Here is a 72,089-nt window from a genome sequence, read left to right on the forward strand (position 1 = left end):
GTACATAGAAAGACCAAACAGCACAATGACGTATATGCTGCATTAGTGTCTTTTTCATTTACACGGTCCAAGAGTGGCACATAACGTTTTTGCCTATTTTGAAGAGACACCAAGTGCATGTTACAAGTGTCCTAATATGCAGAGCACAATGTTTACTGCAATAATTTTATTCATGGTCTTGAATATTAAACAAAATAATAAACTGAAAACTCCTTTATAAGGTGTGTTCTGGGGGCTCGACTGCAGAGCAGTGAGGGAACTGATCCTACTGTTGCAGAGCAGCCCTCTGGACCTTGCCACACTCTCAAGAGCACGTGCCTGGCGCTCGTCTACTGCCACCACGCGGTTGAGTGCCTCCAGCAGCAGAATGTCTTGCTGCAAAAAAAGTGGATTGTTGGAATGAATCAAGCGCATATAAACCATTATTTACAAATAAAAATGCTCATTGCACTATTGGTACTAAATGCCCTTAGCTGTGGAAGCCTTTCGTGTATGCATAATAAAACAATTTGTCGCGACAACGTTGCTTTATTTTTCATAACGGGTTGCTGTTTTTTTCAGAGCCAATTGTAATGTTCATTAGTGTGCCAACAGCTGAGGTGTCCTCGCACCTTCACGAGTCTCTACTGTCAGCACCACAAACCTATTTTTGTTCACTGCAAAACCAATGCTGCTCCCTACAATCCCCTTATGCAAGGCGATTGCATCCTATGCCTACAAACATCATATTTTTGTCCCATTACGCAATTTCCTACCATCCCCGGCTGCAGTTCTCTCTCCTTGACATCCATTCTGTCACGCTTATGTAATTACCTGTTATAAATTGGCAACAAGTGATTGAAGACGTGCATGACCTGCCCGCCGATTCTATATTTTTTCTTAATCTCAACTAGCATATCAGTTGCCACGGTTTACTACGCCACTGTCTTCCTGCCTTAATGCTATCTCCAACATTTTTTTTACTTAGCTTTCTGCACAGTCCTCGACTTCTCAAGTTTCTTTGTTAACCTCTAGGTTTATGTCCCATATTGCATAACCGGCAGAATGCAATGATTCTAAACATTTTCCAAGGATATCGGTAGCGTGGCGACCACGATTCGGGAATGCCTCCCACGTGCTGTTCAACCCATGAAATTTTTGTATAAGTTTCCTGCTTCATTTCAGTACCTGCTATTGATATTTCACCTGGATAAAGATACTCTTCCATATATTCCGTGGGCTGAATGTCACTGATTAATTTCTGTTATCTCACCAAGTTAGTGAAGGTCACCTTTATATTTTCCATATCTTCGCGGGCCCACGTTCTTGTAAAAGCCCGAACACTCATTGGTTCTCAATGCCTGTTTTAAACTGCTGGACATTCAGTTCGTTACTACGAAAGCGACTTAATCCGTGCACTATTATTATGCTAAATATGAAACAGTAGAAATATACTTATCTGCAGTTTGTCGATGTCTCCTTGACTGTGTTGGTTGCGAGATCCATCGTCGGCACCACCTCCTTGTCGCATCGTAGCTATATCGGCTGTCTTCCTTTTGCACGCGCTGTACAATATTCGTGACGCTCGCAGTCACGCAGAGTGGAGGAACTCAGCGCACTCACAGAAGCAGCACCGGATAAGTTGTTTGTTCATGATTGTGCCGTGAACAGTAGGTGCGCGTTGCGATCTGTAAAATCGCCGAAGCTATTGGCAGTCTTACGGGGTGCAAGGAAAGATTGCTCATGCAGGAACAGAACTATCCAAGAAATAGTGGTCATCATCGAGCCTGATCACTGCGTCGCGCACTGCAAGCTCGTTGTATGAGTTTGTTTACACTGGGCCTCTTCGATCTTTAGGCGCCATGCTCGCCCGATGAATGTATGTAATGAAGCCACCACAGCGTTCCCTCGTAGTATAATGCGAAGCGGACTAAATTACAAATTAGTCGAATACACATTCAGTGTGCATCTTGTAAGCTTTAAAATGCTTTTAAACCATGTTAAAATAACTAATAATATTGTACTAAATGCATTTGTTTTATAACTCGCTTGTCCGTGTAATGCACTCGGTGGAACGACAAACAAGTGAAAGAAGGCATGACCGTGCACCGACGGTATGATCACGTGAGCCCCAGTTTGTCGACCGCCCAGAAGGCAACGCCCAAGGAATGATAGCCACCCAGAGTTAATCTATATAAACCAATGAAACTGGACGCTTGTCGAAAGATAAACTGTGTCTCGGTACCATTTGTGCTTTCATCTTGGGGTGTCGCCAGAGCTCGTGAAGATCCCGAGTTTCGCCAAACTCGGCGCATCCTGCATAACACCCCTGATCACAAGCTGCAAAAGCTTGGTATATCACCCGCAGTGGGCGCACCGCGGCACTGGCACAAGCAGAAGGGGTACGGCAGCAGACGCGGCACGGACGCCACAGGCATTCTGTTCGTACGGCAACCGCTGCGCAAAGGGCAGCTGCTGTTATTGGTGCGTGATCAAGGCCAGCATAATGTGGGATTTCCCACGTTGGTTCTCCTTTTCTCTAAATCGCGCCCCGTTGGCTGACAGCGGTGCCTATTGACAGCAACGATTCCTAGTTATTATGTGTCTCCTTGTCGGTCCGGCTGCAAGTCCGTCGAACAAAAGGTATCCTTATTTTCTTTCCCTACCGACGCGGACCTACGAGAGAAGTGCAAGTGAGCGGTTCCACGGCGAGTGACAATCGGCTTCGCATTTGGTTGCAGAAATGTTTGCGTGTGTGAAAAACATTTTCACGCCGAAGACGTTATTCGTGAACGGAAATATTGTGTCCCTGCAGTGGGAACGGCCAAAGCTTAAAAAAGATGCTATTCCTAGGAATTCTAGTGGCCTGCCGGCATTGTTGTCTAAGCACCAACAGCAGTCTGATCCATTGACATGCCGTGCACCTGAAAAATGGCCGCGGGAGCTCTCGCCGGAGTGCGCAGAACCAAAGGGTTCTGCCGTCCCCACCACACAGGAAACCGATTCAGCCGGAGAGAAAGTGGACGCCTGTAAAAACCCTGATCAGGTTTTCCAGCGTGTATGTTTGTCTGCTTCTGCAAGGAATATGCCTGATTTTTATATTTCAGTTTGTCTTTTGGCATTCATTTGCAGATGAAATACAGACCATGAAGAAGCCTGTATGCGCATGTAGCGAACCAAACAGTGCTTGCAGGTTGCGACGGGTCTGATCTTCAGAAACTTAAAGTACAGCTTTGCAGCCTAATGCAGTATTGTTCCAGATGTCAGTTGAAGCTCGCAATAACAACGTCCCGACTGACCCTAAAGAATGAATTTCGCAGCAGTACAGAAAAGCAATGAAACTGAGAGATGCTGAGCTTAGACCAATGCATCATGAAAGCAAACGTGAAGTCCATGAAAGCAGCTCGGTAAGCATACATTTGTTAACATTTGTTAACATTTGTTAACTGCGGCGCCATGGGCTTGGGCTGGCTAAACAGTACCGTTGAGATCCTGAACGTTCCAAAATAATAAAATGATTCTACATGAGCGATAGAACTTATTATCGCAATGATTTCACTTGTTGGCGTTGGTCAGTTTCCTTTCAGACGTTCTCGCTGGGGAGCTTGCAAGCTCAAAAAAAATGTTTTGCTGGCCCTCGTGAAGGCACTTGTATATACGCTCAAGGTTGAACACGATCTGTCTGTTGCTCGTAAGTTGTGCTGTCAAAATTGAAGGTTTGCCTGTGACCGTGATTTATGTCAGTCTATTTTGTTAACACGAACAAGGGAGTGTATATGGTTCTTATTTCAGGTACAGAAAACAATAGCTCTATGATTGCAGCTGAAGCTCAAGTCGACTACAATTTACACATTTCAACATAAAAATAAGTTCCTGCAACTTCCATACCTTTGCGACCTCTACTCTTACCTCAAAAATCTATACGTTGGGTTTAGGTTGGAGGAGGATTCGTTTGCCACCTTGAAAGACAAGCTGAGAGTTTACCCTGGGAGAGAACACTGAGCTTAAAAATTTACGTGTTTTATGTTTACTGCGTTTTTTAAAGCTGTAGCGAAATTTTTAAATAATGGTCGTATGATACACGCAGGCATTATTGTTACCATTCCAGTGTCCAGAGCAGCAGCCTCTATAGATAAGCGGTAATATAAGAAGTTATGCACATAATTAACCACTTTCGTTACTCATGCACATAACTGCGCGAATTATTCTTTCTCAGTGACGATGTCCATCTGGACACTCGAATGGCAGTTACGTCACTTTGCTCTAACAATAAAATTGATCTCATGACGCTCCAGTATTAAACTGTAACCGAACATACAAACCCCCTTATCATTTAGGGCTACAGACAAAATGCCTAAGCCACTTTTGCTGTTATAAGTGTCCTTATGTCTGACGAAATGATCGTCCGAAAGAACCGCCACATAGAAGAGAAGGATACTCTTTGGAAACGTCGACTTCCCAGAACATACCTATCTCGCGTTCCCATTTACCGTCCGCCGCAAGACGACAAAGATGAGGACGCCTTCCGGGGAAATAATAAAGGTTGATGACTTCGCTAACCAGCAAAGAGCATACCCAAAGCTAAAAAGCGTCGTAAAGTACTTGGAAGGCAACACCGACGTTGTACCTAGGGAATTTCAGGCGAATATTACCTTTGTTTTCCCTGCCAAACAACGTCCTCCTAAAAAAAACTAGCCAGTTCTTGTACCTTCGGCAGTGCGTCTAGGGGCACTGAACGCCCTACATATTGACCCAACCGCTGGGCACCTCGATTATTCCGTATGCTATTGAGGATAGAAGTATTAGGGGATATGCCTGATCGCCAACCTTGCCCACTGCGTCAGGACATGCCAAGACTGCCAGCGATGGAAGACATCAGAAATGAGGGAACTGGGATTGCTGCAGGCAATCGAGCCACCTTGCCGATCGTTCCAGCAGATCGGAATGGACTTGTTCGGGGCACGTGCGACGTCAGCATCCGGGAATAAAGGGTCAGTCACACAGGCGACTTGAAGAGGCCGCCTGATCATTTGCGACTGGCGACCAAAAAGCGACGGAACACGACCGATGCTCACACCAACAAGCCTGGCTGAGGGCGACCTGCAAGTCGCTATCCCAGAGATTATCGTTCTCAGCGAGAATTTTAAAGGGATCTACGCAGTTCACGCGCACTTCGCTGGTTGCGCGTTCCAGCAGCAGCCATGAATTTTGGTTCGAGCGGAGAGCAAGACGTAGTAACTGTGCTGATGTGCCCTGCCGTGGTGGGAGCTGTGGCAGCGCGGAAGCCTCCGAGCAAGCGACGCTAGTGGGTGCGCCCGTGCCTCCCTTCGCGAAAAGTCGCCGGCCACGCTAGCCGCCTCCTGCCCGAACTCCGCGCACATGACGAGGAGTATTATCGAGAGTAAGCTTTAATTGGTAGTTCGCCTAGCGTGGGAATCGGTGCGCACTTTTTCTGCACTCTTTTGTTGCTGTTTACCTTCCTGAGGATGCTACCGTTTATATTCGACACGTTGCTAGCACTGTTGCGCCCCAGGATCGCGAGGTAAGACACCAATTACATTCCTATAATCTGTCATGGTGGCGCAGACTTTGTAAATACTTTGCTGTAGTCTTCCATGCTGGCGTGCAATTAGTATTTCATGCGACGCAGGAGGAGGCCGGATGAAAACACACGCTAACATAACATTCGGTGCGCCGCTGATTCGTTTAGCAGTTTTGCGACCACGGTCGCGCGACTGAAATGTCAATTAATGAATGGCTGGTCCAATATAGTCGCTTTTCTTGGAAACCGACCATTTGCGACCATTTGCGACCAACTTGTTCGCAAGACCGCTGTCAGTCGCCGCTGTGAATTAACCTTAAGTGGATCGCCGTGGCTAGCGAGTACGTTACCCGCTACGCTGAAACTAAAGTCCTTACCAAAAGCATCGTGACCGAAGTGGCGAAATTCTTCGTCGAGAGCATTTTCCTATGACATTGTGCCTCAGAAGTCCTGATCACCCACATAGGTAGTGTTTTTATTCCAGTGTTTCCTCAAGCCATCCCGCAATACAGTAAGACAAGTAACCACAAGACAAACGCCTACGACCCGCAGACGAATGGCCTTGCAGAGCGCCTGAGCAAGACCCTCACCGACATGTTATACACGTACGTCGACATCGAACTCAAAGCCTGGGGAGCAGTCGTTCTCTACGTAACGTTCGCGTACGATGTAGCAGGGCAAGAAAAAACGCAAATTAAGCCATTCAAGCCGGTTTACGGAAGGAATCCAACGACGATTCTGGGTGCCATGCTCGCGACACATACCCACGAGGAGAATCGCGACGTCGCCGCCTATCTGCGCTCGTCGAAGAAGCCCGACAACTTACCCGCGGGCGCATCAAGAGCCACCAAAGAACTCGCAGCCGACGCTACATGGAATACCAGCCCAGCCCCACTATTCCGGGGAAAACTTGGTGAAAAGCATTGGCGACACTATTTCGGACACTGCAAGATTATCCACCGTATTAGCTCACAGAGTTATTAGGTCCTGCCAGACGGTGTTTCGCCATGACAGTGGCGTCACGCACGACATGAAGTCGTTCTTATGATCGCCCTGTCGGATGTGAGAGACGTTCAGGTGCACATTCCCATGACAAGATGATTTGCCTCGTCCCAGAAAAGGCTGGTACGGTAAGCCTGGACCTTAACCTGTCCAGTGTGAGAAGCGTTCAAGCAGGCGTCCGCACGTCGACATAACTGACCTCTTATTCTAAACGGCGTCACCCCTTTTTCCCCAACCTGATATAAAAGGATGGGGAAAGAGAAGGCAAACTTAAGGACAAGAGCCAACGACAAAGCCTGAAGAATACACTAATGCTTCCGCAAGCTCTCCAGGAAGACTTCGGCAGCCGAAAGTCCGCAAGGGGTAATTAAGGCCATGTTATCCCCCGTATGATTGACCTGTCAAGTGTGAGAAGTGTTCAAGCCGGCATTCCTTTGTCGACATAATTGCCGTCTTCTCCGTAACAGTGCCCCTGCATTTTCCCTAAACTGACACAAAAGAAAGTAGAAGAGAAGAGAAACCGAAGGACAAAAGCTCAACGGTAGAAGCTGACGAAAGCACTAATACTTCCGCACGCTCTCGAAGAAGACGTTGATGACCACAGGGCCACCAGTGGTTTTCTAGGGCCCTGCGGGCTCCCATGTTATCAGAGCCGCTCGATACTCGGGAGAGTCCCAACCATAAATGAATGAAGCAAATAAAATATTTTATATTTTTGTTGCGTCATCACTAGCCCGGCTTCGTCGTCGTTCCCTGTTTCTTGCGGTGAAGACCCACCTAACCCGGTCGAGATCGTATCATCGTCCACAGCGTGCGTCTTCAGCCTTTCTATGCCTGCTGACGGACTGCGGAACCTCGTATATGTGTTTGTTTTTCCTTACCACGGTACCTTTCATTTTCGCTTTTGTGTTTGGTTTCAGCATCGGGACGATGCTTTTTAAAAGGGAGAATTGACGCATGTGCTTATTTTTCTTTCTCCTGTGATCTGAAATTTCACGACTATTATCGATGGTTCCGTCAGTTGCCTGTCGTCACCAAACCTGGTGTAATCTGATCGTATGCGAGACTCCGATTCTGTAGTACTTTCCAGAAGGCACACGGGCACCAGTGATGAGTCGTGTATATAAGCTGACGCGCTTGACCCGCGCATCAAATTTTCGATGATCGCGGACGGTGCTTGCCTCTATCTTTGGGCTTACATTGTAGGCTTATTTTGTAGGCGCAAGTCTGGCCAATCTTTATTTTGTGATCCATAGTTTTGGTGCTGTTTTCACTTTCACTGCAATGTTGGAATACAAACATAATCGCAAAATGCTGGGGATTTCTTACGACATTATCGGCTCATTCAAGATCACAGGCTTCTGCAAGCTTCTGAGAGCCTGGGAAAAAACCGTCATTGTCAACGGAAAAACGAGAACGAGCGTTTGACGATCACTGAACGGGGTTTTTATTCTCATTGAAGATTATTCTGACAACCGCTGGCTAGCCTGTTCCTTTGAGACGGGAACATCGTCAGAAGCGGGGTCAAATATTCAACAAACGCTTCCCTACGTCACACACTTGACTATCCAGACCAAGGACGGCCGTAACCGAAGACAGAAGTGGAGGCGCTCGTGTAGGGTGAGGAGAAGGGGGAGGATCCACCAATGATTCGGTACTGCGGGCCAGCGGGGAGGGGGTTCGCATTGTAGACCGCGTCGGCACTGGCTCCAGGGGCGGTTCCGGGCTCGTTGGTGTCAACCTTCGCGCGGAATCCGCCAGCATCAGCGATGTACTTCACCTGGCGGAAGATGCCGTTGGCGTCCGTGTAGCCATACATGCCTGTCTTTCTGTTAGAGGCGTCGCCCTGTTCTTTGTGGAAGGACTTGGTGCCGTACTGGTCGACGTTGTCGTAGCCGAAGCTGTACGGTTGCGGTGGCTGCATTTAGAAATTTCATATGAGTGGCATATCTGTGTCGTTTAGTACAAATATGATTTGAGGAACAGGAGCATTTATATCTAAGGCGTCATTTGGGCACCGAACCGCTTAAAAATGTCTTTTTCAAGCTTGAAAGCAATGCTTCCTGCTAAACATCTTCACGAAAAAAAAAAAACTTGTACTGCGGCACAGTGAACGTAATTTTAACCCTCCAACATTCATTAGCTCTCGGTGCATATTATCAGCAATAACTATATGCAATTAAACTTAGAAAATGTGCGTCTGTTTTGAGCATGCAACTTGATTATAATAATAAAAAATATGTAATTTTTATGCAAATGAGCCAGCAGTTAACATCGGGAGACACAACCTCCAGGACTTTCGCGCTTGTGTTTGTTTCATTAAGCCCATTTCCGACAAAACACATCAACCTTCCATTATTTATTACCATGTAGAGAATGGCTGCCGGTAGTGGCTGATCATACGCAGTAATTTTCGGCATTGTGCCTTCGGCTATCATTTGTACTTGGCCGCGACATACCAGTATAACTCAACAGGTGGCGATCTCAAAAATTTCAAAGGATCTACCTTGTTTCAACAAGCTTTCTCTCGCTATGTAGGCGTTATTATAGACAGAGACCTTTCATGGAGCCCCCACATCTCATACTTGAAGAAGAGGCTTACTTCTATCTCCCATATACTAAGGTTTCTTGCCGGTAAAACGTGGGGCACATCCGTGGCATCTATGCTTCAACTATACAGGACGCTCTTCCTAGGATACTTGCGATACAGCACACCAGTGCTGTCCAATGCTAACAAAACTAGCATCCATGTCCTACAGAGCATTCAAGGCCAAGCCCTTCGAACATGTCTGGGGCTACCTCGAAATGCTTCAACCGTTGCAACAATTGCCCTCGCGAGAGACAACCTAATAAGGACCTATATAGATATCGACACACTCCGGGCGCATGTTCGCCATATATCCAGTCCCTGACCACCATCTCGCTCACTTGCCTGAGAAAAGACCCAAGGCAGCGTTCTCCAGATCGATTTGCGGCTAACCGGCACTCTTTGTCTTTGAGGCACTCACCCGCAACAAGAACGCCATCCCCTATGTGGTGCTTGAAGAAGCCTCCTGTGTACCTTGCTGTTCCAGGAATAGTGAAGAAAGCTAGCCTGCCCACCGCGGCTCTCAAGCAGACCACATTGGAACTTCTACATTTTTCATATGCTAACCGAATTCATGTTTACACGGATGGTTCCGTGTCCGAAAATTCTACGGGCGCCGTTGTTCTACCATCTCAATCGGTCGTCATCAAGTTCAAAACTTCTCACGTAACGACATCTACAGGTTCTGAACTGGCCGCTCTTCGCGCTGCTGTCGAATACATTGAAAAAGAACCGCCCAACAAATGGGCAATATTTTGTGACTCGAAAGCAGCCCTCCAGAGCTTGCGAAGCTTACGACGTGGCAATTATGAACAGCTGGTGTCACAAATCAACGAAACCTGCCATTGCGCATCTGAACGAGGACATGACATCATATTTCAGTGGCTGCCGGGACACTGTGGCATCGTTGGTAATCACCTCGCCGATGACGCTGCCCGACGTGCCCAGGCTGGCTCACCGACAGTCCTTATACCTTTATCCAGAGTCGACGCTGCAAGAGAGCTTCGCAGTCTTGCTCGTGCAATCACGTTAGGTTGCTGGTATACACCACAGAACTCTAAGTGTCGTTTACACAGTCTCGACCCATCACTAAAACTTACATTACCAGCGAACCTTCCACGACGTGACGCAACACTGCTGTGTCGGCTGTGGGTAGGAGTAGCATTCACCAACTCCTACAGCTACCGCATTGGAATGGCGGATTCACCAATGTGCGCTAAGTGCAAGTGTGAAGAGACCATCAGCCACCTTCTGTGCCACTGTTCTCGCTTCGATAATCAACGTGAGACTCTCCAGTGTGCATTAAATAGACTGGATGACAGGCCATTCACGGAAGCGAAGATCTTGGGAGCCTGGCCTCACAGCTCATTGGCCCAAAAAGCAGTTAGAGCGCTTTTTCGCTACCTGAAGGCGACGGACTTGAGTGCGCGACTATAGACAACCTACACTTAAGTTCTCTCTCTTTCTCTTTCACTCCCCATTCCCCTCCCCACGCGTAGGGTAGCAAACTGGACTCAGTCTAGTTAACCTCCCTGCCTTTCCGTCTTCCCTTCTCTCTCTCTCTCTCTCTCGCTATGTCCACAGCATGTTTCCTTTAATACGGTGCCCACTTATGACAATTAGGGCTGCGTTATAGGAGTGATTTGATCATCACCAATGCTGTCGCAGCACTAAGTACGAGCTATGTGCCGCAAATGCATATGACATTAAAAAGGAGTAGCTTCTCTTGCTAACATCAACCATTGTGACTCATGCAGAGTTAGCTCTATTTCATTTATTTTATTTGCTTAAAGAAATTTAATTGTGTGTTTTACGTGCCGAAACCCCGATCTCATTATGAGGCACGCCGCAGTCCACCTGTGGTTCTTTAATGTGCATCTAAATCTAAGAGCAAGGGTGTCCTGGCATTTCGTCCCCATTTTTTATTTGTTTCAAGAGTAAGGCAAAGCGTTCACACGTGCATAGTGCCAATAAAATAATTGCCTTGCCAAAGTGTATGTCCAGCGAAGTTGTTGAAAACCATTACTGCAACAGCTGAGCTACTACTACACATGCTTTATTGCTTTAGAGTATTTCTATTAATGGTAATTTAGAAGAATGGGAGCAATACACGCTGCTTCTCGGGAGTCGAAACTGCGCGTTGCCTACCCATAGCGGTGCTACAAGAACAATGAACGCAGTTGCTAGGCTGCTTCTTTATATACGGAACACTAGTGACGTCAATCAACATTCGCAAGCTGCCGTCACTGAGGCAGCTTGCGCATCTGTAATATTCACTGGAAAACGTATGCAGGGAGTGTTACTTGTTCTGAATTGTTATCAGGAGCGCCTTATCAATTATGTGGTTCGGATGCTTGTTTACTGCGTGTTCTTTATTGAAGCAAATGCTTTTCGGTATGTTGTATGTGCGGTTACAAATAATGCATGCTCTTTTCGCTCAACTTTGCTGCGTGATTCACCTCTGCCGTGGGTCGGCCCGGAATCGCCCTAACTCCGGAATCGGCCCATGTTTTTTGTCCCTGGTTAACTACACGAAAAACGCTGACCAAGGCGTGGCTAACAGCTTCGCTGTAAAATTGGCAGTCACTTAAATAACCTTGCGTGATTTGAATGAGAAAGTATTGTCACTTCTCTAAACTATGACCATCAAATGCATCTTATGTACAACAACGAGTTTGCGTTCCGTTCTTCATTTACCTTTCTCTGCGTTCATAAATCACAAGACCGCAACCATTCAGAACTCATCACGAAGTAGCTACGTGTTCAAACTTTGATCGATTCATTGTCTTTCATGACGTGACACGTGATGTAATATCATAGCATGAGCGTCTCAGAGCCAATTTCACGTCAAGTTATCACGTCAGCATGATAGGTGAAGTTATACATTGTCACGTATGCTTAACAGCTCTGCTCGATCCACCTTGCTCTAATATGTGCCAACCTTTAACCTTCGTTAATGCACCTTAACCACTGGAATGAACCTTACTGTACATTAAAGCACCTTCATTCAATTTTTTTATCCTTCGTTCCCTTTACACTAACTTAAGCCACGTTACCCTGACGTTGCAGCTGGGTGGCTGTGACGTGGCGCGTGCAATCTCGCACATGCCAGGCCGTGGAGCCAGAACGAGCCACAACCGTGGAGCTGCCGCGGCGTCAGGGAAGCGTGCTCATCTCGCACCACGGCGGCCCAAGCTTGACTTCCACTCAAACCGAAATGTCATTAATTTTCTTTTGAATTCCGTTAGTTCACTTAGATTACAGGAATCTCCGTGAGAAGTTTGACGTCAATCCGAGCATTCCTTGACGTGCTTTGACTCTTTACGCCGTAGGCCAATTTCGGTATCGTCGCTTGATCACGCCGGGTTTTCTGCCTCATGGGACATATAATGCTTTCGCATTATTAATAGGTAGTAGAACTCTAGGGATCGTGGAATACATTTGTGCCGCCACTTCTTGTAGACCTATCCCTTAAGATGACATTAGCATTTTTTTTACGCTTCTCTTGGGATGTGACGATGCACGCCATATTACTCAAATGCACATTTAATTTCTTATTAGGAATTCTTTTGTTTTCTTGACAGGAGCGTGTAGAAGTTTGAGCGAGCTATAATTAGCAGAATTCTATTATCGTTGCTTGTTTTTTTTCACTTTTGTTGCTGGAGACTCGTCGAAAAAAATCACCGACCGTTATGATATTCGCTAACACAATATATATGCGCACCTCTATGCGTGTTTTCATTTCACTATATATTCGTTCGCGCAGACGCTCTGTCTCCTGCGGCACATGGCCGACGGAGCGAAGTGGAGTGCGAATGCCTTGCTAATCGAGAGATCGCAAAATCGCGAGAGGCAGCGTGTGGGAGACGCGTAGGTACGATTCACAGCAGCTGCCGCGGACAGACCTCCACTCATGCAGCGCTTTGTTTCCATGTATGGTTTTGGTGGACGCGCCCGCCGCATGTCATGGGTGAACAGACGACGGCGCGCTACGCTGGCGCTATCTCGTCGCAGTCGTTGCCGCAAAGCCTGTCTTACGCGGCACCACACTTTTTATCTCACGCTTTGGACGTACCCTTTTCCTCCGCTTTCCTCCCCGCGCTCTCTTGGCTATCGCCGTCTTTCCACCTTCGCTGTGCTTTTTCGCTCGGTCACGCCAACGTGAACTCCCAACGCAGCAACAGGAGCCTAAGAGCGTGCTCTAATACATACATTTCTACTTTTGGGTAGGCCTCAAGAAGTCGTCCCCTCATTTTAAAGAAAGCTCATGGACACGATGTTCTGCTAAATGTATAATGACGAATTTCACGTTCGCCTAGTTTATTATGACACAATTGCCAATCGGAGTCACCTAATTTAATGCCATTAAGTCTGGACTACATTTTAGACGGCCCTAGGGCACGTTACTTCCTGTCTACAAATATCGTAATATTGATCAAGAGAAAGAAGCACCACAACATCCGTGTTGAAGCCAGCTGTGTGATTGCCCTTGCCCCTTGTATGGAAGTTTCTACGTAGAATCTACGGCTATACCCAAGGTTTTATTCTAGTACAGGTAGGCTCACAGTGACTACGCAATGATGTACTTGTTATGTGTCTGGATGTACTCGCTTGATGCTGTACCTGTCGTGTGAATGTACTTACGTAGAATGTGCCAATGGCGCCACCAAGTCCACCACCAAATCCGCTGCCAAATCCGCCACCGATTCCACCAAATCCGGACTGACCGCCGCCGAGTGTCGTGGCGACGATGGAAAGTGCGAACACCTGTGAACAAATCGCGCAGTTTCCCACATGATGTTGCTGTGCTTTCATATGACCCGTGCATAATAGACGGTAAGACGTAGTCAAGAAGAACTTCAGTTTGGCCTAGTTCGTGTTTACTGCATATCATATTGTAACGTCCCACTGGGGTATTGAAGGTATGAAGGTATTGAAATAAATAAATAAATAAATAAATAAATAAATAAATAAGTAAATAAATAAATAAATAAATAAATAAATAAATAAATAAATAATCACCGCAAATAAAGACAGGGACAGCGGAAGAGCACACAAAAACGTTCTTGCGTTCGCTTCCGCTTTCCCCTTCTTTATTTGCTGTCAATATGATATGCATATACGTAGTCAAGAGTTTTGGTACAACGCAATTGGCTTGCTTTAGCGTTAGCATTACCTATTTGGTAAGTTGAAGAGTACGCCGCAAAAGATGTCCTTAAAATAATTTATCTGAGTGTAACAATAACGCAACGGACTGCAGTAAAAGACCAGCAAATATACATAAATACTATATACAAGCCAAGTAAATGCCCATAATTATCGTGATAATCCACTGCTATCTGGCATTACTGGACCGATTGCGTCACCAGTCAGGCCATTGCGAGACCACAGACTCTTCGAGCATGTGGAATTGCAGTTGTCTGGTTGGGTGTCCTATTGCCGACTCTCCTCAGTTAACGATCGTTGCTTATTACGATGGCATAGCACTGTCATGTAGTGTGCGGAGCCCAGTCCACACGTCGGTTTGAATAGGACAGCACGATTTTATTAACACGTGACACGTTACGCCTGCGCTTCAGCACATTTTGGTCGTCTCAAACGTATCACCTGCTACAGAACAGTTCCAAGCAGGTACTGGTTATGGCGCCACCTGTACGAAAGTACAAGCAAACATATGCAGCATTATCGCAACGTCATGCCTCGTAAATCGGACGGTGCATGTGCGTTATGAACCCTACCCCCCCCCCTCCGCCCTTGACTAATGTTGGAGATCATATGCGGCTTTCTTTCTTGTTGTTCACCATACAGTGCCTATAATTTGGACATCTCTAGCACAACCTCTAATGTTGCCAATATCTTGCTGCCTTGATACACATATAACTTAAATGCAGAATTCAGTTGGGCTTGAAATAGACAAACACTGAAAGACAGCGACAAGGCTTTTTCGAAGCGGGCGGCGGCTATTTCGACGGACGCACCATGTTTTTCCTACTTTGACAAAGCTACGCTCGCCTGCGTAAGTTAGCCTGCAACGCCAAAGGTATCGTACACACGCTAGAGCCCAACACCATTTTTCCACCACGCAATCGCGGCGTGGATCAAGCAGCTCTATCGGAAAGTTCCTTCGTCATTGCTATATCGCGTGCGAAAAATATCTGCTATATGCGCCGATCGCTATTGTAATAGAGATATGGCTGTATTTATGGGGAGTAAAGCTAGCACTGCCGCATCTACTGGAGCTAATTTCCATAAGTTCTAAAGGGTGTACGCTCACTCTTCTAACCAAATGTATGGCTGGGGTGCGTCCTTGTATTGTGCGGCAAAATATATTTCGCGTTTTCTGTGAAGATAAAGAGGAAGAGTGAAAATTGGTGGATTGCGATTAAGAGCGGATTGCGATGAAATACGTAGTCTAAATCCCCCGATCTCCACAATACAAAATTGAAGTCACAGGTCTGCGCGGCACACGAAGCACAATCAGAGTGTGAGCTGGAGGAGCGTCCCCATAGTACATGCCGTTACAGCTAGGGAAATAAGACACAACTGCAAACCCAAATTTTGCACGTACGGACGCTACGCGAAGCGCATCTCACATAGCGTGGCAAGCGGCCTGACACGATGCAACTGCTACATGTCGTGCCACCGAGTGCAATAATATGCAACTGCCACGCAAAGTGTGCACGTATAGACCTTTTTCATCCACACTGTGGCAGCAGTGCATTCATGACCCCAGAAAACTTCCGGTCTTGCATTTCTGACAGCCAAGTTTGCCAAGAAAACGGAAGTATTTTGCGCATAATTTACTGTAGGCACATATTTTTGATGTGTTCAGATATAAATAAAGTGCGGCATGTGTAAATCTCATGTATGGGATTTTTTTGTGGCACTGAACAGTAAAATTAATTTGTAGAAAATTCCAACTTATTGGCAAAATTTATGCCAGCTGGAGGATTCTGTAAATTTACAGGCTATTCTAACTTGCGTTGTTCCAGAGGGCTTAACCGGAAGTCAACTGGGAAGCCTGTTTGTGGCACGCATTTCGCATCACGTGATTCCTCGCGCGCTAAGACGCATCTATAGGGCGATGCTTCCGCAGCTGCTAGCAAGGGCGTTCGCGTGGCGCAGTAGTAGAGCAGCTGACTCCTTCGCAGAGGACCCGGTTTCTAACCCGGCCGGAACTGGGAATTGTTTTTTTTTTTCTCATTCCTACCGTTAGCAGAAACGGGCACCGGCGCGCCAGCGGACAAATCTTCAACCGAGAGAGAGAGAAAGAAGTTTAATGACACGAAATGCCGAGAGGTCGGCCTGAGGTATATTCCTCTAGCCAGCTACTCGGCATTGGGGGAAGGGGAAGAGGGAAAGAATGAGGGAAGAAAGAGGTGCATGATGGGTGACGATGACGATAGAAGGAAGATGTAGAACATATGGCAAGCAATTTGGCATGCTCAAAGTCTGCAATCCAGGCCCGTAATTTTTAAAAAGTTCAGTAATGCCTTGATGGCCTTGAAACTCGACTGAGCGCCTGGCCAAGGGCCTAAAATAACGTCCTCCGACAACGGTGCGGTGTCGAGACGCGTAAGGTCCTTGACCAACCAATCACGCTCTTCCACAAACTTAGGGCAGTCACAAAGCACATGACCTATAGTCTCAGTCACATTGCACACCTCACAGTGTGGAGACTCGGTGCGTCGCATGAGGTGCACGTATCCGCGCGTAAACGTTACCCCCAGCCTTAGTCTGTGCAGAAGACTGGCACAGCTTCGTTGAATTTTCGGTGGTAGCCTAAAATTCATGGTGGGGTCCAATCTCTGGAGTCGTCTGTGGCGATTATCCGAAATGGCTATTGAACTGAGGCCATAAGAGATTACGCTGTAAAAATCAAATGAAAATAATAACCATAATAAGAAGAGAGAAAAAACACCACAGCCATTTACAGTTCCCGAGCTCAGTGCGAGGGTGCTGGGTCTCTTCTGAACGTTGTAATCGTCGAAAAATATATGCCGCAGCTTGCATGTTATAACAGCCAACGTCTGCGACCTATGTACAATATATTGCGTAGTACCAGTATGATCTGCAGGTCAAAATTATGAACACGCACTCGAATAGCCGAGCGTATGGCTGTGCATATTCTGGCAGTTCTCCCAAGGTGAGAACTCAAAAGAATTCTACGCAGGTCGCCCTCCTTCACCATAGTGGTTGCAACTGATTTTAAGTGCAGTCTTCTTACCTGAGCGAAGACAGCGGCTGCAGAAGACTTCATGACTGGGAGTATGGGTAAACCTTGCGGACACTGAAGCGAGCACGCAGAAATTTGCAGGCTCTTGCTTCCAAGACGTGCTACTTCTTCGGCTTTATCGCGCGCACAGCGTACGTGGCACTGGGTAAGTTACCGACAGTGGTGACTGACGCACAGTGCCACGGTGCAGCGTTTTATACTGCCATTTGTCCGCCGCAAGATGGCCAGCGCTTACGCGTGGCCTCCTTGACACTCGAGCCTCACGTTACCTGTCGTTGTTTTGTTGCTGCTGCTGTCTTCATGGCCGCAGCGGCTTTCATCACCGCGTCACATCTCGCTTCGTTCTCACGGGGAGCCAAAAAAAAAAATAACGCAATGGTTACTGCGCGCAGCAAGACAAAGCCACACGAACGCACACAAACAATAACAAGGTCAACCGCATTCTTGGCGTTGGTGAGAGTTCATAACATAGTATTGTGTTATTTCAAGAGGTATAACAGAAATTCTATCACAAGTAGGAAAACAGAGCAAAAAAAAATTACGTTTAATGATTTCAGCTGATAAGACAAGACACTTTCGTACCCTTTCTTAAAGGGAGATATTACGGTGCTGGACTTAAAAAAATATTTAAAAAACACATGGAATTCGTAGTCACGATTTGTGTACTGACAAAGCCGCCGCAGTTGCTTAGAGACGATGGTGTTGCGCTGCTGAGCACGAAAACGCGGGATCTAATCCCGGCGGAGCGGCCATATTTCTATGGCGGCGATATGCAAAAACGCCCGTGTCCCGTGCACTGGGGGCATGTATGAAATCTCCAGCTGGTAAAAATTTATCCGCAGTCCCCTGCTAGGGCATGCCTGATAATAAAATCTACGTTTTGAAACATGAAATCTCAGAATTCCGTTCATTGTAATGACAGTGGAGAAACATTATAATGACCGCCTTACGAAATTGAAACTCTGAAATATGCTGTCCTCTAAAGTATATGACACCGTCTTGGCATGCATTTTGTGTTCAGCCCGTAGGGCATAATGATATTCAGTCTTATCGACAATATAATTTTCAGTTGTCGTTTGCGCATGCACCTATGGTTAAAGTTCTGCAAGGACAACACAATGAACGTTTACAAGCCCTCCTGAATGGCAATAATAAGCACAGTCACGATCAAATATTTGCAGGCCAGCGCACCATCAAAAAAATTAAGGTGTATTCATGCACAGCTCCGTGGCCTGGAATTGGTTTAATACATTGTGCTGGTCAAATATGGGGGCGTACGCGTGCACTCTTAACTTCAGCAGGACTGCCCAGGCTGCGACAAAAAAAAAAATCACAGCACCTTTGGTTCCAAACCTTTTGATCGCGACAGTACATGTGGCTGTTGTCTAGGAAGTCAATGCGCACGTGTTCCCAGATAAAAAGGTAGATCTAGAGCGCTTTAACGTAAAACTATTCCATACCTTTCTATTCCAATTCTGCTATCAGCCCACCGCCAATAGTTAAAAACGTTTTAGGACCACCGCCACTTCACCTGTCTGTCATGCGACGTCACGAAAAGCTCCCCATCTGATATGACGTGTACACACTGATTATGCATAATTTGACCGAACAAAACAAAAATAGTTATTTTTGATTCGATGCCCATAGCCCTCGGCTATTGGTAAAAAATTTTCGGGCTGCACCCACTTCACCTGCCTGTCACGCGACTTCACAAAACCGGAAGAACTTACCACGTCAATGTGACGTGTACGTGTTAAAGATGCTATAATAAGCCGAAGAAAAGTGAGTTTTCTTCTGAATAGCCGCAGGTCCCCCTTCCAAAAGGAATAAAAGATGGCTGCCGCAGATCGCTTCGGCACTGGCTACACTTCCCTGCCGGAGAGCAACGTTTTATTTGCTTGTAATAAAGCTTTTCGCGTGGCCGTGTAACGTTTTCGAGAATTTGCCGCACGTTTACGACCTCGTTCTGCCAACTCTTCTTTGCTGAGGATCCGTTTTAGCGTCATTCTTAAGCGTCCGTTGCATGCCGCCGCGATTGTCGACGAGGCATCGCAGGTTTAGTAAGAGAAAGCGGACCAATCTCAAACGCCGGCACCACCCTCTTCATTGAGTTATCAATATTCGGTGCAATGGTTCGGCACCATCGAATTCCTCTCACTTGAGCATGCTCCTCGCCTCTTGTGAGCCAATTAGATAAGACAAGCCGCTCAGTGCAAGCAAACTTATTCGTTTTTCAAGCATTTCAAGCAAACAAAGGTGTCCTCCTATGAATGAGGGGGGCATTGGATGGGTTTGTTCAGACAACCCGGCGGGTGACCGCCAGATGCTTGCGTCGGCGGTTAAGCAAATTTGACGTCAGGAGTTTGGAATAACAACATATTAGAAAAGTTTTACGTTATACAGCCCCTAGTGTGATGCACTATACCATGTCATATAATAGACCTATATATATATATATATATATATATATAGCATTTCAAGCAAACGAAAGTGACCCCCTATGAATGAGGGGGGCATTTGGTTGGTTTGTTCAGACAACCAATCAAGATGTAACTTGTGAAAAACTGATAAAAAATCCGCTACAACCCAGCACAGTCACATTTGTACGAAAATTAGCTAGGTAGCGAATCCTTATTCAGCTTGACGTAACACCAAAAGAGTGAAATGCGCTGAAATTTCCAGTTTTTATTCATCACATATCTTAAAGGTACAGGAATGCCAGATGGCATGGAGAAAGCCATTGAAAATTCAGATTTTAGTGACGTATAGCATGTATTTATTATACAGTTCATTTTCATTTACTTAATTTAAGGCCGGCTGCCGCCGGGGAAAAGTAATGAAACAGCTGGGGAATTTAGTGCTGCTTTTATTGCAATCTATTTATACGTTGTATAACAGCTGCGTCTTACCAGTAATCACGTACGGGGCAGAAACCTGGAGGCTTAAGAAAAGGGTTCTACTTTAATTCAGGACGACGCAATGAGCTACGGAAAGAAGAATGATGGGTGTAACGTTAAGGGATAAGAAAAGACATCCTAATTGAAATAAAAAAGAAAAGGGCATGGGTAGTACATATAATGAGGAGGGAAGATAACCGATGGTGATTAAGGGTTACGGACCGGATTGTAAACGAAGGGAAGCGTAGCAGGGGGCGTCAGAAAGTTAGGTTGGCGGATGAGATTAAGAAGTTTGCAGGGACAACATGGCCACAATAAGCGCATGACCGGGCTAGTTGAAGAAGTATGGGAGAGGCCTTTGCCCTGCAGAGGGCGTAACCATGCTGATGATGGTGATGATGATTTCAACCACGATGCTCTCCACTCACTCATTACACATTGGCATATTGTACGAATCCACAATAATAATGATTTGCAAATGAAATTCTCGCTGTGATATTTATGTCTGAGTGTAAGTTACAGCTGAGTGTAAATTTTGATGAAATTGTCCTTTCGAACTAAAAGGAAAGTGGGGAAACAATTATTTTTGTGCGCTGAAGCGTTGCAACACTAACGATGTCAGAGCGACTCTTCCATTATTGTGCCAGGCGCAAACATAGGGCACCAATGGAAGAAGACCCGAGTGGCGATAGTTAAACTCAGGCCGTCCTGATTGAGAATATTGGCCGATGATTCGATGGGACAAAAAGATGACTCCATAGTGCGGCCATAGCCCTCACACCATTGCCCTTGCTGTCCGACGTGAAAATAAGCTGCAAATGATAGGTATGTTTTGCACATTGTCTGTAGGTTTGTTGGCACTGCAATGCTACACAAATGCATGAAAACTCGAATTCCAAGCTAACCAGTCGATGATCACCCATTTAGCATAAAAGAACGATACATTGAAGCATCTATGGATTTTTGTGCGCGGTCCAATGCTCTAGTAACTGAAGAGGAAGTGTGGTTTTGCCCTGGCAGCACGGCAAATATTGTCATAGCATAATTCCTGACAGACAACTTCAGAATGTATCCCTCTAATGCCGTGAAACCTCAAAACCAACTTGGAGCTAAAATAACACATTGCGCTAGTGAACAACTGTAGCAATATTTTGCTATCAGTGACAGCACAAGTGACTTTGACACGCTCCGTCACCTAACCTTGCAATACGTTGGAGTACACGTTATGCTAGTTTCCTTCGTGCTATGGAAATTTCCGTTTTTCACACTATAGAATAAGCCAAATTGTTCATTGCACCATTGGATTTTCACTGCAGTCGCAAATCCTCCTGTCAAGATTTTTTTAACAGCAGAAATTTCGTCTTTACAGTCGATAGGCGTAGACTAATTTGCTGTTGAGTCGTGCTAATGCAGGATGGCAGCTAACATGTGACTGGTTCGTATGATCTGTCTAGCATAAACGCAGAAGTGCTACATCCGTTACAATGGTCTGTTGGGTATTGTAATTATACCATATTGCTAACCAAGGTGAACGTCAAAGCCACCACTCTGCTTGCCTTGTAAAGCCTTACATGCGTGGGCAACTCCTCTTATGCCGTGATGGCCATCATTTTATGCAGTGGTGATCCATAAATGACAAATGTGATGTGTGAGTTAGTGCTGCGGTCACCTGAATATTGACATGCCAATGAACACTTAAGGCTCTACAGCCCCATGTGATGATGTCCAGTATGAGGTCAGCCCGTAACTCCATGGCAACTCTGCACAGACTTCGTGGTTTATTAGCCCAGCGAGAGCCAGGCACATTCAGTGTGCCTTGCTTTCAAATAATTATGAGTAGCTCCGACACTTACACCTACTCCAAGAACTCGGCTACACTCGTGTGCTGCATACACGATTCAAGCTTCACAGACACAAATACCTTGGTTCTAGCTCATCATTAGTTGCAATGGCTTACAAAATGTTTCAGTCTTCCAGCAGTCCATCGTTGTTGGCCACGTGGTCACTAACTTTGACTTATGATTCTTGTCTTTTATTTCCTATGCGTGTTTTTGTACTTGATTCCTTACTTTCAGGCTTATCCAGTGCATTTTTCGCAATTACGACATACCTGGAAGTCGCACAATAGTCAAGTCTTTCTTGTTCCACCAGTGTGACACGAAGCTTGCATTTCTGACGACACAAAGGCCCCAGTTGTCTAAATTAAGTGTGCACTACGCGTGCGTGCCATGGTTGTCTGACACAGCGTTGTTTGAGAACGCATCATGCTGATCACTACACTGCTAACAGCATCGGTGATCTTGGCGTGCGAGAGATATCCATGTTTAATTTCATACCCGTAGTTCTTTCTGTGGCCACTCAAAAGCTTTTCTTACTCAAACGGCTTACAGATGGAGCTCGCAGCCAATGATGCTTTGAGGAGGCTTACTATCGCTCATGCCTACTGATGCAAAAAGATTACGCTTGTCATTATATGTATTATCTAGGTCCTTCTGCTCCATTCAGTAAGTCATCTACCAATACGCCGCAGTCACATTGCCACGTATTTGCTTCGCAACACTTTTGTAAGCTTGGCGATGTGCTGTGGCGCTTCAAAATAGTGCAGTATTTGTTGAAACATGTTGCTGTGCTTGCGAACAAACCCTTGGAATGCCTTCGGTGTCATTGCCCCAATGCATTCATCGTGCACATCAATGTGCTGACGCATGACGCACCAAGAAGCATGTAGTACAGCGTGAAGGATTTTGAAGGTTCAATGAGACCTCTACAGTCGTTCAGTGTTATAAGCTGTGCATGGTGTGACACGGTTGGCAAGCCGCAACTGTGATGCTCATGAATAATTGTTCCATCCCCAACGCTGTCTGCTACAATACATATCTAGTGAGTTCTGATTAGGTGGCAGATGCAGGTGTACCTGTGAAGAATAATATGGTGAATTTCGATGAACAAAGTCGTGTTAGGTTCGATCATTGTATGTTTTCCTCCCATACATGCATATCGCACACAAACAACTACATACAGATATACGGGCAACATAGAGGAAGCGCTGTGTTAGTGGCAAATCATAAATAAATGCAAGTGAACCTGAACCACTTTTTTAAGCAGGCTCTGCAAGTAAAGCTTAGAGCTATAAACACCGCGTTTTTTGTTCCACCGCGTTTTGAATGACGCGCTTTGTGTTCCTATGCAACGCGTGTAGCTAACCAACGCGACAACTACAGCTCCCCTTCTCTTGAAAAGAAAGTGAGAGCTATTTTTGAAATAAGCTGGCCTGCATTCTAATGCCCTTTTTTTGCATTAATATGCGTAGGTTTTGCAAATATGCGTAGTTAAACATACTCACATTTATTCTTTTTCTGCATTAAGCAAATGTGGCCTGGCCAAGAGGGCATTTGATAGGATTTGTACTATCAATCATGCAGTGCACTCATGTGGCACGTAACCTGAATTAGCTAGTGGCCCTAGCTATTAAACAGCTTGAGCCATAGGATTTCGGTTGAAGATGTGACTACGACAGCATAGCGAGAGTAACATCGACAACCTAGAATGACGATGTAACAAGCACGATGGCATCGCCACCAGGAGCACATACCCAGTGGCGCAAGGAAGTGCACAACTTGTGTCACTGGGTCAGCGTGGCAGCGTAGATAATAGTAATAATAAAAACGATTATTTTGCATTAAGATGAAAGGATTATTTTCGCACGTCGGCCCAAGTCAGGAGGAGTCTTGTCGGGCTGTTCCTGACAGCCAGCAGTAAAAAGGCGCTAGTGCAGTTTTTAAAACAAAAAAAAAAACCAAGCAACGAAAGGAAAAAAAAATGGCTTACAAGAAAGGGTATATTACGTAAGTAAACGTTAAACAGCTTGTACAGGCACTTTGGAAAAGCTTACATGAAGGTACTGAACCAATTCACGCTTTGAGGGCAGAGAAAATAGGGAATACAGCAGCGAGTTGGAAATCCTTGGTATATACTAACTCTTTTTCAAACGGCCATACCTCGTATAAAATCTCGGAACGGAAAAGCTGGGATTCGACCGAATCCGTCTAACACACACACATGCTGAGTGAAAAAGGCCATATTCCACTAATGATTACGTAGAACGGTCTGCAAAAGGAGAGCATGAAATGCCGGAAAGTGTGTGCTAGAAAACAGGTTCGAATTCTTGGAAAGGTGATCATTCGAACTACAGCCTTTAGGAGACAGTTAAGTCCTTTGCGCCAGGATAAAGAGTAATTATAAAACGATGCTATGCCGTATCTGAGCGTCCTATAAACGAGTGCATGTGCAATAAGTTTACGGAGAGAGTAAGGATTAAAGAACGCAAGCTGTATAAAGCGCATGATATACCTCGGAGCTTATCGTATGTAAGTGAAAGATGGGTATTCCAGGTCATATCTTGGTGAAAAGTAAGACCTAAGTGCTTAATAGTTCTCGAGTAAGGTATTTTGTTACAGCAACAATTACTGGCGCCCTATAACGTAAAACTATACCGATATGATTTTATTCCAATCTCTTGACATCTAATTTCCGTAAGCGCCGATGGAAGTGTGGCGCGGTGACCCGCGGGGTTGCCTGAACAGACCAATCAAACGGTCTCCTCGTTTATTGTAGGTCACTTTTGTTTGCTTTAAAAACATATAATATTGCCTACACCGAGCGACCTTACAAGAGGCGAGGAGCACGCTCAAGTGGAGTAGGATTCGATGGGGCCGAGCTAATACACTGAAAATTGATAACCGGATGAAGAGGGTGGCTTTACTTAGCTTGAGATGGCTGGTTAAGAGTGCCGCTAAAATGGATCCTCAGCAAAAAAAGAGTTCGGAGAGTGAGGTCGTAAACATGCCCAAAGTGCTCGAAAACGTTACACGGCCACGCAATTTAACGTAAGTAAACCCTTGCTCCCCGGCTGGTGGGAGCAGCCAGTGCCTGAGTGATTGGCGGCAGCACTCCATTATTCCTTTCAGAACAGGGAAGCTTGCGGCTATTCAGAAAAAAAATCAATTTTGTTCGGCACATTGGTGCATCATTAACGCGTGCACGTCACTTAGACGTGCTGAGTTTTCGGGGTATGGTGACGTCGCGTGACAGGCAGGTGAAGTGGAGGCAGCCGAAACTTTTAACCAATAGCCAGAGGCTTATGGCGAAAAGGCGTCTAATCAGAAACAACTATATTTCTTTTGTTCGTTCCAGTCATGCATAAACAGTGCCTACGCGTCATATCAGATGGGGAGCTATCGCGGTTTTCGTGAAGTCACGTGAGAGACAGCCGAAATGGGGGCGATTGAAAAACTTTTTTACCAATGGCAGAGGGCTGATTGCAGAATTCGAATAGAAAAATTTGGAATAGCTTTACATTAGAGCGCCTCTGCATTGCGAATTGTGCAGAATGCAACATGTCGTTTCGCAAACTTTTTGCGCAGGTTTCACAAAATAACAAGCTTTATTTTTCATAATTTAATCGATACCAGAGAGATAGGTAGGCTCTGAACGGCTTACGTAAGTAAAAAATGCCATTCGCATTAAGAAAAATAAAAGATTCACGCTGTTACACTCATCGAAACGGCCACCTTGCTTGTTGAGAAGCCCATGAGTCATTTACTAGGGTCAACAACTCCTTCAGTTGGAATGGTTTCCGCCTCTTCCGTACGTCGTTTCCACAGTGCTGCCTCATACGCATTCCTACGTAGTAGTGAAGAATTCTGGCTACAGCGTCATTTTTGTGTTTTGGACATGTAAATGTGAAGTTAAAATTATGATTCTCTCAAATACGTCGTATTGATCCACGTTCATGGAGAAGTAGTTTGTCCATTCAATCATGTCGTAGAGCCTCTCGTTTGGATGCGTTAACTCAACTTTTCATTTGTGAAAAAACAAGACGTGTGCGGCTCTGCAGACCTCTTGTTTCGGCGGATATCGTAGATGGTCACTGGGTGGTCCACACGCGAAATTTTAGTCAATGCTTCGGAGAACAAGTAAGCGCTCCCGCAGCTAAGCGCCCTTCTTACAATGGTGCGAGCAGTATATAAGATGCTTGTGCTAAAAGCGGGGCTAAATAGTTATTGCAGGCTATCCTAACTTTTCGCTTATGAATTGAATCAGTATCAGTGTACTAAGTTCTTCGTTCTTTATTTAGCAAATACTTTTAAGCAGCAGCTTGCCACATTTCTGACTCGGTAATATTCCCAGTGCGGTCACTTTATGACTCTTCATTTCCTGCTTGATCAGTCGCGGGTGTGCTCAGGTGCCATAGGTTTGTTCTTATTGCGCGCGAGCTTTGTAACGCATATGGTCTGCACTTTGTTACTCGCTTGTCACTCGCCTACTCTGTAGACAGTAACGAAACGTTAAGCTTCGAAAACTATACCGTGCTGTTGGTGTAGTCGCCATCACCCATGCTTCGGCCCATTGATTCACGTGTGGGCCCGATGACCTATTTCTTATACGTATAGGGCGACAGAGGGAGCGTAAGTGTGGTTTTAGTCGGAGTGGATGTGAGTGAATAGTGCGCGAGAAACTTACTGTATGACAAGAAGCGGCGCTACTCCCTTTGTCACCGCATAACGGGCTGGACTCACTCGAACATACGTTCCGGGGGTTGAAGTCATTTCTGTGGAGGCTAGCGATACAATGCTGACGGATGAGAGAGAGAGAGAGAGACGTCAACTTTTTATTGACGGCAGCAATCACTGGAGTGGACGCAGTCGTTCTCAGCCTAGCAGATGGCCGAGATCCCCTGCGTTTCATCGGCTGCCTCGTCTAGCTGGACGGCGCACCCTGTTGAAAATGAACAATGAGTATCTGATCAGAACGCTGTGGGTTCCTAATGGGGCCTCAGACAGTCGTCATAAATGCACCGTCTAATGTTATTTGGCATCCCACGCACATCAGGGACTCAAATGGCAATGCACCCTAAGATTTCTGATGAGTGGAGTAGGCAGCTTTTCTGTGTTATTGCTAATGTGAAACCACATGATATAATTAAGTGTACGTCGCCATGTCGTGAACAATTCTTTTTAATGTGAAAGAATTAAGTGACTCATGAGGAAGAAAATGCGGTATTGTCGGCGTGCACACACGATATACAAAAATGTTACAAACCCTCGACCTATCTGGGAGTTGAATCCACTACTTATGGTGTTAATTAAGGCAACGAATTATGGCCTTTGGTATTAATTAAGGCGCAGTTAATACGGATAGAGTTAGTAAAGGCACTGGAACGCACCTTTTTTGGAAGTCGAGCCCTTGATTATTTGTGCTAATAAAGGCGATGTTAGTTAGGATAGAGTTAATAATTATACTGTTACGTAGGAAGACACCGACGAAAGGCTATTTACAAGTATAATTATATAGTAGCAATATATTTAGTTACGGCACTCGAACCCTCGGCCTTGGGGGGCAAGCGAACCCACGACATTTGGTGTTATTGAAGGAGATATTAATTAAGGCACAGTTCAGATAAAATTAAGGCATTCGAACCGCCGACCTTGGGCGGGAGTCAGAACCACGACCCTTGTTGTTAATGAAGGCGATGTTAATTAAGGTGCAACAAAATAATGCATTCGGACCCATTGCGTTTGGTGGGAAGAGAATCCACGACTTTAGTTTAATGAAGGCGATGTTAGTTAAGGTGCAGTTAGTTAAGATGGTTAAGTTAGTTAGATAAGTTAGGTTATCTATCTAGTTAGTTAGGTTAAGTTAAGTTAGATGGTTAGTTAAGCGTGGGAGGAGAAGCGATGGAACCCGAGGCCCCCATGCAAGCACCAACGACTAAAGGCAGCCAGAACGCAGCGGCAGACTCGCAGTCTCAAGGACACGACAGCAGGCACAGGCAGGCTCAAGTAGGCACCGACATTCGAACGCCGTCAGACGGGCGGGCCGAAGCCGAGGTTGCTACACTAACCTTTAATAAACACTAACCTAACCTAACCTTTAATAAAGCGTTCGTGTTGCTTTTATAGTCCTTATCTTGTGACGTCAGCCGCAGCCACTGCCGATTCACAAGAGGCATGGCCGGTGAATCTAACAAAACAAATACGTGTCAGCGGCGCATGCTGATTCACAACAATTCTCCCCCCTTAAGGAGTGAAGCGGTCCGGGGGCCGGGGCTTCCGCTTCGCTCAAATGCGCTGATGACATCTCGCCCGCACAAGTTCGGGCCATCGCATTGCAGTACGGTTAGTGTTGCATCTAGGGTCTTTCCCGCGTACGAGACCGGAAGTTTCAGCTGACCCCTCACGGGCAGCTTGCCAAGAAAGCAGGACAACTTCAAGGACGTCTCGCGGATCGCAGGCCAGGCATGCCGATGCTTGCAGTATGTTTTCCACGTAATGATGGAGACAGGCGATCCGGTGTCCACTTGCATTGTCAGCGGAATTCCGTTCCAGCAGAGGGTGCGAACCACAGGCTTGACGAAGTTTACCGGCGTAGTGTACAAACTCATTAGACAAAGTTCGTTGCCGTCGCTCTCTGAAGAATGCTCCTCACAAAGGGCCACCCCTTGTTTCCATACACACATCTTAGCTAGGTGCCCTTTACGTCGGCAGCGAAAACACTCCGCCCGGCGAAACTTGCACTTTGCTGCCTTGTGCTTAGTGCTACCACAGCACGGGCAAACGACGTCTTCGCTTGGTCGAGAAGTGCTCGGATCAGTCTTGTGGTAATACGGTTGACCTTGCACCTTGCTTCTCACGGCATGGACGTCGCCATAATCCTGTGTGGTCTCCATGTGATCAACGTTGAGAGCTGCCATCTCTGCTGCTCACGCTATATCTTCGGCTTCTTTCAGCGTCAGCGAAGGTCTGGCCAAAAGCTTCCGACGAACGCCGGCATCACGTAGACCACAAACAAGTCTGTCTCGTAGCATCCTGTCCCGCGCTTCGCCAAAGCTGCAACTGCAGGCCTTCTTCCGAATTTCCACAATGAAGTCCTTCGTTGACTCGTCGGGACGCTGGCATCTGGTGAAGAACTTGTAAGACTCTGCTATTTCGTTGCCCTGTGGCGCAAAGTGTTCTGCCAGCAGTTCAAGCAGCTTCTCATAGGTAAGGTCCTGAATCTTCGCCGGCGCGCACCGTACCGTTATTATGCCGACTGTTCCCGTGCTTAAGGCTGCCGTTAGCAGGGCTCGTCGTTTCTTCGAGTCGACGATATCCTAGGCTTCAAAGTAAGACTGCAGACGCACCTGGTAGGCGTCCCAACTGTCTTCCGTTTCGTCGAAACCCGGTGGTCTGGCGTGAGCCACCATGGCGCAGGCACGGCCCGGTGGTGGGCAGCCTCGTCGCCACGGAAGTAACTCGAGAAGCAGTTGCCAAAGAACGAACGCTTTATTAAAGGTTAGTGTTGCTTTTATAGTCCTTATCTTATGACGTCAGCCGCAGCCACTGCCGATTCACAAGAGGCATGGCCGGTGAATCTAACAAAACAAATACGTGTCAGCGGCGCATTCTGATTCACAACAGTTAGTTAAGGCACTCGAATCCACACCCTTGGGTGGGAGTGGAACCCACGAAATTTGTTGTTATTGAAAGTAATATAAACTAAGCTACATTTAATGAAGATATGGGGCCCTATAACGTAAAACTATTCCAATATGTTTCTATTCCAATTTCCTGACGTCAAATTTGCGTAACCACCGACACAAGCGCCGGGCGGTCACCCATAGGGTTGTCTGAACAGACCAATCAAACGCTCTCCTCGTTCATAGGAGGTTTCTTTAGTTTGCTTGAAAAACGAATAACATTGCCTACACTGAGCCGCTTGCTGTATCTAATTGGCTGACAAGAGGCGAGGAGAACGCTCAAGTGGAGAGGGATTCACTAGGGCAGAGCCAGTGCACTGAAAACCGATAACCGCATGAAGAGGGTGGTGCCGGCGTCTGCGATTGGTCTGCTTTCCCTTACTTAGCTTGTGGTGGCTGGTCGAAAATCGCGGCGGCATGCAACGGAAGCTTAAGAATGACGCTAAAATTTACCCTCAGCAAAGAAGAGTTGGCAGAGTGAGGTAGTAAACGTGTCGAAAGTGCTTAAAAACGTTACACGGTCACGCAAGAAGTTTTATTATACGCAAATACACCCATGCTCTCCGGCAGGTGCGAGTAGCCAGCGTCTCAGCGATCGGCGGCAGCTATCTTTTATTCCTTTTGGAACGGGGCAGCCTGCGGCTATTCCGAAAAAAATTCAGTTTTGTTCGGCATATTAATGCATCTTTATCGCGTACACGTCACTTTGACGTGGTGAGTTCATGCGGTTTTGTGACGTCGCGTGACAGGCAGGTGAAGTGGGTGCAGCCCGAAAACTTTTCACCAATAGCCGAGGGCTAATGGCGAAAATGGGTCGAATCAGAAATAACTGTTTTTCTTTTTTCTGTCAAATCATGCATAATCAGTGTGCACACAACATATCAGATGGGGACGTATTGCGGTTTTTGTAACGTCGCGTGACAGACAGGTGAAATGGGGGGTGGTCGAAAAAAGTTTTTGACCAATCGCGGAGGGCTGATAGCAGAATTGGAATAGAAAAGTTTGGAATAGTTTTACGTTATAGCGCCCATGGTCGATTAAGGCACTCGAACCAACTAACCTAGGTTAAAGTCAAACCGTTACCTTCGTTGGTAATGAAGGCGATGTTAATTAAAGCACAATTCATTATTATATAGTTAATTAGGGCAGTGGGACGCATGACGTCGGGTGGGCATCAAACGCTTGACCTTTGGCGGGAGGGGTGTGTACCTCGGAGATGGCGTCAACAGTGTATGAGGCCATACAGTTGATGTTAACCACAGTAGGCAGTTATTTAAAATGAAGTGATGGCACAGATAACACAGGGAGGAGCGTAAGACGTAATTCACGGCTTTTAAGATATGTGACCGAAGTGCAAATCATTCGAATAACGCCACAGCGACGGCGTTCTATAGAGATAACATTTTCTGATGTCGAAGGCCATAGTTTTGCTGGTTGCAGACAGCAGAAGTAATTGAAAACTGAAAATGCGTCATAGAATTTCTTATTATGCCAAGCTATAGCTTACAATATAGACTTATCGGTGGCTCTTTTGTGTCGCAACATCTATATGTAGTTGGGCGCAATACGCCACAAAACGTGAGTGTACTGGTTAATATTTTAATCATCACGGAGGCCGTAGAAGTCGCACAAGTTCACAGATGACGCTGGCGCCTTGCGGCCTCTTTGTGACGCCACCTACCACCCGTTTCAACTGGGACGCTCACAGCATCCATCCCTTCCGGCTGTTCTGTTTACAAGGAGTCGGTCGGTTTGCGAGCTCCAACGATGTGCTTGTTTGATGGAATATTCTCTTTTTTTTTGGTGGAATGAAATGTGACTTAGTTCGCGCCCGTATATGTGCCAGATGACAGCTTATTTCTCTGCAATCTCGCCGTATGCGTGGCACGCCAGTCAAATGTGGACCAACGATGTTCATGCGGTGGAGTGCGTTCCCTTTGTCTCTGGTAGTTGTGGAATGTTGGGAGGTCGTCGCAAAGATATAATGCGTATTGTTTGCGTGCCACTGCTCGTCCACTATGCACCGGCATGTAAGCTGGGAGTAACATCGGAGCACCGGCAACTTAGAGAGCGCTTTTCGACCGCGTCGTACCATTCAAAAGGTGAGCAAACGTGCTTGCTAACTACACACGTGTTGTGCGCGCTTCTCGTGTGGGGCACATATTAGTTTGCGAACGTGGGAAAGAGAACTCCCACGACAGCACTGAAACCTATGGTGATGCTTACTGAGCGGTGGGTGCCAGAATTTAGTTACGCAAGTTTATTGTCAAAATACGAAATTGACACTATTGATAAGCGTTTTCTTACGGGAAAGATCCCGTGCGGAAATCTACGTGTTCATCATGCGCGCCTGTGCGTGAGCTCCCCCTTTTCTGATGAAATCGCATGACAACGATTCATCTGCCTCCTCACGGATTACAACTGGAACGACGTTTCCTCGTTTATAAATGATTCGACGTTGTAAATAATCTCTGCTTACAAGGTTTTCGGTTTACAAGCAGTATTTGGGAAAAAATGTAAGCAATCCAAGCTTGCTACTGGTACGGGCTTCTCTTCAAGACAAGGGCCGTTGCCGCAACTTCGACTTAACTAAACAAGACAGGGGACAGTTGCTTAAAATATGTCATGAAAGGAACTCTAGAGCAGTTATGTAGACAAATGTTCCGTGGAATGCCCTGCTGCTGCTGCGTGCGTTTTAAAAATTTTGCTGTGTTGAAGCAATGGCGTCCCTATTATAATAACATTCATCATTGACTTCGACTTTGGGCTCTGTTGCCACCCTGCACTAGTGCAGGCATTGTTTTCGTGACGGTTTGCACATTCTAAAAATTAAATTACGGGGTTTGACGTGCCAAAACCACTTTTTGATTATGAGGCATACCGTAGTGGAGGACTCCGGAAATTTCGACCACCTGGGGTTCTTTAACGTGCACATAAATCTAAGTACACGGGTGTTTTCGCATTTTGCCCCCATCGACATGCGGCCGCCGTGGCCGGGATTCAATTCCGCGACCTCGTGCTCAGCAGCCCAACACCATAGGCAGTTTTTACATTCTCACTGCATGTGTTCGCAATATGACAGTCTTATTGTGCCACAACTATAAGTTTCTTGTAATGCGCAGCTGCTGCTGCGTGCGTGTTAAAATTTCGCTGTGTTGAAGCAATGGCGTCCCTATTATCATTACCCTCATCATTGACTTTGACTTTGTGCTCTGTTGTAACCCTGCACTAGCGCAGGCATTGTTTTCGTGACTGTTTTTACTTTCTCATTGCATGTGTTCACAATATGGCAGTCTTATTGCGACACAGCTATAGGTGAACACATAATTATCTTTGTAGCGATGACGCCATGACCCACAATAATGTCCACATAATAAACCATGGCCATAGCTGCAGCAGCACGGCGTGTAATATGGACGGACATTTCATGTATTCATTAGGTGTATGTGTTCCAAAAAGCAGGATTTCGCTATCATTCGTGGATATGTTTATGGAGATATTAATAAACGCAGCTTACATAGTAGGCTAAATATTTATGCAACTTCGTTCCACTTGCTGCATATTTTTGTTCGTAGACATTATGCACACATTATCCTGTTCTGTATAAAAGTGGACCTCACATGTCTTGTGTACTTTTTCTCGCATCATTGGCTTGGCTGCAACTTAAATTATATTTTGCTTATTACACAGCATATTTCTCATGTTATTTTGGTTTAATACTGTCAAATTGTTTCCTATGAAGTAGCATGTATTTCCAATATTTTTTTCTTTCTGAAGCTTTTGCTACACGCATGTGCACTTTTTGTCCAATATAAAAGAATTCGACGCGTAGTGTGTCATATAAGTGTAATATCTTTTATCATGCAGCATGAATACGATTGTTTACCATTGATAGTTACAACTATTTCTGTCTTGTTCTTATAATACCTGTTACTGGCAAATACACAATAGATGAGCTCGAATTGTGCTGTGCTGAAGTTACTTCAGTAGTGAGTTGTTTACTGGTACGCTTGCTGTGTTTTCTCTCCCCCTGTTTATATTATTTGCAAGCTACCTCCATTTATGCAGGTGGGCATCGTAGCAGTTGTGTGCCTAAGTTTACTGCAGCAGTGTCGAAGCGTGGTTGCACACATTACAGGATGCCAACAGACACTCATCACTGCTTTTGTGCATTTCTGCGAACCAGTCGCGTCCACTAGACGAAACTTGTGTTGTCGGTTTGAGTTTGCCGGTCAGGTTATCTAACTTTTCAGGACAAGATTTACATAGGGAAGGAAGGAAGACCTTACAACGTGACCTCGGCTAGCAACTGACTGTTTATGGTGATGGTAGGATTTCAAAAAATATCCATGGATGTGCACTGGTATTGTGCTTTATTTGAGAAGTAAGGCGGAAGTCGTAAAACAAAGGCATGGAATCACGATAAACGGCATTTGCATTGAAAATGTAAGTAAATAGGCGGAGGCTCAGTTCTATCTCTTGTCATCTAGAAAGGACGCCTTTCTTCATACATTGATAATGGGGACCGGCTCACAGATCTTGCTATTTATATGGTATGCGTGGCTGATTTATACTGGCAATTTCAACCGCGGGTGAAAAATCAGGCTGAAAATCAGGCCTGAAGCCCCATTGCAGCAGTGCATGGCCAAGTCGGCCGAGCATACTGGTCTTTTGAGTGAAATGTGATAATCTCATAGCTACATATTTAGCCACCGGCCAGTCTGCCCTATATACATTTGACCACATATGAAACGAATTTAGTACACGGCCTCTGACACACACTGGACAAATTTAGCGGTATCTTTAACGAAGGAAGCCTTCGTTGCATTCTTTCCTTTCTCAATTCAGTTGTGAATCGTTGTGCACATGCTGCCTACTTTGTCTTTGCTGGAAATATATCTGGTTAGCAGTCCACATGTTATTTGAGAAGGGCACCCAGGCAGGGGAGGCTGGCTTAGTTAAATATACCCAAAACTGATCTTATGTCCGCAAGGGGTAGTGTAGTCTGTTCTTCTGATCACGTGTATATTTGGTCAAACGCACATTAGGCATGCAAAGTGGCCAGTGCCTCAGCATGCGTCTAAGAGAGCACCATAATTCTCTTAAGGGTCAGTGTGCTCGTCTCTACTTGACGATTCATTGACGCGGCAAACTGTGCGGCGGATTTAGATCGTTTATCTATTTTGTTCACCTATGGCGACCGAGTGCTGCAACAAAGTCAGTGAGGAATACCACATCTTAAAATGGGACGTGTCTCAACCAACGCCCATTATGACTGCATGACAAAGAACGCTATTTAATGACACACAGTTGTAGTCGCCATGCTTATTTACTATAGTTTTTATGCAAGTGTTGTTTATCAAGGTATTATACATTTGTTTTTCAACTTGTGCCCTCCCTCTGAACGAAGCTCTCTGGTGTAAACGATAAAAAAACACCAGACATAGTGTGGTGTATTTCTTCATTGGGATTTATGCCATCATACCAGAGGCCAACACAGGCACGACATAGTAGGCTTGAAATGTACGAGAACTATGCGGGTAACTGATGCAAGTATTCTCTAGTGACTGACACACAGATGTTTCGGCCATGCATTGGGTTGCCCGGACTCGAGCACTCCTATGCACATTTCCACGCTAAGTAATCAGACACTGCTGTCATTTGTCGAGTGGAAGCCGATACAGCCGAAATAGTTCACAACATGTAAGCACACCGCAGCTGATGCACGCTGCATGTCGGCACAGCCAAGAGCTATTTCTGCGCACTTTAGTTACTGCTGCACTCAAAAACCTCACAGTGGTTCCTCAACAACATTGTGTGAACATAATTTTTTTGCAGAACTAGCTATAACATCTCCAAATAGTTGTGCAGCAAGTTATACCGTGTGTCTTCCTGTGGTTGATTACGATGTTTTGTTGTTTTGATGCCATTTCTACCATGCAGGTACACATGCACTCACTTCAAAAAGACGACCCTCCACCTCAAGACGGCCTCTCCTCAATGATAAGTAGCGAGAATAAATAAAAAGAAAACAAATCAGTAAGCAGACGGATGCTCTGTTTTCCTTTTATTTAACCTGCTCCTGCGTTCAAGGTAGCAGTGATATGCCCAATACATTTTGTTTTGTTATGGTTCTTTTCTTGAGTAATGTCTAACATGCAGCATATGTACAGACCTAGGTATACATGTTGTCGGCAGTGCCGCACCTTCGTTTGATATATATATATATATATATATATATATATATATATATATATATATATATATATATATATATATATATATATGAAGATGTGTGTGTGTGTGTGTCTTTAATGTCATTGTAAAAGCCATTGGCCACCGTCTTTCTGCTGAATACTTGATGAGTTTTTGTCTTGCGGGCATGAAATGCACTTCTAATGAGCCTATGCATTATATTGCTAGCGTTCAGAGCATTCCTATAACAAAATTATCCAGCGTGTGTTTTAAGACTTGCTGATATGCCCCGGTGGCAGTGAGACCATATTTAAAGGTGTTACCTGTGCCTGACTGTCTTGGGTGCTTGGTATGTGGAGTACTGTCTAACATGCAGCCTATGTAAGGGCCCACGTACATGTTGTATAAAGCGCAGCAGCATCGCTTGGTACTCACACACATACACACACCCATGTATATATATATATATATATATATATATATATATATACAGTGAAGTAGACGCGCATATGAAGCGGTTGATTGACGTTTCGGCCGGGGACCGCCCTTCATCAGAATACACGGCATGGTGTCAGTACAGTTAATAGCCATCTGCATATCAACCAAATAAAGATATGTTTACATACAAAGAGAATAAAATGGGGAACAACATGCATCCGAATCGTTCAAAGGACAGCTGATACGTGGATAGACCGATGGCGATTGCAAACACATCATCTAAAATAGAAAGCTTAAAAACGCACCGAAATGAATTGCAAAAACCAATCTCCACGTGACAACAAAACGTCAATTTGTGTTCAATATGTGCTATGGTATCAAGCAAACACAGACACAGAAAAAGGGGAGTAGTGACGTACTAGTGGAAGAAGGGACAAGTGACGAGCTACCAAGACAGGCAACTCAATTTTCCTACACATTCATTCATACCACACGCGACGGTATCAAACTTATAGATAAAGAAGGGTTCGCGGGCTTCTCTATCATAATTTGAACGAAATCCAGGTTCAAGCAACGTGACTCTCAATTTATGAAATGAGTGGTCAAGAAGATGCATGTGTCTTGAGATGGGCAGGTTGGGCAACGTGGTAGCGTGGGATTTATGATTGCTAAAGCGGAATCTGCAAGGCCCTTCTGTATGTCCGTTGTACCGTTTTTTGCACAGCGTACATTCAAGCATATATATTACGTTTCTTGTGTCGCATTCCAAATCACCTTTGATTTTTCAACAAAAGTTTGAAGATGTACCAGTAACCTGTTGCGATGTGAACATGTAGGGGCATATTTTACATCGCGGTTTTCGACAAGAATGACATTCGATGGCACCAGGGCACTCAGTCTTAAATGATGATGCTAGTACATCTCGAGTACTTCTTGCTTTACGGTATACTGCTTTAGCTGGATCAGCGAATACGTTTTTGAGACATTCAGTTTGCATTAGAATATTGTGGTGTTTCTTTACTACATGCGAAACACTTGAGACTGACGCAGTGTGGGTAAGTACAAGATTTGTCTGGGGTGACTAAAGAGGAGCCGCGGAGGACACTAAAGAGGAGCCGCGGCACTTCGCCAGGATACAGCATAGTGCCCCGCGCAAGTCACGCAGGACCACGCCTTTCGGCAGCAATGGGGTCACCTTGAGGAGAAGGCCGAGTACTATGCTCAGGCCCTTGATGTCACCTTCGACTTAAGGGACGAACGGGAATTAGTGAAAGGGAGCAGTATAATGAAATCTGTTGAACATTCTCTAGCTAAGGTTCGATAAAAAGCGGTATGTTGAATGTTGCTAAAAGCGTTGGCATCAATAGTGATGGCCCTTGAAGGCAGGGAGCCGGGACATTGCCAAAACATATCTGCGCAACCTAAAAAGAAAATTGAGATATTAGCTGAAGAGCCTTATCGAGGTGCAGTCGGGCGGGTGAGAGGGGACTGGTATGGAACCGATGCCTACAAGGAGGGCACTGGTGCTCGAAAGAACACACGCCTGCTCAGCCGCATTGAATCCATCGAAAGCGATGGAGTAGTCTCAGCGAGCGACGATAGCATCGGGCGTGTGTTTTATCGACAGGTTGAATAAACGCTTTGCATTCCAGGTAGCGAATACGCAAGAAATATAAACAACTGGTTCTTGTACGTGAAACTACGCTTGTATGTAAGAAGTCCTGTTCTTCAAGTCGTAACGACCAGTGAGGTAATTGCCTAGTAGAGTCGCCTACTACAACCATGCCAGACAGTGGTCGGCAGTGATTATCCTGAATTTCCTGCCGTGCCAATATGGACCGAACTTGTGGGTGGCACCTCTAGGCATTCCAACTCGGTATTCCTAAGGTTCCATTCAGCCTTAGCAAAGGTAGAGATCCTGTACGCGATGGTTTTCTGTGATTCTCCATGCAGCTTCACGAGTGTAGTGTCGTCTCTGCACCACTAACATCAGTGTTGCATGCTCAGTTGTACCCTTATTATCGAAAATCACAAAAGTGAATTGGATGTGAGCAGAAACTGTAGTTGCGAAGCAACATGATGTGAGCGAACTGTAATGCGAAGCAACACAAGTAGTTCACGCGAATTGCATGTCCTTGTGAAGCAGTGACGTACAGCTACGAGCTAGGCATGCGCAAGGCCTATTGAAATGACGAAATTATAGACACAATCTCGAGAGACTGCGAATGCCTTACGCCATTTTCGGTTCTTGCAAGTCGCAAGCTTCCGCGTGCTTGCGAGAGTCCGTAGACATACCTTACTTGTCACGAAAAAAAAAAAAAACGAGCAGGAGCACTTGAAGATGAAGCAGACATTTATTCGCAGTTAAGATTCGTTAACCTGCATGTATACATTCGTAACTGTAGAGTTCGTAAGAAACGCCACGGCTTCTGACAACCGCTGGCTAGCCTGTTCCTTTGAGACGGGAACATCGTCAGAAGCGGGGTCAAATATTCACAAACGCTTCCCTACGTCACGCAGCACTTGACTATCCAGACCAAGGACGGCCGTAACCGAAGCCAGAAGTGGAGGCGCTCGTGTAGGGAGAGGAGAAGGGGGAGGATCCACCAATGATGCGGTACTGCAGGCCAGCCGGGAGAGGGTTCGCATTGTAGACCGCATCGGCACTGGCTCCAGGGGCTGTTCCGGGCTCGTTGGTGTCAATCTTTGCGCGGAATCCGCCAGCATCAGCGATGTACTTCACCTGGCGGTAGATGCCGTTCGCATCCGAGTAGCCGTACATGCCCGTCTTGGTGTTGGAGGCGTCGCCCTGTTCTTTGCGGTAGGACCTGGTGCCGTACTGGTCGACGTTGTTGTAGCCGAAACTGTACGGTTGCGGTGGCTGCATTCATAGATTTCAGATGAGTGCGACATGCCTATAGCTTAGCACAAAGATAATGTGATGATCAAGATTATTTGTAATTAAGGTTTCATTTGTGCGCCGAGCTTTTTCAAAAATTGCTGTTTCAAGCTTGAAGGCGTTACTTGCTGCGAGGCATCTCTCTGAAAGAAATTTTCTATCGCGGCGCAGTTAAGGCAGTTACAACCCAGCATTTTTTATTATTTCGAGATATATATTAACAACAATTACCAGGTATTTAAAGGTATAAAAAGGTACAAAATATACACATATTTTAAGCTTGCAGGTTGATTATGAATTTGCCAAGAAATCCACAGATATTCTACATGCGAATGACCGGAAATTCAACATAAGTCCCTGATAAATGATGTTCACGACCTTACTGCCTTCTTTTTTCTCGATTACCCGTGTTTCCCGCACAGCATATGATGCTTATGATTTTCTTTCCACATAGAAAATGATTAGCACCGCTGGTCCTGTGAGGGCCAACACGAAGCATCTGTGTTGGAAATGCAGCTCCCCACTTTTTCGCAGAATTGCTGCTTATTTTTATTATCAAAGTAGGCCGTTATATACCATTTGCTTAGAAAAACCGCACAGATATAAGCAAGTTTTTCTATTTTGCAACCTTGCAATTGCTCGAACGGCAACTCTTCTTCATCAGACTTCGAAACCCCATTGTCGTTTTATTAATTCTTTACTCCAGGCAAAGCGTTCACATGTAGACAGTACGAATAATCGCAGGCAGCAGAGCTCGGTAGATCATGAATGATGTTGATGCCACCTACTAGAAGAAGTCAACATGGATATTTATTTGTGTCTTTTTGGAAGTAATGACGCTTGTCATTTTACTGGACTTGACAGAGCAATGACTCATGAGAATTTACTTCTATTTACGCGACGGATACATGCAGAGATTAATTCTCGTTTAAGAGATGCAGAGATTAATTCTAGATTAATTGCTCTTTCAAGAACGGTAATTACAACTTCTTGATCGAGGACTAGTATTTTATCGCTACAAGAGCGCATCGATTCTTGCCGAAAGGGCAAATAAATATCACGATATAATTCATGAAAGGAAACAGGCATCGCACAAGCTACCTGCCCTACTTACCCTACGCGTTGTATGTCACCTTTTGGCAGACGCTACAAGCTATACATCGTCTTTTTTTAGTGCGTGTGGTCTCATAGCGACGAAGAAACGAAGCTCTGGTATTTTGGATACATCTGGAGGTACTCACGTAATACTGTGCTTGCTGCGCGAATGTGGCGCCGTAGGAAGTGCCAAAGGCGCCACCAAGTCCACCGCCAAATCCGCTGCCGAATCCGCTACCAAATCCAAACTGACCGCCGCCGAGAGTCATGGAAATCATGGAAACCAGGAGTACCTGAAAAAGCGGAAATCAGTCCGTATAATGCTTCCATCAGGTATACTGCAGAACATTGCGCAAACCATCCCTTTTAAGCACTTTAGCCGAGCGGAATGCTAACACTAGCGAAAGGGGTGTAAGTAATAGTAATATATGTCAGTTGAAACTGATACACAAGCAAATGCACATAATATCAGGATAATTTCACCGCCGCTTGACATTCCTCGAATAATTGCGTTATTGTGTCGAGCCCATCCGTGGCCACAGTGGCTTCGCTATTTTGCACTTGCAGTTTACTCCTTGGGTGGCCTCTTAACAGTCCTGACTTAACATTTACAGGTGTAAAACAACCACGTATCGCTTTTTGGTGAAATGGCACGCGATGCGCCGACCACATTTCGCCTTGCCGCAGGCCTTCTGATTTTTGTCTGCCCTTCACATGTCATGTTGTGTTCCAGCAAGTGAAGGGTGCCTCAGTAGTCCAACCTGCTATAGAAGCATATTAGACAGATCTAGGTTGTGGTGCCATCTACAGAAAAGAAAAAGAGCAAGGAAGAATATGGAGCAGTATGCTTCGGGAGTAGCGAGGTGTTTGCGACTTAACGTAGTTCCTCTCACCCATCTGGAAGGTCATTTGCTCCCCCTTTTGTGAAGCGTGCCGCGGGTTAATAACGAAGACATTACTTAACGAACACCTAACTTTGCCAAAGGTATGCTGTTGCTAAAACCATGCTGTTAAGCTCACAACTCTAAAGAAAGTGCATACCTCGCTTGGGAATGAATGACTCCATCAGTCAACGACAGTGACAGAATTGATCCTAAGTTGATCACACTCACTTCGACGGGCGCTGCCATTTTCTCAACATTTTGCCAAGGTTTACCTTGCGTGCCTACGCGTAGAACGCCAAGAGCAGCGTACACACTTAGCAGTGTTGTGTCGCCTTTTCTATCACAGATTCGTAGTCTGGATCACGCAATGGCCACCAGAGATTGAAAACCATCGCAATTTCGCCCTAAAGGCGAAGCATTTCTTGCGATAGGAAATAATGAGACAGCTATCAGCAGTAACATCAGTAGTGTTACTAGCTGTACAAGCTGCGATAAAGATTCGCTTATTAACTAAATTAACATGGACGGTGTCACGCATGTGCAAGCAAACACGAGCCGATGATCGCGGACACTGGCTTTCAGAATCCTGGCGTCCTCAACAGCGGCAGCAACGATGATCAAATTCCGCTTCATGGATGCTTTTCGCTTCAAAACGAATGGCGCTCGCGAGAACTCGGCGCATGCCAAGCTGTCAGCTAGCCTTCAAACCAACCGCAGATTACCTGCAAGAAGTGACGCACCCGGTCGCGCTGTGCGCATAGGCCGCCAGACTAGGAGCGACGACGAGCGCTACTCGGTCCCCCTTACCGCGTCCACTCCTAACGGGTGCACCTCTCCCTGAACCCACCTTGCGTGCGTGACACCTCATCACGCACCCTCCCCGCCATCCTTCAGTGCGGGCGCGAGAAGGCGATGCCCCACCCAGCAACCATCCTTCTCGCCTCACCACGCATGGCCGCGATGTTACCGCCCTTCGACTTCTACGGACAGTCACTGCGACGTCCACTACGATGGCGTTTATCTGCCTGGAGTGTCCATGAATTTGCTATCACAATATAAGCTTTTATTGCATATGGGTTTAGTGGTAGAAGATCCTGCTACTTTGCTGTGCGCTGTAGCAAAGCTACCGAGCATGTGCTTCAAAAGTACGTATGTGGGATGGTTGCATTTATGGTGGTGGATATCCGGCACCGCCGTATCTCCACAAGTTGATTTGCTATCTACTACGGGACGTATGCACACACTTCTTGCCAAATATGTTGTTGGAATGTGTCCTTGTAGAGCAAACGAAATTATTTTCCGCGTTTAGTTTACAGATTCCCCCTTGCCAATGTTTATAGTAGATTAGAGATACACTATGCATAATTTTTCTGCCACGTATAGCATGGGCCATTACTTCTATATATCATAATTTTTACCATGTTTAGTAAAAGGAGCTCGTCGCTTGTACCTTTACTTACGGCTACGAAATTGGCCTATAATATAGATTGCCTTATATCATTTATTTTTTATAATATTTTTAATACCCTTGCCTTATATCATGGCATTACTTCTGGCTCTTCTGGCTTACCGTTGCGAAAATATTCGCTCAGGAAAGGAAGTGCAAGAAGTGGTGACCTGCCATTAGTTCCCAATTGCGGTTAAGTATGTTGTCTAAATTCCGTGATCTCGACCAAACGACGAAAATGCGCGCTGCCAGCCACCGATTGCACGCTCTCTGAAAGTAGTTAATACAATATAATCAGCGAAAAGCCGCATCTTGCACGCTATCAGAGCAACCGGTGGGGAACCTAGGTCAAATATTGTTCCACTTTGAAGCTATGACCTCCAGGGTGGAATTGTGAACATGTACAAATGAATCGGTAGGTCACGACTCCGCACACTCGGGGTGCTCTCTCAATGAGCAGATAAAAAAATGTATACGCTTGCGCACCTGTCTTGACCATAGGCGCAGCAAGTAAATTCGAGCATAATGCACTTACCTGTGCGAGGAGAGCTGAAGTCCAATGCATTATGACGGGCAGCGCAAGGGAACCTTTCGGAGACTGAAAGGGGCGCGCAGAGATCTGCAGACTCTTGCTTCCAAGAAGTGCTACTGCAGCTTTATGCTGCTCGAAGCGTGCACGGCAGTGTGGAAGTGCTGACAGTTGTGACTGAGGCGCTGTGGCACGGTCGAGCGTTTTATACTGCAATTTCTCTGCCGCAAGATGGCGAGCGCTTACGTGTGGCCTCCTTGACTCTAGTGGCTCACGTTTTCTGTTGCTGTTGCTGCTGACTTCATGGCCGCAGCGGCTTTCACCACTGCGTTACATCTAGCTTCGTTCTGGCGCGAAACTGAGAAGAAATACGGAATAATTACCTCGCGCAGAAAAAAATTAATTAAAATTACAAATTAAATAAACAAACAAGCGAACTGCATTTCCAGTGTTCTGTATTCGACGACGCAATGAATCCGTTATTATGGGTGCACGATAAATAAATCAGTGCTAGCAGTTTGACGAGCGAACAAGACTAAATAGACAATGTGCAGAAGATACTGAGACATCGAGGGCGAAATTCACTGAGCAAACTTACGAACAAATTTTGACGCTAGAAAAATATTATGACAAAAAAAGCCTATTCACAAAGCTTCAACTATTTGTAAAATCCGCAAGCTTGCCTTACCCGTCATTGGAAACACGAGTGCTGTAGTCCAATGAAGGCACGTATATAACGGTGGCGCAGGAGCGAGCTTCAGTACTTTCGCCAATAGTAAGCGTTAGTTGATTCATAAACCCAAAACAGCCGTCGCACCTTCTGGTATAAGAGGACATTTCTACGATAGCGGTGTAACGAAGATAATTATGCTCATCTGCGCCATTCCAGCTGACAGGGTAAGCGTTGGAACGCGCTGTAACTGTCGATTGGTCCGAGGCCACTACTGAAAATCGGGGATGGCGCGTGCTTATAATTTTGTGACGTGCCCCAATTTTTCACCTTAAAGTGGCCTGAACAGTTCTAGTGCATAAATGTATTGGGCGTGCGCTGCTGTGGAAGGCAGTAACATTATTTCTGCGCTGCAAACTTCTGCTGAATGTCTTATAGGCTGTTTTTATGCGCACAATTGCGGGATTTTTCATACTCCTCGTGATACTCGATTGGGTAGTAGAAAAAAGAAGGGTAGCGTGCGTCACAGACAACCATACAGTTTGGCATTTATAGGTGTTGAGTACTTTCTTTATAGTGTGACCTTTCTCTCACACATAGGGCTGCGGTTGATTATGTTTTCTAGCCCTTTTGACGGTATAATTGTGCATGCAAAATGAAACAACGAAAGAAACGCCTAAACATTTCTAATTATCAAAACTTGTTGCTGTAAATTGGCTGTCGTCTTCCGTCTTGTTAGCCTGAGCCTTTTGTTACGTAGTCTACAAGTCTACAGTTTGAATTTGCCACTTATTCGAAGCGACATCTTTTCTGTGCTCATGCTTTTGCTCATCCTGTGGCCTAGAGTGTAAGCGAACGGATGCGTACGACGGGCGGTAATCCTGTCTCTGAAATGAAGTGGGACGTCGAATTCAATGACATATAAAAAAGAAACAGCGAATAAAATCACGTACCGCCATTTACACACACACACACACACACACACACACACACACACACACACACACACACACACACACACACACACACACACACACACACACACACACACACACACACACACACACACACACACACACACACACACACACACACACACACACACACACACACACACACACACACACACACACACACACACACACACACACACACACACACACACACACACACACACACACACACACACACACACACACACACACACACACACACACACACACACACACACACACACACACACACACACACACACACACACACACACACACACACACACACACACACACACACACACACACACACACACACACACACACACACACACACACACACACACACACACACACACACACACACACACACACACACACACACACACACACACACACACACACACACACACACACACACACACACACACACACACACACACACACACACACACACACACACACACACACACACACACACACACACACACACACACACACACACACACACACACACACACACACACACACACACACACACGCACGCACGCACGCACGCACGCACGCACGCACGCACGCACGCGCACACACACACACACACACACACACACACACACACACACACACACACACACACACACACACACACAATTAAATGTGTGAACACAAAGACGCGTATATTGGACACACTCATAAATAACGCTGATAAAGACACCCCTATGTTTTTGTTTTGCATTGTCAAAATCAGTAACACCCAATAGACAATGGAACAAACAGACGATAAAGCAAAAGCGACAGCAGATGATAGCCATCTTCCTCTGATGATTCACTGGAGATGGTTATTCTAAAACCCAGACAACATCAGTCACGGGAGAAATTATGTCACTTCCGTCTTTCAATCGCTTCCTGCGATGTTCTTTCTATCTTTTCCTTTTCTCACCTAAGAATGTACTTATAGGTGTTTGTCAATACACCGCAAGAATCTTCGTCCATCCGGTGGCACCCTTAACGTGCTGCGAGCCTGCGGCGCAGTAATGAGGTCAACATGACGGACGAAAGAGTCGGCCACGGTGTCCTGGTATCGCGAAGTGAAGCGTGTGCGCCGATAAGCAGCTCCCTAAAACGCTTCGTATCAGCAAAATTAGCGTTTGCGTCACTCGAATTTTGCTGCCTTGTCTGCTCTCCCGGCTGCGCGCAGTTCTAACTCTTTCTTCAGTGCTCTTGGAAGAAGCTACACGTGCGTGTAATTAGCGATGAAAGTGCATATCGTATGGATTGTAATGAGCGACTGCACAAACTTCACATCAGGGGCTTGGTAATTGCCGTGTAATTGTAAAGGCCGAGCATATACGTAAAGTCACAACGCACGTATCCGCTACTCATGAGGCTTCAAATCTCTCTCAGAGACAGTTCCGGCTTCACGTGTTTTAATTATCCCCAAGAAAAGTTTAGAAATAATTATCGAGATAGTGGTCGGGCAAAGAGACAGATTCTCTACAATGATATTCACTGCATGCTTAGAAGAAATATTCAAAGACTGGGAAGGATTACAAGCGATGATCAACGTCGAATATCTCAATAACCTTCAGCTTGCCTATGCATAGTCCAGTTCAACAATGCTGGGCGTTCCTTGCGACAAATTATTGAGGGCCTTAACCGCGAAGAGTGTAAGGGTAAGTTCAAAAATACTCTGCAGAAGACAAAGCTAATGTTCAATAATCTGTCCAGCGAAAAATAATTACTAATCGACAGTCAACCTCTAGCGTGTGTGCAGGACCTGATCATTAGAAAAAAAGTTTACAGAAGAATAAAGATGGGTAGGAGTGCATACAGCCGTTTTGTCCAAACATTACTGGGTCCTCACCTTGTTCTTTAAAAGACATAGTCTACAATCATTCTTTTCTTCCAGCATTATCATATTAAAAAATTAAATAATTGGGTTTTACGTTCCAGAACCACGTTCTGATTGTGAGACACGGCGTAGTGGAGGATTGCGGAAATTTTACTACCTGCGGTTCTTTAACGTACACCTTAATCTAAGTACACCGGTGTTTTCGCATTTAGCCTCCATCGAAACGCGGCCGCCGTGTCCGGGATTCGATCCCGCGACTTCATGCTGAGCAGCCCAACACCATAGCCAGTGAGCAACCACGGTGAGTCACTATCATATTAAGCAGTATCTTGGATGTTAACAATGAAACTTAAGTACAAGTTGAGGACCGCTCAAACATGCGATGAACCAAATATGTTAGACCTAACATTAGGAGGGAGGAAAGGAGCGGTGTTGATCAGAGGTCAAATTGAGGCAGTGGTAATTGAAATTAACCGGAAAACTTGGACCTGGGTGGGCCACGTAATTGGTAGTGCAGATAATTGGCGGTTAAAGAGAGATAAATGGCGGGGGGTAGTGGAAAAGAAGCTGTGGAAGACGGCAAAAAATTAGTTGGGGTAATGAAATAAGGAAATTTGTTGGCATAATTCGGATTCAGCTAGCGCCAGTAAGGGGATATTCATGATCGCTGGGACAGGCGTTCTTCCTGTAGTGGGCGTAAGAATACGTTGATAACGTTTCACAACATCCAAAACTCGACCGAAACTTTAACGGACTGTTACTCTGGAGCTGCAGTTCACTTCGCACTCCGAGGCTGCATTCGCATCTGTACAGAATAGAATCGGGTGCCGTTTACATATCGCCAACCCTACATTGGCATCGTACTATACGTGCAGTTACTGCTCTGAACTAAGTGGGTCAGTATCGCAACATCGATGACTGGAAGCGATTTCATCCGAAACCAGCGAGAACGTTGAACCACGGTTTTCTTCATGTACGGTGCTGTGGAATATTCTGACGAGCACATAAGCATCGGTTTGGATGTGGACTGATTAGCCTTGACTTCTATGAGGCGGTACTCGGGCTGTCACAGAGAGCGTAGTTAGGGGCTCCAGGCGCTGACGTCACCAACCCATGATTTATTACCGGTATCCAAAATTGATGTGACCACGTTGCTGTGCATTTCGCCTCTTTCGGAATGCGGCCGCGTGAACCTGCGAAACAAACGCTTTACTTGGTGAGAGGCATCATCGTGTTTTAAGAGCTGAGTAGAAGCGGAGAAGAAGCGACGACCGGTTATACGATGTCAAAGTGTGAGAGGCAGTCAAACTTGCTGGTATTGATATTTAGTAGTGAAGTTTTCTGTCATAATTTGTGAGTGTTTGGATCCGCGGATTATTTCTGCATTACTCATTCTAGGGCTGCTTCCATGGCTATCGATGCCCTCTACAGTGATCTTATGCGAAGGGAGGGTGCGTTTTGTCGTGGGTTGGCTGTCAGCAACATCGTCGACAACGCCTCAGGCGCTACTGGCTGCCCACGGAGCTGATATTGAGCCTATGCACGGCATTAGAACCCCACATGCAACCGTGTGCAGTGCGATCACATACCACACCGATGAACGTTCGGCTGCTTGGACGCTTACCTTGAGGCTATATCATCATCGTCATCATCATCATCCCCACCACCACCGTCATCATCATCATTAGCCTGGCTAAGCCCACTGCAGGGTAAATGCCTCACCCATACTTCTCCAACTGCCCCAGTCATCTGCTAATTGTGGCCATGTTTTCCCTGCAAACTTCTTAATATCACCCATCCACCTAACCTTCTGCCAGCCCCTGGTACGCTTCCCTTCTCATGGAATTCAGTCCGTAACCTTTAATGACCATCGGTTATCTTCCCTCCTCATTACATGTCCTGCCCATGCGCATCTCTTTTTGTTGATTTCCACTAAGGCGTCATTAACTCGCGTTTGTTCCCTCACCCAATCTGCTCTTTTCTTATCTCTTCACGTTACACCCATCATTCTTCTTTCCATAGCTGGTTGCGTCGTCCTTAATTTAAGTAGAACACTTTTCGTGAGCCTCCAGGTTTCTGCTCCGCAGGTGAGTACTGGTAAGACACAGCCGTTATACACTTTTATTTTGAGGGATAATGACAACCTGCTGTTCATGATCTGAGAATGCCTGCCAAACGCACCCCAGCCCATTCTTATTCTTTTGATTATTTCAATCTCATGATCCGAATACGCGGTCACTACCTGCCCTTAGTGGATGTATTCCCTTACCACATCCAGTGCCTCCCTACCTATTGTAAACTGCTGTTCTCTTCCGGGAGTGTTAAACATTACTTTAGTTTTCTGCTGAATAATTTTAGACCCACCTTTCTGCTTTCCCTCTCCAGGTCAGTGAACATGCTATGCAATTGCCCCCCTCAGTTACTAAGCAAGGCAATATCATCAGCGAATCGAAATTTACTAAGATATTCTCTATTAACTCTTACCTCCAATTCTTCCCAATTGAGGTCTCTGAATACCTCCTGTAAACACGCTGTGAATAGCATTGGAAAGATCGTATCTCCCTGGCTGTCTCCTTTCTTTATTGGGATTTTGTTGCTTTCTTTATGGAAGAATACGGTGGCTGTGGATCCCCTATAGATATCTTTCAGTATTTTTACATACGGCTCGTCTACACCCTGATTCCGTAATGCCTCCATGACTGCTGAGGTTTCGACCGAATCACACGCTTTCTCCTAATAAATGAAACCTAAATATAGGGTCTGATTATATTCCGCACATTTCTCTATCACCTGATTGATAGTCTGAATATGGTCTATTGTTCAGTAGCCTTTAAGAAATCCTGCTTGGTCCTTCGGTTGACTGAAGTCTAAGTTGTTCCTGATTCTATTTGCGATTACCTAATAAATACAGTAAGCTGATCGATTACAGTAAGCTGATCGGTCTATAATTTTTCAAGTTTTTCCTTGCGCTTTTTTACGGATTTAGATTATGTTGGCGTTCTTATAAGATTCCGGTACTCTCGAGGTCATGAGGCATTGCACATACAGGGTTGCCAATTTTTCTAGAACAATCTGCCCAACATCCTTCAACAAATGTGGTGTTACCTGCTGCTCCCCAGCTGCCTTATCCCTTTGCATAGCTCCCAAGGCTTTCTTTATTTCTTCCGGCGTTACTTGTAGGAAGAGGCCAGATCATTATATATTATGGAGCTTTTCTTTCAATTTCAGTAATCAGTATTGAAATAAAGACGTTTAGACAATTCATAATACGATGGTGGTGAAAATGTATACAAATGTGGTTAGCCTGGCAGACATGCGCGGCAATTTGCCCGACTGAGCGCCCCTTCCTGCGCCAAATATGTCACCAAGTGACCATCAGCACTGTCTCTCGCAGAAATGTCAGAAAAATGTTTTACAGTTCCACTGCAGTTCTCTTGAAGGCAGTGCGGTGAACAGGCCACGGCGGTTGCGTTTGTCGGCGTTGTAACAGACGCCCGGAAAATGAAGCTGTCGAATAGGGGTGTGCAGAGATTTTGCCTTAAGAATATAGCCTCAAAAACTGATGCATGGTGTGCGATCCTGCTATCAGTTGATAGCCCTTGTTTCGCTTCTGGTTGTTTATTCCCAGCTTTACGTTCTGCTCCTTCTCATACAACGCCGTAAGGCAAATGTCTCAAGGCGACGGGTGCTGCTAGAGCAGTGAAATAATAAAATCGAGGCCGAGAATGAGGTCGTAGGGCCAATCAGCAATTACGGTGAAGAGGACAGGAGTGTGGCGGTCGGTGATGCTGACGCGTGCCGTACACATGCCGATGATAGGCAGAGTACTACCATCCGCAACGCGGACGACGCGTTCCGACGCTGGGGTGAGGAGCTTGTTCAGTCGTTGTCGGAAGGCAGCACTCATAAAAGAAAGATGCACTCCTGTATCGATGAGTGCCGTGACAGGATTGTCGTCAACGTCAACATCAAGAATGTTTCGGTTCGTAGGTAACGTGAGCAGAGGATTTGAGGGCAGGGTCGACAACGCAGATTCACTTCCAGAAGCTGCAGTGCCTAGTTTTCCGGCAGGATTCTGGAGGTGATAGGCGGTGAAGAGAAGCGACGGGGTTGGGGCGAACGAGACTGATGGCGCCGAGGTGAGGGCGAGTGGCTGTAGCGAAGATTCGGAGCAGGAGCATCAGCGGCAGTGGATTCATGGCGGGTGGTATAGGGAACGGAAGGTCCGAAAATGCGGGTATAAGCGGTGGCGTATGTCCGAGGAGGTGGTGGCCATCGGTTGCAGCAGTGACGAGCGACGTGGCCGATGCGACAGCAGTGGAAACAGATCGGCCGGTCATCAGGGGTACGCTAATCGGAGGGGTTGCGGCGAGATGTGGCGGAAAAGGACTGCCGATGAAAAGGAGGGCCGCTAGAGAACTGGGGAACGCTCGGTTGAGACGTGGAACACACGGAGTTCAGACCCATGTTCTCAAATTCCTGTCGGACGACGGCCTGAATCACCGCAATCGTGGTTGCTGGCGGATCGGTAGGCGTTGTGGAGAAAGCTGGCGAACAGGCGGCTTAGAGTTCGCGGCGAACAATACGGGTGACGGCGTCACAGGTGGTGGTCTGACGTAGTCGACCCTCACATGTCGACGTAGCAGCAGTGTTGGGTAGCCGCGTGATGTGCTGTGTGATACGGCGGCTCTTAGCTTGTTCGAGGCGACGGCATTCTTTGATAATGGCGTCTATAGTCTACAGGTTGCCGAAAAGAAGCAAATTGAAAGCGCCGTCGGCGATGTCTTTTGGAACATGTGAGACTTTATCTGCTTCGGACATAGCATCGTCAACTTTGCCTCCTAAAGCCAAGACGTCGAGGATGTAGGAAATGTGCGGCTCCGTAGATGACTGTACACAAGACGCAAGAGACTTTCTTGCGGCAGCCTTGCGCCCAATGGGGTCGCCGAACAGTTCCCGTAGCTTCTCTTTGAAACTGACCCAACTGGTTATCTCGTCGTCATGCGTTTGGTACCACATGCGTGGGGTGCTGCCGAGATAAAAGATGACATTGGCGAGTATAATCATTGGGTCCCAACAGTTATTAGCACTGGCGTGTTCATAGAGCTTGACCCAGTCGTCAAAATCTTGTCCCTCCAGGCCAGAGAACACACATGGGTCGCGATGGGGGGTGACCGTGACGATTGAAGCAGTGGGACAAGCCGAAGCCGTTGTAGAGGTGGGCGTGTCACCGGGAGGCATGGTGACAAACTCGGTGTGGCGACCGCTTCGGAATTCCGTTGTGAGGACGGGGATCCCTGTCCTCCACCAGAATGTTACGTGTAGAAAGGCACAGACGAAAATGCTACGTGCACGCTATTTACACTGGAGCCAGGCAGCCAGGCTGACACTCATGATGCCAAGGGCACTGACTGACTTCGTTGTCGTTCTCGGGGCGGCTCGTCTCTTGAGCATCGCTTGATGATATCCTAATAATATAACTCTGTTTTCTGGAAATGCCAACTGGGTATGCATCTGCATTTTGTGTCATAAATTAGTGCACCGAAAGCGGACAGCTACAATTTTTGAGCAACAATATTGCCGCGAGACAAAATACTGTCGCATTTGGCCAGCATCAATCAAGAAGACGTAGAAGTGGTTCCTGGCCATATTGGCTGCTGTGACTCCTGTGTTGCACGCCTTACTTTTGAATATTTGTAAATATACATATTTTTGTGTAACAATATCTATCAGGCTTTCTTGCCTGCAAAGGTCTAGCTATTGATTTTGATAGCTGTTGAGCGCGTAACTGTACTTACACTGCTGATAACGGAGAAGCAGAATATTAGACTACATAGTAAACGCCTGATTACGTTGTCAAGGCATGATGAGAGAACTAAAATCGGCAGGATGTCGCTTCCTAATCGTATACAAGAAAAAGAAAGTGCAATGTAAAATGAGGATACTCTACGCTGTATCCTATTCCATGCTCATATATAGAATCAGTATCTAACCTGCTAAACAAGTCTACGTGGTACTTAGCGCGATGCAAGCAGATGGTAATGTGCCACTAGTTTTTTATTGTTGCACCTGATATGTCGGATGCACGTACAAGCAAAAGAGCATGAAATAAGCTCTTGAATTGCCAATTTACGACGGCACAGCATTGATTCGTTACATGTCTCCTTCTTTGTGCGTTTATTTGAACACTCGTACAAAAATTTAGTAGCAGTGAATTATACTACCATCGTCTTCGTAAGCTATAATAGGTTCAGACCTGTTGTGGTTGCTTAGTGGCCTCGGCGTTACGATGCTAAGTGTGAAATCGCGATGTCAAGTCTCTGCCGTGGCTGCCGCGCTTCGGTGGGGGCGAAACGCAAAAAAAAACACCCGTGAACCGTTCGGTGGCTCTAATTTAAGGAACCACGGGTGGTCTAAAATATTCCGGAGCTCCCCGCTACGAAGTGCTTCATAATCACTTCGTGATTTGGCACTTAAAAACCCAGAATTTTAAATGATAGGTTGATACTTCTGGTAAGAGATATTCTTACGGGAAGGAAGAAGCCAGCGTCAATTCACAGATGGCTTTTAATGGCTGAGCCAACAAGCGTAGAACAGGAAGAATACTCAAGTCTTCTTCTTTGTCTCCAAGGCCACTATAATCGCCCTCTTCTTCCCACATTATCGACAGTGACATCATGCCAGTCATAAAAAGTCATCACTGTATAGATTTACCCAGACCGTGATGTCATCCGCATGGCTCATGAGGCGGTAAATGCATAGTTGTCGGCGTGCGCACACGATGTACAAAAACGTTACAAGCCCTCGAACTTTCATGGGAGTTGAGCCCACTGCGTATGGTGTTAATTAAGGCTACAAATTTCAATATTTGGTGTTAATTAAGGCACAGTTTATTAAGATAGAGTTAGTAAAGGCCCTGGAACCCACGACCTTTGCTGGAAGTCGAACCCTAGACCATTGGTGTCAATGAAGACGGTGCTAATTAAGACACATATAATTATTATATATTTAATCAAGGTGCTCGAACCCACAGCCTTGGGAGCCGTCGAACTCACGACAATTGGTGTTAATAAAGGCGATATCCATTAATGCACTCACTGTTAAAATACAATTAAGGCGTTCGAACCCACGACCTTGGGTGGGAGTCAAAACCACGACTCTTGATGTTATTGAAGGTGATGTCAATTAAGGTACAACAAATTAAGGCACTCGACCCGGGACCTTTGGCGGGAATCGAATCCATGGCCAGTGGTTTAATGAAGGCGATGTTAATTAAGGTGCAGTTGGGTATGATATACTTAGATAAGGCACTCGAGCCCACAGCCTTGGGTGGGAGTCAAAACCACAACCTTTGTTGTTATAGAAGGTGATAAAAATTAAGGTACATTTATAAGATATGGTCAATTAAGGCACTCGAACCAACGAACTGAAGTTAAAGTGGAGCCGCGACCTCGGATGTTAATGAAGGCGATGTTAATTAAAGTGCATTTGAATAATATTTATTTAATTAGGGCAGTGGGAAGCGTGCCCTCGGGTGGGAATAGAACTCTAGGCCTTTGGCGGGAGCGGTTTACTTTCATGGTTGGGGGCAGTCTAAGAGAGAACAATGAAAAAAGACGATATACGACAACGTGAGCACCGAGTGCTGCATTACCATGAATCTATTGTTTCAATAAAGAAAGGGGTGATGCATGCTCTGGAAACGACTCCCATTTATCCGGGCTAGGCATATTACATCGAAGCTTTTTTTAAGAGCACTCCGCGTTGATGCCGCCCCGCTATTACTTTTGGTAAACGGTGGAGACCCATAGCATGTGCCTGGTTCTGCGTAATCTGGTTTCTTGGCTGTGTTACTTTTCCTTAGGTGGCAAACGGCAATTGTGCAAATTGACATGATCATGACAAAGAAAACTGCGCGTAAGCGGCAGCGTCTATTTGCGGGAAGGCACTATAGTACTTGGTGGCAACAACATCGTACACCGGCGCATATATGTGGCACGCAGGCATTGTGCAGCCCACGCACATTAAACACACTAACACGAAATTAGGACACGGGCGGCACGTGTGTAACCTGCGCCAGACGAGAAGATTTGATGCGTTCCAACTGACACTGTTGCAACGCGCACTGAAACATCGCACACTGCACATGTGTACCTTGGAGATGGCGTCAACAGTGTATGAGGCCATACAGTCGATGTTAACGACAGCAGGAAGTTATTTAAAATGAAGTGATCGCACAGCTAACACGGGGAGGAGCGGAAGACGTAGTTCACGGGTTTTAAGACATGTGACCGAAGTGCAAATCGTTCGAATAACGCCACAGCGACAGCGTTCTGTGGAGATAACATTTTCTGATGTCGAAGGCCATAGTTTTGCTGGTTGCTGACAGCAGAACTGATTCAAAATTGAAAATGCGTCATCGAATTTCTTTCTATGCCAAGCTATAGCTTACAATATAGACTTATTGGTGGCTCTTTTGTCTCGCAACAACTATCCGTAGTTGGGCGCAATACGGCACAAAACATGAGTGTACTGGTTATTATTTTAGTCACCACGGAGGCCATAAGTCGCACAAGTCCACAGATGGCGCTGGCGCCTTGCGGCCTCTTTGTGGCTCTACTCACGGTCCTTTTCATATGAGACGCTCACAGCATCCATCCATGCGGGCTGTTCCGTTTACAACGAGTCGGTTGGGTGTGCGAGCTGCAACGATGTGCTTATTTGATCGTATGTTTTTGTTTTTGGGGTAATGAAATGTGACTTAGTCCGCGCCCGTATATGTGCCAGATTACAGCTCGTGTCTCTGCAAACTCGCCGTGTGCGTGGCACGCTAGCCAAATGTGGACCAACGTGTTCATACCATGGAGTGCGTTCCTTTGTCTCTGGTTGTTGTGGAAAGTTGGGTGGACGTCGCAAAAAAATAATGCGTATAGTTAGCGTGCCGCAGCACGTCCGCTACCCAACTGCACTTATGCTGGGAGTAACATCGCAGCGCCGGCAACTTGGATGGCACTTTTCGACCGCGTCGTACCATTCAAACGGAGAGAAACGGCGCTTGCTAACTACACACGTGTTGTGCGCGCTTCTGGTGTGGGGCAACTATTAGCTTGCGAACGTGGGAAAGAGAACTCCCACGACAGCACTGAAACCTATGGTGATGCTTACTGAGCGGTGCGTGCCAGAATTTAGTTACGCAAGTTTATTGTGCAAATGCGCAATTGAACGTTTCGAGAAGCGTGTTCTTACGAAAAAGATTAGGTGCGGAAATAATCGTGTTCATTATGCGCGCCTGTTCGTGAGTTCTCGCTTGGCTGCTGAAATTGCATGAGGCCGACTCATCTGCCCCTTGACGGATTATAACTGGAACGACGTTTCCTCGCTTATAAATGATTCCACGTTGTAAATAATCTTTGCTTACAAGGTTTTCGATTTACAAGAAGAATTAGGAAAAAATGTAAGCGTTCCCAGCTTCCTACTGGTACAGGCTTCTCTTCAGGACAAGGGCCGTTGCCACAAGTTTGACGTAACTAAACAAGACAGGGGAAAGTTGCTTAATCGAAGTCATGAAATAAACTCTAGGGTAGTTATGTAAACAAAAGTATCTTGTAATACGCTGCTGCTGCTGCGTGCGTGTTAAAATTTCGCTGTGTTGAAGCAATGGCGTACCTATTATCATCACCCTCATCATTGACTTCGACTTTGTGCTCTGTTGCCACCCTGCACTAGTGCAGGCATTGTTTTCGTGACTGTTTTTACTTTCTCATTGCATGTGTTCACAATATGGCAGTCTTATTGCGACACAGCTTTAGGTGAACACATAATTATCTTTGTAGCGATGACGCCGTGACCCACAATAAAGTCCACATAATAAACCATGTCCATAGCTGCAGCAGCACGGCGTCTAATCTGGATGGACATTTCATGTATTCGTTAAGTGTACGTGTTCCAAAACGTAGGATTTCGCTATCATTCGTGGATATATTTATGGAGATATTAATAAACGCAGCTTACTTAGTAGGCTAAATATTTATGCAACTTCATTCCACCTGCTGCATATTTTTGTTCGTAGACATTATGCCTACATTATCGTGTTCTGTATAAAACAGGACCTCAGATGTCTTGACGTTCAGTATTTTTTCTCGCATCATTGGCTTGGCTGGAAGTTAAATTATATTTTTGCTTATTACACAGTATATTTTTCATTTCATTTGGTTTTATTTCTTTTCATTCTTTCTTTTTCTTTTTGAAGCTTATGCTACACGCCTGTGCAGTTTTTGTCCAATGTAAAAGAATTCGTAGTGTAGTGTGCCATATATGTGCAACATGTTTTATCATGCAGTATGAATACGATTGTGTAACATTGATAGTTACAATTATTTCTGTCTTGCTCTTATAATAACTGTAACTGGCAAATACACAATAGATGAGCTGGAATGGTGCTGTGAAGCAGTTACTTCAGTAGTGAGGTGTTTACTCGTATGCTTGCTGTCTTTTCTCTCCCTTTGTTTATATTTTTTGCAAGCTACCACCATTTGTGCAGGTAGGCATTGTAGCAGTTGTGTACCTAAGTCTACTGCAGCAATGTCGAAGCGTGTTTGCACAAACCACAGGGTGCCAACAGACACTCATCACAGCTTTCGTGCATTTCTGAGAACCAGCCGTGTCCACTAGGTGAAACTTGTATTGTCGGTTTGAGTTTGCCTGTCAGTTCATATAACTTTTCAGGAAAACATATACACAGGGAACGAAGGAAGATCATACACCGTGACCTCGGCTAGCAAGTGACTGTTTATGTTGATGGCAGGATTTTAAAAAAAATATCCCTGGATGTGCACTTGTATTGCTCGCGGTTTGAGAAGGAAGGCGGAAGTCGTCATCCAAAGGCATGGAATCACGATAAACGGCATTAGCATTGAAAAAGTAAGTAAATAGGCGCAGGATTATTTCTACCTCTTGTCATTTAGAAAGGACGCCTTTCTTTATGCAATGATAATGGGGCCGGCTCACACACCTTGTTATTTATGTGGTATGCGTGGCTCATTTCTCCTGGCAATTTTCAACTGTGGGTGAACATAGATAAACAATCCAAATCAGACCTGAAGCCCCAATGCAGCAATGCATAGCCAAGTCTTTTGAGTGAAATATGGTTAACTCATAGGTACTTATTTAGGCACCGGCCAGTCTGCCCTATGTACATTTGACCACATATCAAAGGAAATTAGTACACGGCCTATGACACACACTGGACAAATTTAGCGGTATCTTTAACAAAGGAAGCCTCATTTGCCGTCTTTCCTTTCTCAATTCAGTAGTGAATCGTTGTGCATATACTGCCTCCTTTACCTTCGCTGGAAATATAGGTGCTTAGCAGTCCGCATGTTATTTGGGAAGGGCACCCAGGCAGTAGAGGCCGGTTTAGTTAAAATACCCAAAACTGATCTTGTGTCCTCAAGGGGTTGTGTAGTCTGTTTTTTTGATCACGTGTATATTTGGTCAAATGTACATTAGGCATGCAAACATGCCCGTACCTCGGCATGCGTCTAAGAGAGCACTATAATTCACCCAAGCGCCAGTGTGCTCGTCTCCACTTGACAATGCAATGACATGGCAAACTGTGCGTCGGATTTAGATGGTTTATCTATTTTGTTCACCTATGATGACCGACTGCTCCAAAAAAAGTCAGTGAGGAATACCACATCCCAAATTGGGACGTCTGTCAACCAACGGCCACTATGATTGCATGACAATGAACCCTCTTTAAGAACATGGAATAGCAGTCGACATGCTTATTTACTCTAGTTTTTATGCAAGTATTGTTTATCAAGCTATTATACATTTGTTTTTCAAGTTGTGCCCTCCCTCTGAAAGAAGCTCTTAGGTGTAAACGATAAAAAAACACCAGACATGGTGTAGTGCATTTCTTCATTGCGATTTATGCCATCATACCAGAGGCCAGCACGGGCATGACATAATAGGCTTGAAATGTACGAGAACTGTGCTGGTAACTGATGCGAATATTGTATAGTGATTGACACATAGATATTTCGGGCATGCATTGGGTTGCCAGTACACGAGCACTCTTATGCACACTTCCACGCTAAGCAATCAGACACTGCTGTCATTTGTCAAGTGGAAGCCGATACAGCCGAAGTAGTTCGCAACATATAACCACACCACAGCTGATGCACGCTGCATGTTGACACAGCCAAGAGCAATTTCTGCGTTCTTTATTTACTGCTGCACTCAAAGACCTCACAGTGGTTCCTCAACAACATTGTGTGAACATAAATTTTTCCCCCCAGAACTAGCTATAACATCTCCAGATCGTTCTGCAGCAAGTGATCATTGTGTCTTTCTCTGGTTGATTTCGACGTTTTGTTGTTTTTATGTCCTTTCTACCATGCTGAGTCCACATGCACTCACTTCAAAACGACGACAGCATCTCTTCAATGATAAGTAGTGAGGTTAAATCAAAGGAAAAATACCATATCAGTAACGAGACGGATCCTATGTTTTGCTTTCATTTAACCTCCTCGTGCGTTCAAGGTAGCATTGATATGCCCAATAAATGTTTGTTTTTATCTTTCTTTTCTGGAGTAAGGTCTAACATGCAGCATATGTACAGACCTAGGTATACATGTTGGAGGAAGTGTCGCACCTTCGTTGGATATATATATATATATATATATATATATATATATATATATATATATATATATATATATATATATATATATAGTGTCATTTTAAAGGGTATTGGCTACCGTCTTTCTGCTGAATACTGGACGAGTGTTTGTCTTCCGGGCATGAAACGTCTTGCTAATGACCTTCTAATGAGCCTCTGCATTAGATTGCTAGCAATCATAGCATTCCTATACCAAATTACGCAGCACGTCTGCCGACATTTGCCGATATGCCCCGAACGCAGTGAAATGTATTTAAATATGTTACCTGTGCCTGACCGTCCTGTGTGCTTGATATGTTGAGTACTGTATAACATGCAGCCTATGTACGGGCCCATGTTCCTGTAATAAGTGCTGCAGCATCGCTTGGTATATATATATATACATATATATATATATATATATATATATATATATATATATATATATATATATATATATATATATATATATATATATATATATATATATATTGACACAAGATGATTTCGAATTACGCGCGCCAGCCGCCTCCTGCGTTCGTGCAGTTGTTTACTGCTGCCTGCGAAAGATAGCGGCAGTGAAGCGGGCAACACGGGCTCGCAAGGCACGCGCAATCGGAGCAGCGTGTCATGAGCGCGGGACACGAGCGAAGAAGAAGAGGTGCGGGTCTCTTGCGTAAAGACTGCGGACGCTCCTGTGAAGCTCTTGTTTAGCTGTGTGTCGGGTACAAGTTCGCCCAAGGTAAAGCGATTAAAGTACCATCACTCAATCGTGCGTTACAAATCTGGTGGAGGTGCGGGGTATGATTTCAAGCCCTTCTCAAGTCAGGGAAAGGAACCTGGACTCAAGGCAACTTGGACCCATCGAATTGACTCCTGTTCACCAACGCAGCAGTCGTCGCCTACGTGGTGAGCCCCCTGAGTTCTCCCCTTTGCCGGATTCTCTCGGTGCGTCAGCATCTGCTAGCGGAAACGCTATCGAGATGACCACTCAAACCACGCCAACTCATATCGTAGTCAACTCGCCAATGACGCCAGAGCCTTTCCACGGCGACACATTTGAAGACGCAGAGGACTGGCTGGAACGCTTTGAGCGCGTGGCTGAGTTCAATGGATGGAGCGGAGAGCGCAAGCTACGAAACGTTTACTTCGCAGTGGAGGACAGCGCACGAACATGGTTCGAAAACCACGAAGCGACATTTGTGTCGTGGGATGCTTTTCGACGGGAGTTGCTGGCAACCTATCCGAGTACCGACCGCAGGGAGAGGGCCGAAGCTGCCCTGCAAGCTAGAAACCAGCGTAACAACGAAAGCGTGGCCATGTATGTAGAAGACATGTCCCGCCTATTCCGCCGAGCGGATCCGAACATGAGCGAGGACAAGAAACTACGCCATCTAATGCGGGGCGTAAAACAGGAACTGTTCGCAGGGTTGGTTCGGAGCCCGCCGCGCACCGTCGCTGAGTTTCGTTCAGAGGCGACGACTATGGAAAGCACGTTGCAACAGCGATCAAGGATGTATAACCGGGAGATGAACATCACCTCTGTGGGCGCATTTCCGGCCGTCTTCGGAAACAGCGTGGAGGTCATGCGAGAGCTCGTGCGATCCGTAGTGCGAGAAGAGCTTCAGAGGCTACGGCTTGACCAGAACGTTCCAACGCCCTCTTCGCTGGCCGACCTCGTTCGCGAAGAAGTCAGACAGGTGGTCCGGGAACAACAGCTTAGTGCGCAGCCCCAAGCGCCACTCCTGCGCCAGCCGACCCTCTCATATGCCGATGTGCTGAGGCAAACTCCCGGACGTGCTGACGTCGCAGCCACTTCCGCTATGAATAGCTCGATACCTCGTACTACGCTGCCGCCACCCGAGAGAAGATTCAGGAAGGCCGATGTATGGCGCACTCCTGACCGACTACCCCTCTGCTACCATTGCGGTGAGGCTGGCCACCTGTACAGAATGTGCCACTATCGTCAGGCAGGGCTTCGCGGTTTTCCGGTGAACGCACCTTGCCCTCGAAATGGTGAGCGTCCCTTGGAAATCGAAGACTACCTGTCCACTCGCCAAAGCTCCCCATACGCCTACCAGCAACACCAACCTCGGTCAACAGCGCCGTTGAGGCATCGGTCATTGTCTGCGGGCTGTGATGGAAGCGATTAGGTCAGCAGGTCTGACGATAAAACCGCAGAAATGTCATTTTGGCTTTCGCGAGCTTCTTTTCCTCGGCCATGTCGTCAGTTCAGAAGGCATTCGCCCGGACCCTGAGAAGACTGCGGCAGTGGAGAAATTTCCGAAACCAACCGACAAAAAGGCTGTTAGGCGATTCTTAGGACTTTGCGCCTACTACAGACGCTTTGTGAAAAATTTTTCAAGGATCGCCGAACCACTAACGCGGCTAACAAAGGAAGACGCGCCTTTCGTCTGGTTGAATGAGCAGGAGAATGCTTTCAATGAGCTCCGAAAGCGTCTTCAGAACCACCCAGTTCTCGCTCATTTCGACGAGGAAGCCGACACTGATATTCACACAGACGCAAGCAATTTAGGTCTCGGTGCCGTCCTCATTCAGTGGCAAAACGGAGAGGAACGAGTCATTGCGTATGCCAGTCGAACACTTTCGAAGGCTGAGGTGAACTACTCAGCGACAGAAAAAGAATGCCTCGCGGTGATATGGGCCATCAGCAAGTTTAGACCATACTTATATGGCCGACCATTCCGAGCTATCAGCGACCATCATTCGTTGTGCTGGCTGGCAAATCTCAAAGACCCATCTGGACGGCTGGCAAGGTGGAGTCTACGGCTGCAGGAATACGATATAACGGTCGTATACAAGTCCGGTCACAAGCACAGTGATGCAGATTGCTTGTCCCGTGCCCCGATTGAATACACGGAATCTACGCTTAGGGAAAATGAACAGAATTGCCCTTTCCTAGGAGCTGTAACATCATCACAAATGGCTCAGCATCAGCGATCCGACGCGGAGTTACGCCTGCTCATTGATTACCTAGAAGGACATCCTGTCGACATTCCACGAGCTTTTGTCCGCAGCTTGTCGTCGTTCGTCCTGAAAAATAATGTCCTGTACAAACGAAATTTCGAACATAGTGCAGAGACATTTCTGCTCGTCGTACCTTCAAAGTTACGACTCGAGATATTGGAAGCATGCCACGACGAACCAGCAGCAGGACATTTAGGAGTGAGCAGAACATTCGCACGCATCCGCATGAAGTATTACTGGCCAAAGTTATTGAATTCTGTGCAGCACTACGTAAGAACCTGCCGGGACTGTCAAAGACGTAAAATACCACCATTCAAGCCAGCAGGTCTCCTACAACCGATACAGCCACCGGAAACTCCATTCGCACAAGTGGGAACGGACTTACTTGGCCCCTTTCCCACATCGTCATCAGGAAAGCGTTGGATCGTAGTTGCAACTGACTACCTAACTCGATATGCCGAGACAGGGTCTCTTGTCAAGGGAACGGCCAGTGAAGTAGCTGATTTTTTTGTCACTAACATAGTACTATGGCACGGCGCCCCTAAAGTCCTCATCACGGACCGAGGAACCATATTTACTGCCCGCTTGACACAGTCCATTATGAAATTGACGCACACCAGTCACCGCAAAACCACGCCATATCATCCGCAGACAAATGGACTGACTGAGCGACTCAACAGAACGCTGACGGATATGCTGTCAATATACGTAGACATGGAGCACCGAACATGGGACAGGATACTACCGTACGCAACGTTCGCGTACAATACCGCTGTGCAAGAGACGACTCAAATGACACCTTTCCAACTCGTTTTTGGCCGGACCGTCACCACAACCTTAGCTGCAATGCTACCAGTAGATGAGACCTCCGAAAATGACAATGACGTCAGCGACTTCACACAAAGAGCTGAAGAAGCACGGCAGCTGGCGCGACACCGCATCCAGCAGCAACAGCAAACCGACGCGGACCGATACGACGTGCGACGAAGAGACGTCCAGTATGCCCCTGGAGACAAAGTATGGGTGTGGACTCCCGTACGGATGCGCGGCCTATCCGAGAAGCTTCTTCGTCGTTACTTTGGCCCGTATAGGATAATTCGCCGAATTAGTCCGTTGAACTACGAAGTTGCTCCAGAAGGTCAAGTAACCTCATCACGACAGCGGCATCGCACAGAAATCGTCCACGTCGTCAGAATGAAACCGTACTACGACAGGCAATAAGTGCTTCCGCCTACAAGCGTTGCGAAATCATGACAGCCTAGAAATCACCGCCCTCTGTATGAGCATCGGGACGATGCACTCTTGGAAGGGGGACAATGACACAAGATGATTTCGAATTACGCGCGCCAGCCGCCTCCTGCGTTCGTGCAGTTGTTTACTGCTGCCTGCGAAAGATAGCGGCAGTGAAGCGGGCAACACGGGCTCGCAAGGCACGCGCAATCGGAGCAGCGTGTCATGAGCGCGGGACACGAGCGAAGAAGAAGAGGTGCGGGTCTCTTGCGTAAAGACTGCGGACGCTCCTGTGAAGCTCTTGTTTAGCTGTGTGTCGGGTACAAGTTCGCCCAAGGTAAAGCGATTAAAGTACCATCACTCAATCGTGCGTTACAATATATATATCCCGTAATGAGGCTGCCGAGCCCGCCGGGATGCACTGACGCAAACACTGCAATTGGACCCTGACACGTTCCCGCGAGTGTGGGGCGACTCCACTGCACATCTCCCGCACTAAACAGGAGCCAGGATGCAGTATAGCGCCCCGCGCAATTCACGCAGGACAACTCATTTCGGCGGAAACGGCGTCACCTCGAGGAGAAGGCCGAGTACCATGCTCAGGACCTTGAGGTCAACCTCGACTTACGGGACGAACTGGAATTAGTGAAAGAGAGTAATATAATGAATGCTGTCAAATATCCGACAGGCAAGTTTCAATAAAAAGCGTTATGTTGAGTGTTGCTGAAAGCGTTGGCATCAATACTGGTGGCCTTTCAACGCAGGGAGCTGGGACTTTGTCAAAACATATCGGCGCAACCTAAAAAGAAACTTGAGATATTAGCTGAAGAGCCTTATCGAGGTGCACTTGGGCGCGTGAGAGGGGACTGGTATGGAACGGATGCCTACAAGAAGGGTAGTGGCACTCGAAAGAACGCACGCCTGCCGAAACCGCATTGAATCCTTTGAAAGCGATGGAGTAGTCTTAGTTACGACAGCATTGGGTGTACGTTTTATCGGCAGGTTGAATAAACGCTTTGCATTCCAGGTAGCGAATACGCAAGAAATATAAACAACTCGTTCTTGTGCGTGAAACTGCTCTTGTATGTAAGAAGTCCTGTTCTTGAAGTCGTAACGACCAGTGAGGTAACTGCCTAGTAGAGTGGCCTACTACAACCACGCCAGACAGTGGTCGGCAGAGATTATCCCGAATTTCCTGCCGTGCCAATATGGACCGAAGTTGTGGGTGGCACCTCTAGGCATTCCAACTTGGTATTCCTAAGGTTCCATTCAGCCTTAGCAAAGGTACAGATTCTGTAAGCGATGGTTTTCTGTGATTCTCCATGCAGCTTCACGAGTGTGGTGTGGTGTCTGCACCACTAACATCAGTGTGGCATGCTCAGTTGTACCCTTATGATCGAAATTGCTCAAAAGTGAATTGGATGTGAGCAGAAAGTTTAGTTGGCGGAATGCGAAGTAACACAAGTAGTTCACGCAACTTGCATGTGCTTGTGAAGCAGTGGCGTACAGCTACGACCTAGGCATCCGCAAGGCCTATTGAAATGGCGAAATTATAGACACTATCTCGAGAGACTGGGAATGTCTGAGGCCGGTTTCGGTTCTTGCAAGCCGCAAGCTTCCGCGAGCTTCAGAGAGCCCGTACAGATACCTTACTTGTCACGAAAAAAAAATGGCTGTGGCTTAGGCAAGGTTAAGCCCAGGATGCGAAGCATACTAGCCTTTATTTTAGTTGTTGAATTACTGTTTAGCCTGGTGAACTGCTGTTGCTTGGCTATATTTGGTTCGGCTAGACGAAGAAACAACTCATGCATTACTGCTTCGCCTTCAAGAGTGGAACGCGACAGCGTTCCCGTCGACCCGCCAAGGGGTGTAAGACAATGGGCTACAGGGCAGCGACTACGCGCCCCGCATTGGACGCGGTGAGCGTCGAGCAAAGCAGCGTTCGGCGCGGCAACGAAATGTGCGCCTGAGCAGGCGACGCGCGCCTGAGCCTTAGAAACAGCTCGTTTCTAAGGCAACACCGCATTCACTAGAGGCGCTTTTGTACTGCTTTGAAGCATCGTACTCGTGGCTCAGTGGTAGACCCTGGTTCGGAGACCCTGGAGACCCGGAGACCCTGGTTCGATTCCCACCCAGCCCGTCTTGCAAGAATTGAGCCAAAGCCACTTCTCCTCTGTCGTGACGTCACGGTGTCACGTGGTTTCAAGGCGACACTGCCGCGCCTGAGGAGCTGGGTTGAGCTCTCGTAATATGCTTCGCATAAAAACAAAACAAAAAAAGCGAGTAGGAACACTTGAAGATCGGTGAAGGTGACTTTTATTCGCAGTTAAGATTCGTTAACTTGCATGTATACAGTCCTAACTGTAGATTTCATAAGAAACGCCACGGTTTCTGTCAACGGCCGGCTAGCCTGTTCCTTCGACAAGGGAACATCGTCAGAAGCGGGGTCAAATATTCAACAAACGCTTCCCTACGTCACACACTTGACTATCCAGACCAAGGACGGCTGTAACCGAAGCCAGAAGTGGAGGCGCTCGTGTAGGGAGAGGAGAAGGGGGAGGATCCACCAATGATTCGGTACTGCGGGCCAGCGGGTAGAGGCTTCGCATTGTAGACCGCGTCGGCACTGGCTCCAGGGGCTGTTCCGGGCTCGTTGGTGTCAATCTTTGCACGGAATCCGCCAGCATCAGCGATGTACTTCACCTGGCGGAAGATGCCATTGGTGTCGGTGTAGCCGTACATGCCCGTCTTGGTGTTGGAGGCGTCGCCCTGTTCTTTGCGGTAGGTCCTGGTGCCGTACTGGTCGACGTTGTCGTAGCCGAAGCTGTACGGTTGCGGTGGCTGCGTTCAGAGATTTCAGATAAGTGCGACATGCCTATTGCGTAGCACAAAGATAATGTGATGATCAAGATCATTTGTATCTAAGGTTTCATTTGTGCACCAAGCTTCTTCAAAAATTGCTGTTTCAAGCTTGAAGGCGTTGCTTGCAGCAAGGCATCTCTCTGAAAGAAACTTTCTTTCGCGGCGCAGTTAAGGTAGTTACAACCCAGCATTTTTTGTTATTTCTAGATATATAATAACAACAATTACTAGATATGAAAAGGTACAAAATATACACATGTTTTAGGCTTGCAGGGTGATTACGAATTTGCAAAGAGATCCACAGGTATTGTACATTACGGAAATTGAACATCAGTTCCTCATGTTGAATGTTGTTCACGCCCTTCCTGCCTTTTTTGTTCCTCGATTAGACGTGTTTCCCGCATAACATATGATGCTTATAATTTTCTTTCTACATAGAAACTGATTAGCACCGCTGGTCCTATGAGGGCAAACACGAAGCATCTGTGGTGGAAATGCAGCTCCCCACTTTTCCGCAGAATAGCTGCTCATTTTTATTATCAAACTAGGCCGTTATCTACCCGTTGCTTAGAAAAACCGCACAGTTATTAGTAAGTGTTTCTCTTTTGAAACCTCACAATTGCTCCAACGGCTATTCTTCTTGACAGACTGTGAAACCGCATTGTCGTTTCATTAATTCTTTACACCAGGCAAAGCGTTCACATGTAGACAGTACGAATAATCGCAGGCAGCAGAGCTTGGTAGATCCTGAATGATGTTTATGCCACCTACTAGAGAAGTCAACATGGATATTTATTTGTTTCTTTTTGGAAGTAATGACGCTTGTCATTTTACTGGACTTGAGAGAGCAATGGCTCATGAAAATTTGCTTCTGTTTACGCGACAGATGCATGCAGAGATTAATTCTCGTGACGATATTAGCTGTGCAACGTTATCTTTGGTGCTGTTTCGTTACTCATGCTGCTGTTGTCCCTTGGAATGTTTTCTTGTTTTCATCAGCGCTGCTTGAAGTATTAGGTTCACCGTCTAATGAAAAAGCAAGGAGACAATGATGTTATGCAGGTGCAGCGACAGTTTCACATCCTCAGATATTTTTACACATAATTGCTCTTTCAAGAACGGTAATTACAACTTCTTGCTCGAGGACTAGTATTTTGTCGCTACAACAGCACATGGATCCTTTCAGAAAGGGAAAATAAATACCGCGATATAATTCATCAATGGAAAGAGGCACCGCACAAGCTACCTGCCTTCTTACCCTAGGTGTTGTATTTCACCGTTTGGCAGAAACTACACGCTATACAATAAGTCTTTTTTTACTGCGTATGGCCTCATAGCGACCAAGAAACGATGCTATTGTATTTTATATACATCTAGAGGTACTCACGTAATACTGTGCTTGCTGCGCGAATGTGGCGCCGTAGGAAGTGCCAAAGGCGCCACCAAGTCCACCACCAAATCCGCTGCCGAATCCGCTACCAAATCCAAACTGACCGCCGCCGAGAGTCATGGAAACCATGGAAACCAGGAGTACCTGAAAAAGCGGAAATCCGTCCGTATAATTCCATGATTAGGTATGCTGCAGAACATTGCGTAAAACATCCCTTTTAAGTAGTTTAACTGAGCCGAAGGCTAACACTAGTGAAATCGATGTACGTAATAGTAATAATGTTACGTAGGGTGACGCAGACGAAAAGCTATGTACAAATATATTTACAAGGAAAATACGCTGCGCTAGGCCAAGAGGCAACAGCCCGCGCTGGCATCTAATCGTTGTCGTCGTCTTCTCCCTGCTCAGCTCTTCGTCAGTGGGAACATACCCCGTAGCACTACCCCCGGCGGCAAAAGCGCCGTCCCGGAGCGACTAAAGGCTGGACTCTGAAGCAGTGTAGTAGCTCTTGAGCCTACTGACGTGCACGACATCACTAGACGCCAGAGTAGATGACGAGGTTGAGCTCACAGGAGCAATTTCATAAGTCACAGGCGTCACCTGGCGCAGCACGCGGTAGGGTCCTGTGTATCGCGAAAGGAGCTTTTGTGAAAGTCCGACGTGACGAGAGGGCGACCACAAGAGCACGAGCACACCAGGCGAAAACTGTACGTCACGGTGGCGGGCGTTGTACTGACGCTGCTGAGTGGTTTGCGAGTCCGTCAGTCGAGCACGGGCAAGCTGGCGTGCATGGTCGGCGAGAGCGATGGCGTCGCGCGCATACTCGCTTGTTGAGATCGAAGTAGGAGGAAGTGCCGTGTCAAGGGGCAAGGTCGGTTCGCGACCGTAGAGCAGATAAAAGGGAGAAAATCCGGCGGTGTCGTGCCGGGAAGAATTATAAGCGAATGTGACGTAAGGAAAGGCAATGTCCCAGTCGCGGTGGTCCTTGGAAACGTACTTTGACAGCATATCGGTGAGAGTACGGTTTAACCGCTCTGTCAGGCCATTGGTTTGAGGATGGTATGAGGTAGTCAGCTTGTGTTGAGTGGAGCAGGAACGTACAATGTCGGCGATAACTTTCGAGAGGAAGTTACGACCACGGTCAGTGAGAAGCTGTCGCGGGGCGCCATGAAGTAAGATAATGTCCCGCAAGAGAAAGTCCGCGACGTCAGTGGCGCAACTGGTAGGGAGAGCCCGCGTGATAGCGTATCGGGTGGCGTAGTCAGTTGCGACGGCTACCCATTTGTTCCCAGAGGATGACGTGGGAAATGGACCGAGGAGGTCTAATCCAACACGAAAGAACGGTTCCACAGGGACAGTGATCGGCTGGAGATGACCGGCAGGTAGCACCTGAGGTGTTTTCCGACGCTGGCAGGTATCACAGGCAGCAACATAGTGTCGGACAGAGCGAGCGAGACCAGGCCAATAGAAGCGGCGGCGGACGCGGTCGTACGTGCGGGTTACGCCAAGATGTCCTGCAGTAGGTGCGTCATGCATCTCAAAGAGCACAGTCTGTCGTAGATGTTTTGGCACGACAAGAAGAAGATCAGATCCGTCAGGGAGGAAGTTCCTTCGGTACAGAATGCCGCCCTGGAGGACATATCGGCGAACGGATGCGTCGGTAGGTGTAGAGCGCAGACGCTCCATGAGTACTCGCAGCGATAGGTCTCGGTACTGCTCATCGGCGATGTTAACGAAGGCAGACACAGAGAAAATGTCGTCGGCAGTACTACTGTCGGCGTCGTCAGGCTCGTCTACCGGGTAGCGAGACAGGCAGTCAGCGTCCTTGTGTAGTCGGCCAGATTTGTAGGTGACAGAGAACGAATATTCTTGGAGGCGTAGGGCCCAGCGACCAAGTCTTCCTGAAGGGTCTTTCAATGAGCATAACCAACAAAGCGCGTGATGGTCTGTGATAACGGAAAAGGGTCGGCCATATAAGTATGGGCGGAACTTCGCAACCGCCCAAACTAGGGCCAGACACTCACGCTCAGTGATGGAATAGTTGCGCTCCGCGGGTGAGAGGAGCCTGCTGGCGTAAGCGATAACACGGTCGTTGCCGCGCTGGCGTTGTGCCAGTACTGCACCAATTCCGTGACCGCTGGCATCAGTACGAACTTCGGTAGGCGCAGACGGATCGAAATGGGCCAGAACGGGAGGCGTTGTGAGAACGTCGATTAGATGCGAGAATGCAGAGGCCTCGTTAACGCCCCACTGGAAAGGGGCGTCTTTTTTCAAAAGCTCGGTTAGTGGTCGTGCTACGGCCGCGAAATTTTTCACGAAACGGCGGAAGTAGGAACAAAGGCCGATGAAGCTGCGCACATCCTTGACACACTTCGGAACAGGAAAGTGCGTAACAGCATGGATCTTGTCTGGGTCCGGTTGCACTCCGTTCGCGTCAACGAGATGCCCAAGGACGGTAATCTGGCGACGGCCGAATTGGCACTTCGATGCGTTCAGTTGCAGACCGGCGCGACGAAAAACGTCCAGGACTGCCGAGAGGCGCTCGAGGTGCGTAGCGAACGTTGGGGAGAATACTATGACGTCGTCCAAGTAGCACAGGCATGTGGACCATTTGAAACCGTGAAGAAGGGAGTCCATCATGCGTTCAAAAGTGGCAGGAGCGTTACATAGACCAAACGGCATCACTTTGAATTGATAAAGACCGTCCGGAGTTACAAAAGCAGTCTTCTCGCGGTCGAGATCGTCCACAGCAATCTGCCAGTAGCCGGAGCGGAGGTCAATAGAAGAGAAGTAGCGAGCACCATGGAGGCAGTCAAGGGCGTCATCGATCCGAGGTAGGGGATACACGTCCTTTTTGGTAACCCTGTTAAGGTGGCGATAATCCACGCAAAAGCGCTATGAACCATCCTTCTTTTTTACCAGTACAACCGGTGACGCCCATGGACTACATGAAGGTTCTAATGTTATTCGCAAGCATTTTGCGAACTTCAGCGTGAATAACTTGACGCTCAACCGGTGACACTCGATACGGGCGGCGATGAATAGGAGGGGCATCGCCGGTATTAATGCGATGTTTAACAGTTGTAGTTTGGGCCAAAGGACGATCGTTAAAGTCAAAAATATCGTTGTAGGAAAGCAGAACGCGGTAGAGCTCACGAGCGTGCTCGGACGGCATGTCGGGCGCAATCATTTTCTGTAAGTCGGCGATGGTGCAAGTTGTCGGCTGAGATGGTAGAGGAGGATCGGCTGAATTGCTGTCTACCTCAATAGATGCTATTGAGTGATCTTCGAATGAGCAAAGCTGGGCCAGAGACATCCCGCGTGGCAGCACTTGTGTCGTCAAGCCAAAATTGACCACTGGCAGGCAGACGCAATTAGCCGTAATAGATAAAACGGTATGAGGTACCGTGATCCCGTGTGTAAGGAGGACGTCTTGTATAGGAGCTGCGATATAGTGACCGTCGGGCACTGGTGGGGATGACACTAGGTCAACGTAAGTCAGTGCCGTAGGTGGCAAGCGAACAAAGTCGACGGAACTGAGGCGACTGGGGTGTGGTTCAGCGGGATCCAGAACAGGCAGGTCAAGGCGGAGAGTACTGGCGGAACAATCAATGAGAGCAGAATGTGCGGAGAGGAAGTCTAAGCCGAGGATGATGTCGTGGGGACAGTGGGCGAGGACTGTGAATAGCACGACTGTTGAGCGATCGGCGAAGGAGACGCGGGCGGCACACATACCAATTACGGGGGCTGTTCCGCCATCGGCGACACGGACAACAAGCGTCGTGGCGGGCGTGATTATTTTTTTCAGGCGGGTACGAAAGTCCGCGCTCATTACCGACAAATGCGCCCCAGTGTCTATAAGAGCAGATACAGGAACACCGTCGACTTGCACGTCAAGAAGGTTCAGATGAGTGGGCAACGTCAGTGAAGGATTTGGTGGCGTAGGGAGCAATGCAGCGTCACCTCGAGGCGCTGCATCATTCAGTTTTCCGGCTGGGAGCGGCGTCCGAAGGGAGTCGGCGAAAAGGAGCGACGGGGCTGGGGAGAGCGAGATTGTTGTCCTTGGGGCGAAGGTGAACGAGAATAGGGGCGGTTCGGTGCAGGAGAGTCAGTGGCGGCATTATCGGAGCGTGCGGCATAAGGACGAGAAGGGCCACCCGAGGGGCGAGAATAGGCAGTATAAGCAGACCGGGT

The 72,089-nt window shown here is 46.6% G+C and overlaps 3 protein-coding genes across 6 annotated transcripts in view; all 3 read right to left on the minus strand.

The window, feature by feature from the left end:
* Nucleotides 1-7,954: 7,954 nt before the first annotated feature.
* LOC135912018 (cuticle protein 10.9-like) lies at nt 7,955-17,490 on the minus strand. Its single transcript, XM_065444409.1, has 3 exons — nt 17,338-17,490; nt 13,755-13,877; nt 7,955-8,441 (listed from the first exon to the last, which is right to left on the minus strand). Exons 1-3 carry the CDS (start codon nt 17,368-17,370, stop codon nt 8,088-8,090), a joined length of 510 nt encoding a protein of 169 aa, XP_065300481.1. The 5' UTR covers nt 17,371-17,490; the 3' UTR covers nt 7,955-8,087.
* Nucleotides 17,491-38,792: 21,302 nt separating this feature from the next.
* Nucleotides 38,793-43,403, minus strand: LOC135912011 (cuticle protein 10.9-like). The gene is made up of 3 exons (XM_065444398.1): nt 43,254-43,403; nt 40,534-40,680; nt 38,793-39,274 (listed from the first exon to the last, which is right to left on the minus strand). The coding sequence occupies exons 1-3, from the start codon at nt 43,281-43,283 to the stop codon at nt 38,921-38,923; spliced, it is 531 nt and encodes a 176-aa protein (XP_065300470.1). The 5' UTR covers nt 43,284-43,403; the 3' UTR covers nt 38,793-38,920.
* Nucleotides 43,404-65,951: 22,548 nt separating this feature from the next.
* LOC135912026 (cuticle protein 10.9-like) overlaps nt 65,952-72,089 on the minus strand; it is a 10,038-nt gene continuing 3,900 nt past the window's right edge. For 2 of the 4 annotated variants that reach the window (XM_065444416.2, XM_065444421.1), the window contains exons 2-3: nt 67,893-68,039; nt 65,952-66,484 (exon numbers count right to left, since the gene is read on the minus strand). In XM_065444416.2, coding sequence (XP_065300488.1) covers nt 66,131-66,484; nt 67,893-68,039 — 501 coding nt within the window. In that variant the 3' untranslated portion in view covers nt 65,952-66,130. Of the gene's footprint in view, nt 66,485-67,892; nt 68,040-68,222; nt 68,497-68,892; nt 69,188-72,089 lie in introns of those variants that run through there. The other 2 variants (XM_070538114.1, XM_065444418.2) reach the window with 2 other exon arrangements.

Source organism: Dermacentor albipictus, chromosome 1 (assembly GCF_038994185.2).
Source record: "Dermacentor albipictus isolate Rhodes 1998 colony chromosome 1, USDA_Dalb.pri_finalv2, whole genome shotgun sequence".
Taxonomy (NCBI): Eukaryota; Metazoa; Arthropoda; class Arachnida; order Ixodida; family Ixodidae; genus Dermacentor; species Dermacentor albipictus.

Excerpts from the sequence above, each read along its gene's own strand:
- LOC135912018 (XM_065444409.1), bottom strand. The coding sequence starts at position 17,370 with ATGAAGTCTTCTGCAGCCGCTGTCTTCGCTCAG. Across the intron at positions 13,878-17,337 it reads CAGCCGCTGTCTTCGCTCAG|GTGTTCGCACTTTCCATCGT; the intron begins GTAAGAAGACTG and ends ATTTGTTCACAG. Across the intron at positions 8,442-13,754 it reads GCGCCATTGGCACATTCTAC|CCACCGCAACCGTACAGCTT; the intron begins GTAAGTACATTC and ends TTCTAAATGCAG.
- LOC135912011 (XM_065444398.1), bottom strand. The coding sequence starts at position 43,283 with ATGCATTGGACTTCAGCTCTCCTCGCACAG. Across the intron at positions 40,681-43,253 it reads CTTCAGCTCTCCTCGCACAG|GTACTCCTGGTTTCCATGAT; the intron begins GTAAGTGCATTA and ends CCGCTTTTTCAG. Across the intron at positions 39,275-40,533 it reads CGCAGCAAGCACAGTATTAC|CCACCGCAACCGTACAGTTT; the intron begins GTGAGTACCTCC and ends CTATGAATGCAG.